This window comes from Pan paniscus, chromosome 2 (assembly GCF_029289425.2).
Source record: "Pan paniscus chromosome 2, NHGRI_mPanPan1-v2.0_pri, whole genome shotgun sequence".
NCBI lineage: Eukaryota > Metazoa > Chordata > Mammalia > Primates > Hominidae > Pan > Pan paniscus.
This window is the reverse complement of record NC_085926.1, coordinates 183,761,970-183,825,225: the sequence shown is the minus strand read 5'-3', so window position 1 is coordinate 183,825,225 and position 63,256 is coordinate 183,761,970. Positions and strand designations below refer to the sequence as shown.

At 41.7% G+C, this 63,256-nt stretch overlaps 1 protein-coding gene across 3 annotated transcripts; it reads left to right on the top strand.

Moving 5' to 3' along the window:
• Window positions 1-20,413: 20,413 nt before the first annotated feature.
• On the top strand, window positions 20,414-41,771 carry TRA2B (transformer 2 beta homolog). 3 transcript variants are annotated; one of them, XM_003806615.4, is made up of 9 exons: window positions 20,414-20,738; window positions 31,830-31,963; window positions 32,948-33,110; window positions 34,590-34,778; window positions 36,441-36,556; window positions 37,385-37,468; window positions 39,081-39,140; window positions 40,144-40,217; window positions 40,789-41,771. In XM_003806615.4, exons 1-9 carry the CDS (start codon window positions 20,703-20,705, stop codon window positions 40,797-40,799), a joined length of 867 nt encoding a protein of 288 aa, XP_003806663.1. In that variant the 5' UTR covers window positions 20,414-20,702; the 3' UTR covers window positions 40,800-41,771. The 3 variants fall into 3 exon arrangements, with proteins under 3 accessions (XP_003806663.1, XP_034813750.1, XP_054966742.1); XM_055110767.2 differs by lacking the exon at window positions 20,414-20,738 and adding an exon at window positions 26,803-26,988; XM_034957859.3 differs by lacking the exon at window positions 31,830-31,963 and having other exon boundaries at window positions 20,519-20,738.
• The last annotated feature ends 21,485 nt before the right edge of the window (window positions 41,772-63,256 follow it).

Sequence of the window (63,256 nt, the reverse complement as noted above, 5' to 3'; positions counted from 1 at the left end):
CAGGGACAGTCCTAAGCTTATCCTGAAGAAATGACATAGGTGAGAAATACTAAAGGCTTGAACAGAGGCAGTGTCAGGAGTTGTATTGTGTCCTCCCTCCACCAACAAAATCCATGGTGAAGTCCTCATCCCCAGTACCTCAGAATGTGACCTCATTTGGAGATAGGGTTCTTTTTTTTTTTTTTTTTTTTGAGACAGAGTCTTGCTCTGTTGCCCAGGCTGGAGTGCAGTGGCGCAATTTTGGCTCACTGCAACCTCTGCCTCCCAGGTTCAAGTGATTCTCCTGCTTCAGCCTCCCAAGCAGCTGGGCATACAGACGTGCGCCACCACACCTGGCTAATTTTTTGCATTTTTGATAGAGACGGGGTTTCACCATGTTGGCCAGGCTGGTCTTGAACTCCTGCCCTCAAGTTATCCGCCCGCCTCGGCCTCCCAAACTGCTGGGATTACAGGCGTGAGCCACCATGCCTGGCCTGGAGATAGGATCTTTACAAAGCTAATCAAGGTAAAATGAGATAATTAGGGTGGGTCCCAATCCAATATGACTGGTATCCTTGGTAAAAGGGGAAATTGAGACACAGATAGGTACAGGGGAAAGGCAATGTGAAGATACAGGGAGAACACCTATGATCATGAAGCTGGCTATCTACCAGCCAAGGAGAAAGGGCTGAAGCAGAGCCTTCCTTCGTAGCCCCCAGAAGGAACCAACCCCGCCAACACCTCGACTTCCAACCAACAAGAGACAATGGGACAATACGTTTCTGTTACTTACGCCACTAACTTGGCGGTACTTTGTTATGGCAGCCATAGCAAATTATTACAGGTGGTGACAATGGGAGTAAAGTGAAAGAAATTTAAGAGGTAAACTGAGAAGGTCTTCATGATTGATTGGATGTGGAGAAAGGGAAAGTAAGGAAGAAAAAGGGCTAAAAAAATGACTGCCAACTGGATGGGAAATGGTGAGCAGGAGCAGGGGTCACGGGGAATGACTTCAGAGTTGGACTGGTTGGAATTGAAACTACATCTTGGGAGGTGAGGAGGTGAAGAATACAAGTGCAGATGCCTCCTTTGAAGAGCCCTGCCATGAAGGAAGGACAAGTGAACTGTGGTTACAAGATGAAGTGGAATTATTTTTTGAGACAGAGTCTTGCTCTGTTGCCCGGGCTGGAGTGCAGTGGAATGATCTCAGCTCACTGCAACCCTGCCCCCTGGGTTCAAGTGATTCTCCCACCTCAACCTCCTGAGTAGCTAGGACTACAGGCATGCACCACCATTCCCAGCTAATTTTTGTATTTTTTGTAGAGACGGGGTTTTGCCACGTTGCCCAGGCTGGTCTCAAACTTCTGAGATCAAGTGATCCTCCTGCCTCAGCCTCCCGAAGTGTTGGGATTACAAATGCGAGCCACCAGGCCTGGCCCTGTAATTATTTTAATAGGAAAGATATGAACATGTCTCTGAATTCTGCCTCCACGCCCTTCAGCTTTCTCAGGAACCTAACTCCGCCAATCATATATTCATAATAGCATATGAATGGAATTGAAAATAGCAGTTGAGGCCAGGCGCAGTGGTTCACGCCTTTAATCCCAGCACTTTGGGAGTCTGAGGCGGGCGGATCACAAGGTCAGGAGATTGAGACCATCCTGGCTAACACAGTGAAACCCTGTCTCTACCAAAAATAAAAAGAAATTAACCATGCATGGTGGCGGACGCCTGTAGTCCCAGCTACTCGGGAGGCTGAGGCAGGAGAATGACGTGAACCCGGGAGGTGGAGCTGGCAGTGAGCCCAGATCGCACCACTGCACTCCAGCCTGGGTGACAGAGCGAGACTCCGTCTCAAAAAAAAAAAAAAGAAAATAGCAGTCGAAATAGAATGGCATATGAGTGGACTATAATAGCATATGGATGGAAACTGAAAATAGCGGTTACCTAAATGATACCTCAGCTTTGTTGCCAAACAGAAATGAATACAGACCCAAAACAGGGGCAAATCATGGATCTACAGCCCCTCTGCCCTTTACCTGTCCCTCTACTCTTTCATTTACATCTCCTGCTCCTGCCCGATTATTCTCCCAAGAGGAAGCAATTCTAAGTTCCCTCCTCCACAATTGTAAACCGCAATGAAACTGAGAGGTAAATTCTGGAGTTGTAAAGATTAAAAGAGTTGGTTATACACAAGTGTTCATTTCTTGAGGGCAAAGATTCAGTGGCTGGCCTGGACAAGCTACATCCAGAGGGCCCAGGTAAGTGGGAAACTGTATGCTCTCATTTCCAAGATGAAGATACTAATGGAATAAAGCGAGATATGTCACAAGGAAGATATATAGTGCCTCTGCTACCCTAAACTACACACAGTCCTACACTAACCATACAGGGAATTTTCAGTCCCATTCAAAGCAGAGGCGCAAAAGAGACAAAGATTTACATCCAAGGTAGTTTATCCACAGCATTATTTGTATTGACAAGAACTGCAGATAAGCTAAATATCAACCATTAGGGGGTTAGTTAAATAAATTGTGGTAGAGCCATAAGACAGAATGATAGAGATCTCCATTAAAAATTACATTTTGCAGGAATTTTTATAATGTGAGAAATTATCACAATGCAAAGTCATACAGAATCAATGACATAGGAGTTAAAAAGAAATTACTTAGGCAGATAGTGAGGATAAGGAAGTCCTTAGTAGTGTTTTCCCTTTAATGAAAAGCAGCCCCAACATCATTTTCTTCTCTAACAAAGAGCAGCCTGTAAAATCAAGCTGCAGACATAGACAAGCAAGCTGGAAACTTGCACGGGTGAATGTCGCCAGTCATGCCAATAGGAAAAGGCTACCTGGGACTAGGCAGGATCAAAATGGCGGATCCATCTTCCCTTCTCTTTGCCAGCCATGCATACAGCAAGGAGCAGACAAGATGGCACTGGCCAAGTGGAAAGCCCATTTGCATAATAAGATTAGGGTGGGATGACCAGCCTTCCCCACAAGCTAGGTAAATGTCACATCTGGCCAAACCAATCCGTGGGCCCTACATAAATCATACATTGCCTCCTCAAGTCTACCTGTAAAATCTGCTATGGTCCACTGCAGGCCAGCTTTTCCCTTTCAGACGCCCCTCTGTCTGGTAAGAGAGAGGAAACTGCTCTCCTTTCTCCTTTTTTGGCCTATTAAACCTCTACTCCTAAACTGACTCCTTGCGTGTGTCCATGTCTTTAATCTTCTTGGTGCGAGACAACAAACCCCAGCTATTTACCCCAGACAATGAAGCCGCTACATCAGCAGTATAGAGAACTTCATATATAATGTGATTCAAGGATGTAAAGGAAAAAAAATCTGTACATGCACACACACACACACATGCACATGTACACACATACATATTACCTAAGAGTAATCGAGTGGTTTTATGCAACACATTGGTGGTACAGCCAAAGGACTGGGTGGCATGACATGACATGATTGTTGTCACATCTTGATTACAGCATGATATGATGAGCTGCACATCTTAAAGGCTGACTGAAAAAAAAAAAATCAAAAGTCTACAAGGACATGACCACACTACTTATGGTAGCCAAAAGTTGGAAGCAACCCAAACGTCCAATTCTAAGGATTAGAAGGGTAAAGTGTGGCATAGTCAAACAATGACATACCATACAGCAAAAAGAATAAATTAACTTTAGCAACACGCAACAACCTGGAAGAATCTCACAAATATAATGTTGAGCAAAAAAAAGTAAAGGAGTGTCTAGCACATGATTCAGTTTCTATAAAACTCAACCACAGGAAAAACTAATCCACAGCGTAGACATCAGAATAATGGATACTTTGATGGAAAGTTACTGAAAGACGCTTAATGGGAACTTCAGAAGGACTAGTAATGTTCTATTTCTTAATCTGGGTATTGACTGCATGAGTGCATTCATTTTGTAAAAATTTATCCAGCTTTACAGTTAAGATGTATGTAATTTTCTATATGTATCTTCAACTTCAGTAAAAAGTTTATTTTTGAAATAATCTGTAAGGAAAAATGAGAAGTATAAGTGACTCAACAAGAAAAGCTAAAATGAGCAAGCACCAGTCTATAAACATTTACACTGCGAACAAGAAGCTGTGGCTTTTTACCTAGGCTAATCTCTACCAGGACAAACCCACTAAACTTACAAACCATTAAAAAAAAAAAGCACTGTGCTCGCAGAGCATCATCAATGATGCCCTTTTTTTTTTTTTTTTCCTTTTTTAAGTTTGACAGTTTGTTGAGCTGAGGTCAAGGTGTTTATTTAGGGTCCCTTTGATGAAAGAAGTCTGCTTTTGGGCCGGGCGCGGTGGCTCACGCCTGTAATCCCAGCACTTTGGGAGGCCGAGGCAGGCGGATCACGAGGTCAGGAGATCAAGACCATCCTGGCTAACACGGTGAAACCCCGTCTCTACCAAAAATACAAAAAATTAGCCGGGCGTGGAGGCAGGCGCCTTTAGTCCCAGCTACTAAGGAGGCTGAGGCAGGAGAATGGCGTGAACCCGGGAGGCGGAGCTTGCAGTGAGCCGAGATGGCGCCACTGCACTCCAGCCTGGGCGACAGAGAGAGACTCCGTCTCAAAAAAAAAAAAAAAAAAAAAAAAAAAAAGTCTGCTTTTGGGGTCTATCCAATGAAGAAAATGAGCAGGATTCTCGACTCCTAACATTCAGCTGTATAATCGTTTGCCTACGTTTATCTCTTACGTCCAAGTATAATTAGCTCAGCCCAGCTTACTCTGAACTGGAAGGCTGTATATCATAAAGATTAAAGCTTCTGAGCATGACAGTCCTGGGTTTAATGTTTAACACCAAGTTCTGCCACCTACAGGCTGTGACCTTAGGCAAGTTTTACTATTCCTCCCAGCTTCAATGTCCTCATCTATGTAAAATGGGTGTAATAATGGTATTTACCTCATATAGTTGTAGTGAGGATTAAATAAAATTAAACCACTTAATCTATGTGACACATTCAAAAGAAATTAACTGCTGTTATTTCTCAACACATTTTTTTCACTATCAGCCTAGTTTGCTACCCCAACCAGCCTCTCACACTTTATCTTCTCCCACCTCCTGCCTAAAATGGTAGTGCTCAAAAAACAACAATTCATTTATAAAGAGAAATAAGGCCAGACGTGGTGGCTGTCACCCGTAACCCCAGCACTTTGGGAGGCTGAGGCGGGCAGATTGCTTGAGCCCAGGAGTTCGAGACCGTCCTGGGCAATATGATGCAATCCTATCTCTACAAAAAAATACAGAAAAATTAGCCAGGTGTGGTGGCTTGCACCTATAGTCCCAGGGAAGTGGGAGAGTTCCCTGATTTCCCCTTGCAGGACGTGCGACAGGGGTGCAACTTGCCTGTTCCGTCACCTTGCAGCTCAAATCCCTAGGGGGAGCATGCAAACAGGCAGGTGCAGAGGCCAGGGCAAGTGCTTTGGGCTCTCAGCCCTGCAGTAGTGTCTAGGGGTGGGTGCCTGCAACTCCAGTGTTACCAAGTTCTTTCAGCTTTGCTGTCTGCAGACGGCTTGAGTGTTAATCAGCTCTTAACACAAGGACAGAGGGCCAGTGTAACAGACTTCCATATCCCGAGCTCTTGCCCAGTGTTCCAGAAAAATCGAATCACACACAGGCTCCAAGGATGAGTGCAAGGTTTTGTTTGTTTGTGTGTGTGTTTGTTTGAGGTGGAATCTCACTCTGTCACCCAGGCTGGAGTGCAGTGGCGCAATCTCAGCTCACTGCAACCTCCGTCACCCGGGTTCAAGTGATTCTCCTGCCTCAGCCTCCCAAGTAGCTGAGATTACAGGTGCCTGCCACCAAGCCAGGCTAATTTTTGTATTTTTAGTAGAGACAGGGTTTCACCATATTGGCCAAGCTGGTCTCAAACTCCTGATCTCAGGTGATCTGCCCACCTCGGCCTCCCAAAGTCCTGGGATTACTGGCATGTATCACTGCGCCCAGCTGAGTGCAAGGTTTAATTGAGTGGTGGAGGTGGCTCTCAGCAAGATGAGTGGGGAGCTGAAAGGGGGGATGGAGTGGGAAAGTGATCTTCCCAGCAGCTGGCCTCTTCCAGCAGCTGGCTTCTTCTCCAACGGCCCCTGGCCAAACTCCCCTCGGCATCCAGATGTCCCTCCTCTTCTCCCTTTCTCTGCCTTGTTGTTCTGCTGTTGCTGGTCTGCTGCTCTGCTGCTCTGCCGGTGTCCTCTGGAGCCTGAGGTTTGGGGTTTCTATTGGGGCAGGATAGGGGACCTGGCAGGCTAAAAGGCAAATTCTGGGACACAAAAACAGAAATGCCTGTTCTCATTTAGGGCTGCAGGTATCCAGGCTTGAGGGTAGGGCCTTTGCCAGGGAGCCGCCCTCTTCTACCCAGTATTTCCTTGTCTCCTGCCCATATCACCAGCTACTTGGGAGAATAGGTGGGAGGAATGCTTGTGCCTGGGAGGCTGAGGTTGCAGTGAGCCGTGATCATGCACTGCACTCAGCCTGGGCAACAGTGCAAGACCTTGTCTCAAAAAAAAAAAAAAAAATCACAATTCTAAATAAAGACAAGCTCCAAGAGAGCCACAACCTATGCATCCATCAGTGGATGAATAGATTTTTTTAATGTGGTATATATACACAACGGAATACTAGTCAGCCATAAAAAATAATAAAATCATGTCATTTGCAGCAACATGAATGGAACTGGAGATCCAGTTCCTTATATTAAGTGAAATAAGCAGGCATAGAAAGACATGCCTGGGAGGTGGAGGTTGGAGTGAGCTGAGATCACGCCACTATACTCCAGTCTAGGTGAAAGAGTGAGACCGTGTTTAAAAAAAAAAAGTTATTCTCATTCTCATGAAGGTAGAGAGTAGTGGTTATCAGAGGTGAGGAAGAGATGAGGGGGCTGAAGACAAGTTGGTTAAGGGATAAAAAAATAGTTAGATAAAAGGAGTAAGTTCTAGTATTCGATACAGTACAGTAGGAAAATTATAGTTAATAATAATTTATTGTATATTTCAAAATAGCTAGAAGAGATGTGAAACATTCCCAGCACAAAGGAAAGATAAATGCTTGAGGTGATGGCTATCCCAATTGCCCTAATTTGATCATTACATATTGTATGCAATTATCAAAATACCATATGATCCCCAAAATATGTACAACTATTATATATCAATAAAAAAAGAAAAAGAAAGAAAATCAAAATTTTACATTTTTTGAGGAACTCAATAAACATCTCTACAATTTATTTAAAAGAATAAAGTTTCATAAATAACTAAGTCAATCTTTTAAAAAATATATTATAAAGAAGGTGTATTGGGTTTAAGACAGAAAAACAGAACCCTCCCTATATGGGAGATATATATTAAGAGAATTATTCCAAGAAATTGGCTCACAGAATTTGTGTGGGTTTCCCCCAACAAGTCTGAAATCCATACAGCAGGGTATCAGGACAGGCAGGCTGGGATTCTCAGGGACAGGACTCTGCAGTCCACAGGACTAATTTTTTCTTCCTTAGGGAAGCCCCACTTCTGCTCTTTAGATCTTTAAACTGATTGAATTAGGCACACCCAGTTTATCTAGGATAAATTCCCTCACTTAAAGTTAACAGAGTAATGGATTTTAATCACATCTACAAAATACCTTCCTGGCAACACCTAGATTCATTTTCATTGAACAACTAACCAAGCTGACGCATCAAAAAGATAATTGCAAAGGGAGTCTCGTCTTACCAGTTTTAATGACATGCCCAAAAAGCCTTAGTAATAAAATGTTTTAAGCAATATTGTTGCAGGCACAGTCAAGTAGACAAATGGAACAGAGTAGATAGCTTAGAAATAGACATGTGCATATACGGAAATATACAATAAAAGTAGCACCACAGAGGAGCCAAGGACAAGTTATTTCATACCCAATGTTGGGAAAACTGGTGATAGCTATATGGAGAAAAATAATAAGATCTATATCTTATACCAAACAAAATTTCCTAGTACACTGGTAGCCAGTTTAAGACTTAACAGAAGGCCGGGCGCGGTGGTTCACGCCTGTAATCTCAGCACTTTGGGAGGCGGAGGCGGGCGGATCAGGAGGTCAGGAGATCGAGACCATCCTGGCTAACACCGTGAAACCCCGTTTCTACTAAAAAATGCAAAAATAAATAGCTGGGCGTGGTGCCGGGGGCCTGTAGTCCCAGCTACTCGGGAGGCTGGGGCAGGAGAATGGCATGAACCCGGGAGGCGGAGCTTGCAGTGAGCCGAGATCGCGCCACTTCACTGCAGCCTGGGCGACAGAGCGAGACTCTGTCTCAAAAAAAAAGACTTAATAGAGAGGAGCTACAACAAAAGTACCTACAAAAAAAAAATCCTTAATAGAGAAGGTGTTTTCATGCGCGTCCGTGTGAAGAGACCACCAAACAGGCTTTGTGTGAGCAACATGGCTGTTTATTTCACCTGGGTGCAGGCGGGCTGTGTCCGAAAAGAGAGTCAGTGAAGGGAGATAGGGGTGGGGCCCTTTTATAAGATTTGGGCAGGCAAAGGAAAATTACAGTCAAAGGAGGTTTGTTCTCTGGCGGGCAGGAGTGGGGGTCGCAAGGTGCTCAGTGGGGGAGCTTTTTGAGCCAGGATGAGCCAGGAAAAGGATTTTCACAAGGTAATGTCATCACTTAAGGCAAGGACCGGCCATTTTCACTTCTTTTGTGGTGGAATGTCATCAGTTAAGGTGGGGCAGGGCATATTCACTTCTTTTGTGATTCTTCAGTTACTTCAGGCCATCTGGGCGTATACGTGCAAGTCACTGGTGATGCGATGGCTTGGCTTGGGCTCAGAGGCCTGACAGGTATCAAATAGAAGAACAATATCAGCACAGTCTCTGTTAAGACACTTAGAATTAAGCCACGCAGTCTGAATTAGAGCCCCCAATTCCCAGGGTCGTGGCAGGCAGTGGTAGAGAAGTGCCAAAAGGAGAAAGCAAGCATCTTTCTAAGGACTCCCTAGACTAATCAGGAAGGGTTGGGCTGACTGGGGATGGGAGGCAGGGTTTTAACTAGTTCAGCATTGAAAACTCTTTTATAACTGGTCATGTGACCTTTCACCTTGTCATACTGCTGTTGTCTGTGAATATCTGTGTTACTTTTTTTTTTTTTTTTTTTTGAGACAGAGTCTCGCTCTGTCAGCCAGGCTGGAGTGCAGTGGCACGATCTCAGCTCACTGCAACCTCCGTCTCCTTGGCTCAAGCAATTCTCCTGCCTCAGTCTCCCGAGTAGCTGGGATTACAGGCGTGGGCCACCACACCCGGCTAATTTTTGTATGTTTAGTAGAGATGGGGTTTCACTATGTTGGTCAGGCTGGTCTCAAACTCCTGACCTCAGGTAATCCGCCCACCTTGACCTCCCAAAGTGCTGGGATTACAGGCATGAGCCACTGCACCTGGCCTTTTTTTTTTTTTCAGTGTAGAGATGGGGTTTCCCACTGTTGTCCAGGCTGGTCTTGAACTCTTGGGCTCAAGTGATCCTCCATCCCTGATTGCTCAAAGTGCTGGGATTACAGGTATGAACCACTGTGCCCGGCCTTTGTTACATTTTTTTAAAAACTCAGTCCACTCTTTGGGTTTTCTTTTAATGGTGTTGGTCCCATAAATATTCTATCTTAAGCAAAAAAGTTGCTTAAGGAATCTATCTTAAGCAAAAAGTTCTGGCGAGGACAATATTAACATTAAGACATTCCATTTGCCCATAGAAAATCAGTAAAAGACAATCTCTTATATCAAATTTGTCATCCTCTTTCTCTTCTGTTCAGTTCAGAAAACTCGTTCCTGCACTGAACCTTGCTTTCTGTGGTTTCTCCAGTGTTTTCAAAGTGAGAACCTCCCAACTGCTATCAAATGTTTAAAAGAAATCACTTTTTAAAACCTAGAGGTAAATGTAAGGATACATGTCATCTCAGAGTGAGAAAAGACATTCTAAGCCTAAATGTAATAAAATTTTAACAAAGAATATTTGTAGGTCTGAGTACAGAAAAATTTTAAACTTCTTGTGGCTGACACAAATCGGAATAGCTGCTCAGCTCACAATGATTTCTTACTAACTGTATTTGTGTCACTGTTTATTCCAGTAATAGACCTGCCTCCAAGGAAGAGGGGTAGACACATGACCCAGGTTAGCCAATCATAGTACCTTTCCCTTCCTACTTCCTATTCATTTTTTTCATGCATTCATTCATTCCACAACCGTTTATTGAATGGAAATTCAACGATAAGCAAAAGATTCCTACCTTCCTGAAGCTTAGAGTTTGGGGGGAATAAGCATTAATTGAACAATTCCATTAGTAAATATATAATTTCAGGTAGAAAGAAGTGGCTCAGGAGAAGATCACAAGTCTATAAGAACATCTATCAAAAAAATCAGACATATTATTGGAGGCAAGAGGAAGGCAGTCAATACTGAGGGGTGTCACTGGAGATGAAAGATGAAGAATGGGTAGGAATCAACCAGGTGAAGGAGATAGTGTGGGTGGAGAGAGCACAGCAGGCAGGGAGAACCACAGCCATCATTTCATGGTAAAAGCAGTAAGAGATTAGCGGAGATGATCCATGTCACTTGTAAAAGAAATGCAAATTAAAACTACAAAACGCTATTTTTCACCTATTAAAAAACTTTTTAGTTATGATGGCAATGGTGTAGTGAACAGTCATTGCTACTAGGAGTGTAAATTAATGCAACTTTTCTGGAAAGTAAGTTGACAATATGTTTCAAAAGTCCTAAAAAAGATGATACTTGTTGACAAAGTATTTTCTCTAAGTATTCTTCTTTTAGGAATCTATCTTAAGCAAAAAAGTTTAAAACTCAGATATAAATTTATATACAAAAATACTCAATTTTGTTATTTAAAATGTTGAAAAACTAGAAAAAACAAAGAAAATGATTAAATAAATTATGTACAGCCATATGGTAGAATATTATGCAGCCAGTATTATACATGCAAGATATAACATCACTTTCATAATCAGGACAAAAAAGCCAATTACAACATTCCATTGCCAACAAAAAAATTCAGTGCTCAGTGTATAATTAGTCACTTAATTACTCCATGTTAAATAAAAATTCATGGATGAAAGCAAATATGATTTATGACTTCCAAATGTATAATAAGATTTTAAAGAATATCCAGTTTTATATTTGTATATTCAACTGCCTACTTGACAACTTCTACTTTGATGTTTCAAAGCATCTCAAACTTAATTCAAAATCAAACTCTTGTCCCTTTAGCCCTGCCCAAACTCCTTCTTCCTCAAGTTTCCCCATCTCAGTATGGGGCACCATAGACCCTCTTGAGTTCTTGACATCTCCATCCCCTTACCCTATTACAAGTCCACTCAATTCTGGCCTCAAAATAGATCTACCACTGCCCTTTTTTCTCTATCTCCTTTGCTATTACTCTGCTGTAATGGTCTCTTACCTGGACAAATGCAATAGCTTCCTAACTGGTCTCCTAGCTTTTACCTCCTTCCAACCCATTCTCCATCCAATGGGGAATGTAATCTTATAAAAATAAAAAACTGAGTCAAGACATTCCCCTAATTAAAACATTTCGATAGCTTCCCATTGCATTTATTTAATTATTTAATTATTTATTTATTTTTGAGGCAAAGTCTCACTCTATTGCCCAGGCTGGAGTGCAGTGGCACGATCTTGGCTAACTGCAACCTCTGCCTCCCGGGTTCAAGAGATTCTCCTGCCTCAGCTTTCCGAGTAGCTGGGGTTACAGGTGCCTGCCACCACGCCTGGCTAATTTTTGTATTTTTTTAGTAGAGACGGGGTTTCGCCATGTTGGCCAGGCTAGTCTCGAACTCCTGACTTCAAGTGACCCATCCACCTGCCTTGGCCTCCCAAAGTGCTGGAATTACAGGTGTGAACCACCGTGCCCAGCCCCCACTGCACTTAAATAACATCTGACATCCTTTCCATGACCTGCATAATCACTGCTGACTTATTATGAGTTAGACATTGTTCTAAGGGCTTTTTATGTATAGTAATTCTTTGGATCCTGACAACAAGCATAGGAAGTAGGTATTATTATCTTTCCTATTTCACAGATGAAGCCACAGAGGCACAGAGGTTACACTTGCCCAGGGTCTCTCAGAGAGCTACTGTGGAGGCAGGAAACAACCCCAGGAAGCCCAAGCCCTGCTCTCTGCACCACAGTCTCTGGTCCTCAGATGGACCCACTGGGATCCCATGGTTTGGTCTCTCTGTTCCTGGAACCCGACAAACATCCTCACCCCAGTGCCTTTGTGACCTTGCTAATCCCTTCCCAGGAACACAGTTTTCTCTGCTTTTTAAATGGCTGGCTTCTCACCCTCCAGGTCTCCATAAATAGGAATGGTATAATAGGTTATGGCACATATTTGCAACGGAATACCATACAACTGTTTTAAAATATGAGATAAATCTATGTGTACTGACGTGGAACAATATTTAGCATATTTTAGATTGCTAAGTGAAAAAGGCAAGTTACAGAATACCATGTTAAAATTTAAAAATATGAGCGGGGCATGGTGCCTCATGCCTGCAATCCCAGCACTTTGGGAGGCTGAGGCGGGTGGATCACCTGAAGTCAGGAGTTCGAGACAACAGCCTGAGCAACAGAGTGAGACTCTGTCTCAAAAAAATAATAAATAAAAATAAAAAAATTTAAAATACGTATAGCATGATTCCATTTGTTTATGAAAAGAAAATTTTAAGGCCGGGCTCGGTGGCTCACGCCTGTAATCCCAGCACTTTGGGAGGCCGAGGTGGGCGGATCGCGAGGTCAGGAGATCGAGACCATCCTGGCTAGCACAGTGAAACCCCATCTCTACCAAAAATACAAAAAATTAGCCGGGTGTGGTGGCGGACACCTGTAGTCCCAGCTACTTGGGAGGCTGAGGCAGGAGAATGGCATGAATCCGGGAGGCGGAGCTTGCAGTGAGCTGAGATCTTGCCACTGCACTCCAGCCTGGGAGACAGCGAGACTCCGTCTCAAAATAAATAAATAAATAATAAAAAAATAAAAGAAAAATTTAAAATTTATCTATCTAAGGTCTAGAAGGTTATGCACTACATTTTTTAACTAGGGTGACCTCTGAGGAGCGAGACTGGGAAAGAGAGGATAGAAAATAGGGTTTGCATTTTTCACTTTGCACATTTCTTATTGTTTGAATTTTTATCTCCACCCTATATTAGTAACATAATAATAATTGTAAGACAAAACATTTTCTTCATATGTTTAATGTTTGAGCTCTAAATTTTGTTATTTGGGTATTCTAATTTTTATTCTCTTCCTCTCTTTCCCAGATTTCTCTTAAGTATCTGGAGAAAGTCTTTTATTTCATTCTTCTCTCTCTCTCTTTTTTTTTTATTTTTTTGAGACGGAGTCTTGCTTTGTCGCCCAGACCAGACTGCAGTGGCGCTATCTCGGCTCACTGCAAGCTCCGCCTCCCGGGTTCATGCCATTCTCCTGCCTCAGCCTCCTGAGTAGCTGGGATTACAGGTGCCCGCCACGGCACCCGGCTAATTTTTTGTATTTTAGTAGAGACGGGGTTTCACCGAGTTAGCCAAGATGGTCTCGATCTCCTGACCTCATGATCCGCCCACCTCGGCCCCCCAAAGTGCTGGGATTACAGGCGTGAGCCACCGCACCCGGCCTCTCTCTTTTTTTTTTTTTTTTTTTGAGACAGAGTTTCACTCTTGTCACCCAGGCCGGAGTGTAATGGTACGATCTCTGCTCACTGCAACCTCTGCCTCCCAGGTTCAAGCGATTCTCATGCCTTGGCCTCCCGAGTAGCTGGGATTACAGGCATGCACCACCACGCCTGGCTAATTTTTGTATTTTTTAGTAAAGACAGTGTTTCACAATGTTAGCCAGACTGGTCTCGAACTCCTGACCTTAGGTGATCCACCCTTTTTAGGGTTCAGAACATTGAAAGTGATTGGTTGTTTCAACTCAATTATCTACAATATGTAGCCATAGTCAGCATAGTAATTCAATGTTGTTCTTAATTTCCACTCAGTCCTAAGCTGGTTCGTGAAGACCTGCCTTAATGAAGTCTCAAAGTTTTTGACTTCCACATTCATACTTCCAAGTAGTGAGTGGGTGTTCAGTCACTCTTTATACAGAGATGCATTAGTTCTCTGAGAGCACTCCTACACCACTCCCTTGAAGACCTCACTTACTCAAAGTAAGGTTTCCTTGACTATGTCTATACTAGTAATTTCATTTCTGTATATTCCACCCAGCTATCCCCTGAGCCCCAGACTGCTCTAACCAGTACTCACTTGATGTCTCCATTTGGAGATGGTACCACTGATACCATTAGCTAGGAAGAAAAATGAGGTCAGGAGGGATAAAATGATGAGCAGTTACTCTAGCTGCCGTTTCTCCTTCACCTCCACATCTCAGTAGTATTTTGAGAGACCACTCCTGGCAAAAATTCTGAATCAGTCTGTCCATTCTGAATTCTGATGTCTCCAATCAGGAGAGATCAAATACACAGTAATTTGAATAGGGGAAGTTACATATATGTAATTACTAACTATAAGTTAGTAATAGGGGTACTGAGGTAAGTGAGGATAGGGGTAATGACGGATTAACTAGTAAGAAGTAAAGAGAAGTCTTAATAATATGGGAATAGCAGATATAAGGAGGAGCCCTAGCTCTAGGTCTGAGATAGAGTGCCCAAGAAGAACCTCCTTTTCCCTCAAGAGCTCAGATTCAGACTTTGGAGCGGGCACAGCCATGGATCTCTGGAACACAGAAAAGTTGCCGTGATGCCACACTGGCAGAACTTCATGAAAACCTGCCCCTGGGATTTTCCAGAAACCTTTAAGGTGTCAGGGACAGTTGTTTATGGGGTGCATCTCACCTACAAAACTATCTGATGTGGCTCCAGGAGAGGCTGCCCTCTGCTGGTTGCTGCTGGGAACTACACACTGCAGGAGCCAGACACTGAAGAAGCTGCAAATGTTACGAAACCTGGCCAGGGGTGGGAACGGGTGCTCTAGAGGCAGCTGCTGGCTACTAGGTGCTGCTGACTGCCAGGCACTGCAGGAGCCGGGAAACTAGAGACACTGTCAGCATACTACAGAAGCTCAGTGTTGGAGAGAGCTATGCTCTGCAGGAGCTGGTCCCTGGGGAAGCCTCATGTGATGCAGGAGCCTGTGGCACACACACAGGAATCAGGAAGTAAAAGCTTTCCTCCTGTAATGCCTGTCCAATTCTGACAAAGCTTCTGTGCCATCTGGCAAAGAAAAATATTGAAGGGTTCCAGATCTGTTTTCACAGAGCAGGCAAAAAGTATGAATTGGGAGCAACTAGCACAGCAAGTCATCTCCATCCTCTCTAACCTCATTGGCCACTGCCTTAGGTCAGGTTCACTCACTTGCTTGCTCTTTTTATTCCTTGTCTGGACTGTTGAAAGAGTCTAGGAACTGGGCTCCTGGCCTGGCTGCCACTGGCCCAAAGGATGACATGTGAATGAAAAAGGAGGCCCTTCCTTCGGGTGTACAGAGCACGATGCCCGGCTCTCAGCTCTTACTGATCCTTGCTAGGTACACCGGGCACAGCTCAGAACAGAAGCCTGGCTCCTCACCTGCTCCCGGTCTCCAATCTTCCCTGCTCATATCACTCCTCAAACCCATGCACCACACTGCCACCACTTTTCTCAAACTTAAAATTGAAAGTATAATTCACCTCTTCAGCACCCCTCAATACTTCTCTACTGCCCATTAAATAAAATCTGAACTCCTTAGCTAAGCATACATGGTCATCTGTGATCTGCTCCTTGCCTGTTATCCAGTATGTTGAATGACTAAATCAGAGAAGGCAAAACAAAACAACAACAACAAAAACAAAAACCCCACTAAAGACAGAAGGCACTAGTGAATCCCAGGGCAGAAGTTGAAAATTAAACAAGAAATGCTGGAGGAGAGAGTCTATGACTCTGGAAGGAGACAACAACAAACAAATTTGAGTGCAGCCTCTGGCTTGGCTCTAAGCTACAGGAGTAAGCCTGTTAGACAGCATTCCCAGTTGGGTGCATTATTTTCTCTGTATATATCTCCCCTACCAGGACTAGACATTTTTGTTGTTGTTGTTTTTGTTTTTTGAGATGGAGTCTCACTCTGTCATCCAGGCCGGAGTGCAGTGGTGCAATCTCGGCTCACTGAAACCTCCACTGCCCAGGTTCAAGCGAGTTTCCTGCCTCAGCCTCCTGAGTAGCTGGGATTACAGGTGCCTGCCACCACGCCCGGCTAATTTTTGTATTTTTAGTAGAGACGGGGTTTCACCATGTTGGCCAGGCTGGTCTCGAATTCCTGACCTCAGATGATCCACCTGCCTCAGCCTCCCAAAGTGCTGGGATTATAGATGTGAGCCACCTCACTCAGCCTAGGGCTCAAGGTTTTTACAGTCATTTCTGACTATCCCTTTCCCCATATTCCTATCACATTGGCCAGTCAAGCCCACCCTTTCATAGTCTCCCTACTCCCTGCTTAGTCCTCATTCTTGCTGCCTTGGGAATCTAATCCTCACTGCCTCATATTTACAGTACTGGATCCATATCCCACATGGCCACTCATTCAACAGCATGGCCCTGCGCTAGATGCTGGAGACACAGACATGAATGACACAAGACCTGCAGCCTGACCTTCCTATCTTTGCCAGGACAATCTTGGCTACTTTTAGCAAGTTAGTCTCCTGCTCAGGGACCTCTAAAGGCACCCTGATGCCTACCCAATCAATTCTAAATTCATACGTTGCTTTCTTTTAATCACTCAACAAGTACTACTAAAGGCTTACTGTGTGCCAGGCACTACGTATAAGGCAGTGGTCAAAAGAGGCACCGGCCCTGCCCTTAAGGAACTTATTGTCTAGTGTGGAAGACAGACATAAAAGCTATATTCACAGAAATAATAATGCAAATAGGGCTGAGCGCAGTGGCTAATGCCTGTAATCCCAGAACTCTGGGAGGCCAAGGCGGGCAGATCCTGAGGTCAGGAGATCGAGACCATCCTGGCTAACACAGTGAAACCCCGTCTCTACTAAAAATACAAAAATTAGCCGGGCGTGGTGGCGGGCACCTGTAGCCCCAGCTACTCCAGAGGCTGAGGCAGGAGAATTGCTTGAACCCAGGAGGCGGAGTTTGCAGTGAGCCAAGATCGCGCCACTGCACTCCAGCCTGGGCGCCAGAGCGAGACTCTGTCTCAAAAAAAAAAACCCACAAAGAAATAATAATGAAAATAAAATAATTATATAATTATTATTCTTTAATTATAGTTGTGAGTAATATGAATGTCAAGGGGTGCCAGAGATCTGAGTAGGAGTCCAGATTTAGGTGTGTGTTGGGAGTACAGGTGTTCTCAGGAAAAGGGCACAGCTCATTCAGAAGTTATTTAGTCACTTAACACTTGAGTCATCACCAAATCTCTGGGTCTCAGGTACCTCAAATATTGATTCTGTTCTGGATGACTATTTTACCAAACAAGAGCCAAATTGCAAGCTCTTATAACTCAATAATAAAAAGATAAATAACCCAATTAAAAATGGGCAAAGTATCAGAATATTCGTTTCTCCAAAGATCTACAAATCACCAATAAACTCATGAAAGCATTATCATTATCGCTAGGGAAATGCAAACCAAAACCACATCGAGATACCACTTTAAACCCACTAGAGTGGTTATAATTTTTTTTGAGATGGATTTTTGCTCTTGTTGCCCAGGCTGGAGTACAATGGCGCGATCTTGGCTCACCGCAACCTCCGCCTCCCAGGTTCAAGCAATTCTCCTGCCTCAGCCTCCCGAGTAACTGGGATTACAGGCATGTACCACCACACCCGGCTAACTTTGTATTTTTAGTAGAGACGGGGTTTCGCCATGTTGAGGCTGGTCTCAAACTCCTGACCTCAGGTGATCCGCCCACCTCGGCCTCCCAAAGTGCTGGGATTACAGGCATAAGCCACCACGCCTGGTCAATTTTTTTAAATACAATATAACAAGTATTGGTGAGGATGTGGAGAAATTGGAAGCCACATACACTGCTGGTGGCAGTGTGAAATGTAAAATGAATGCAGCCACTGTGGAAAACCGTTTGGCAGTTTCCCCCCAAATTAACCGTAGGGTTACTATACAATCCAGCAATTCCATTCCTAGGTGTATACCTAAGAGAGATAAAAACATGTGCTCGTACAAAAATTTGTACATGAATGTTCACAGCAGGATTATTCATAAGTTAAAAAATGGAAACTATCCAAATGTCTATTAAATGATGAATGGATAAATAAAATGTCATATATCCATACAACTGAATATAACTTGACAATGAAAAAGAATGAAATAGTAGTACATTCTACAACATGGATGAACCGTGAAAACGTATGCCAAGGAAGCCAGTTACAAAAGATACATACCATATGATTCCATTCGTATAAAATGTCCTGAATAGGTTAATCTATTGAGAAAGAAAGATTTGTGATTGCCTAGGACTGGGAGGGTTGTGAGGAGTGGAGAGGACGAGGGATGCAAAATGACTATTAATGAGTGTTTCTTTTCTTAATGTGATGAGACTACTCTAAAATTGTGGTGATGGTTGGGTTGCACAATTCTGTGAATAAAAGCCATTTGAACTGTACACTTTAAATAAGGGAACTGCATAGTAGGTGAGTTGTATCTCAATAAAGCTGTTAAAAAAAAATCAGGAGTTGGGGATATGGGGCTGAGGCAGGAGGATCACTTGAGACTGGGAGGTGCAATGAGCCACCGCACTCCAGCCTGCACGACAGAGCCAGAGAGACCCTGTCTCAAAAAAAAAAAAAAAAAAATCAAATGACCCTTTACCAGTATCAAAGTGCCTCATCAGCCAGGTACCACCTTTTCAATGGATGGGGAGACTGAAGTGTAGAGGAATTAAGTATCCGACTTGGGGGTTGGGGGAAGTGGCTCACGCCTGTAATCCCAACACTTTGGGAGGCCGAGGTGGGAGGATCGCTTGAGCCCAGGAGACCAGCCTGGCCAATATGCCGAAACTCTGTCTCTATAAAAAATACAAAAAATTAGCCTGGCGTGTTGGCAGGCGCCTGTAATTCCAGCTGCTACGGAGGCTGAGGCAGGAGAATCACTTGAACCCGGGAGGCAGACGTTGCAGTGAGCCGAGATCGCGCGGTTGCACTCCAGTCTGAGCGACAAAGCAAGACTCCGTCTCAAAAAAAAAAAGAAAGAAAGTATCCGACTTGGTCTTGGGCTCTTCTCACTATAATCCAACTATATTCTCTTACGAAATGGCAGAATTAATCTTCCCTCCTTGTGACACCCCTGTAGTTATACATGCCTCTGGCACTTACAATCATTTTTTCTAATTGTGTTTAACGGTTCTAGCACATTACGTTGTAACTTTAGAATAGAGATTGTGTCTGATTCCTGTGTATTAAGATCTGACCTTTTTTATTTTTATTTATTTATTTTTTAGACAGAGTCTCGCTCTGTCGCCCAGGCTGGAGTGCAGCGGTCCGATCTCGGCTCACTGCAACCTCCGCCTCCCGGGTTCAAGCGATTCTCCTGCGTCAGCCTCCCGAGTGGCTGGGATTACAGGCGTGCATCACCACTCCCGGCTAATTTTTTTGTATTTTTAGTAGAGACTGGGTTTCACCATGTTGGCCAGGCTGGTCTCGAACTCTTGACCATGTGATCCGCCTGCCTTGGCCTCTCAAAGTGCTGGGATTACAGGCGTGAGCCACCGCGCCCGGCCGATCTGACCTTTTTTTTTTTTTTTTTTTTTTGAGACGGAATCTCGCTCTATCGCCCAGGCTGGAGTGCAGTGGCGCGATCTCGGCTCACTGCAAGCTCCGCCTCCTGGGTTCACGCCATTCTCCTGCCTCAGCCTCCCAAGTAGCTGGGACTACAGGCGCCCGCCACCGCGCCTGGCTAATTTTTTTGTATTTTTAGTAGAGACGGAGTTTCACTGGGTTAGCCAGAATGGTTTCGATCTCCTGACCTCGTGATCCACCCGTCTCGGCCTCCCAAAGTGGAAGGATTACAGCGTGAGCCAGCGCGCCCAGCCCGATCTGACCTTTTTTAAATGAAGACGTATTCAGGAAGGAAATATCTACAAGTAAGACAAAATTAAGTAAGAACCCAATGTACGAACATTCACTTCTCTAACAAAGGAAAGACACAAAACAAGAAACTAATAAGGTGGAGAAAGGAATTGAGATTGGGGGAAACAGCATCTCCCTCCTCCCTGCACTCTCGGCAGGTTCCCTGGAAAGTTCTAGAAGGGATTCAGAAGTGGCTGGTGACATCACTGTGGCTCCGTGGCGCCCACTACAGCGGCCAAACGACACGCTAGCTTTCCCGCCTCATAGAGGCTCGTGAATGGGGGTGGGGCCCTGCGAGGGGCGGGGTCACGTCACTTCCTGTGCGGGACGCGCTGCGGCTGGAGAGGAAAGGCAGAGCGAGGAGGGGCGAGGCCAAGAAAGCGCGCGTTTCTGGGAGGGGAGGAGCCTGGCTAAGGAGCGCCGCGTCACATCCGGTAGAGTTAGAGCCCGTGCGGAGGCGGTGCGGAGCGTTTCGGCTCTGAGCGGCTGGGCGACCGGCGCGTCGTGCGGGGCTGCGGCGGAGCCTCCTTAAGGAAGGTGCAAGAGGTTGGCAGCTTCGATTGAAGCACATCGACCGGCGACAGCAGCCAGGAGTCATGAGCGACAGCGGCGAGCAGAACTACGGCGAGCGGGTACGTAGAGCTGCGGTAGGGGGTGGCTGTGTGGTCCTAGCTCCTTGCATCTTTTTCTAGGCCCGTCGGCCTCGGGCCAGGAGGCAGGGGCGTTTTAGGCTCCGAAGTCTGAAGCCGGGAGGGCAGGCAAGGGAGACAGCATTTAACCAAAAAAAGCCCTTGTGGATAGTGCCTACTAGCCTTTGGTCGTGAAGGAGGGAGGCCACCGGCGGGTTTATGTGGCTTCTGCCCGAGACGGCCGTTTTTCCCGTTATAAGAGGGGGAAGATGAAAATGGCCGCTGCGTCCCCGCGGTGTTGGGGGAGGGGAGCGATATCTTATTTCGGCGTTGCTCTCCTGCGAAGGTCCGCCGCAGCCATCTTGGGCTGGCGGGCTGGGCGAGCTGCCAGAGGCACAAAATGGCGGAGAAGCCGCGCGGCAACGCGGACCCGACCCGCAGCGGGCCGCGCTTCGTAAGGCCGCGTGGTGGGGTGCAAGGGGACGGACGACGTTCTTTTGGGTCTTTGGGCCGGTGTTTAGGTTAACGAAGGACCGTCTTTGCCTCCACGGAAAGGACGGAGTCTGGGATGTCTTTGGGGCCTCTTAAGATGGAAACTAATCCAAGGCCGACTAAGTTCTGGGCCCGTTAGGTGGAGGGGATTGCGTGAGGGCTTTGTGTTTGGCCTAAATGAAGCGCTTTTCTCTGATGCTGAAAGGGCTTCCCAGGCAAAAATCTGTATCAGTATTCTATTAGGACAGACCACAAAGTCGCTAAGATGATTTTGTGGACATCGCATTTCCACGGGATTGTGAAGGAGAAATTGGCGGGCAACCATTTACGGCGCCGTTATTTCCTTTGTTTTGAGGCGTTCTAATACTTAGAACCACAGCGTGTGTTGGCTACAGTTTTCTTTCCCTTAAGTTTCCACCTCTTAAAGGTGTTCAGTGAGGGTTGATTGAATTGCGGGAACAAGACAGTTCTAGGGTTTAAACAGCAGACGTAGCTGGTCTGTGGGGCTCTGGGTATTGGATTCGGAAAGCATTGAATGATGCGAACATACGAGGCTTGCTAGAATTAAGAGGAATCTGTTAGAAGGGTGATAGAAAAGCACCATAGAAATTGATTTTTGAGGCTGTTGTGGGAATAATTTGTGCTTTTTTTTTTTTTAACAATTTGTTACCTAAGTTTCCCCTTGTTGGTAAAGCTACCTTAAGATCTGAATATGATTTATCAGGTATATAAGACTATTAAATGTCTTAGCAAACTTTTGATTAAGATTTTAGATGATTCCTCAGAGTATTTTAGGAAGAAACTTTCAGTGATGAAGCGTGAGTTTCCTGCGTAATTTTGGAGCCCAAACTGCTTCATTTGGTTTGAACTAACCAAGCCTTGCGTTTACATACTCGGATGAGCATAGAGATTTTAGTTTTTGATGTTTTTCCCGAAGCTGATTGACTCCAATGTCACGAGTGTTTTAGATTTTTTTTTTAAGTTCTTTCTTGGGTAAGAAAGTTGGGATTGAGCTCAAAAGTTGTTAAAAAGTCGTGACTTCTGATCATTGGCAGTTAAATCTGTTAAAACTAGTCATTGGTGTTTGGACTGCAAAGTAAGCGATTTTAAAGTCTTTTGTTATTAAACAGAAAAATTCAATTATTGGGTACCTTTGTACTCTTCAAAAATACTAAATGACTGGCTTCTGACTAGAGCTCTCGATTGAATACACGTGAAGAATGCTTGAGAATGGAAAATTGCCCAAAGAGTTCATTAGTATATTTTACGTGAGAAGGGAAACAATTGAAACTAGGTTCCAGTTTGAGACTCGGCTCAAGAGAAATTTGAAATTTTCTGATGGGTTGTTATCTTTTTACTAGTAAAAGTACACTGTGTTTTTCGCAATCTTTGAGTTGTAGAGGGAGGTTAACTTAATGTGTTAAAAATTGAGATTTTTTTTCTTACATAAGAGTCTTCGCTTTCTGGCCGAGATCTCTAAACTTTTACGTTGTGAAATACTTCCATATTGTTGTGTTTGGTGTTTGCGTGTTTGTGTTCCAATTGGAACCTTTAAGGGTTGGAATACACCTGAATCAAACACGTGTCTAGGCTTCCAAAGCAAGCTTGGGAAAACCATAAAGCTCAATGGAACAGCTTGATCTTAGACATGCCTGTGGTGTAAATGATGCTTCTCTGGAGCCAGAAAAATGAGCGTTATTCAACTCCAGGCTTCTGAACTGGGTCTTAATGTAAATCACTAATCTCTTCAAATCAGTGGAATTCTCCCTTATTTATCTGTCTCTAATCCAGACAACCCCACCCCTCTGTGCCCCACCTTTTCCAGTGACTGTAGGAGTTTGTTGTTGTGTCCCTCCCCTTTAAGGTTGGGTGTGTGGGATAAATTATTCTCAGTTTGATCACTCAATAGAATACATTTGGGTGAATATAATCACATTTAAAGAACTGGTGTGTCCCGCATCCCTCGTTGGTCTGTGGGATTTATTTTTTCCCCCCCTCTCAAAGGTAATAGATTAACACTAAAATCTGTCTATAGGGGTCTAATTAGCAGACTTAACCTGATCTGGCCAAACCACTTTCAAAAGTAAGATCTCGTTTTCATCTCCAGATTCAAGACTCTTCCCCCCAAATTGCTTGCATTTTGTAAAGGGGTTGACACCATTTCTTTGCAAAAAGAGGCACTCCTGGCCTTTAAGTCACAATTAGAAGAACTTGAATAAAAAGTTGATGACAAATTTAGAAGTGCAGGGTAATCTTTAGAGCCCAATAATGGTCACAGCGTATAGGGTGTGTGAGATTTGTGTGTTGGTCTTGCACGCAGTGTAATGTTCTGAGCCTCTCAATATTGTAATGAGTTTCTACGAGTGAGTCTTTACTAAAGGAATCCAGAAACTAAGGAGACACTGATGTATGGACCAGATGTTAAAGAAAATGTTTTGACCCAGCAGATACTCTGATTTTAATACTGGCTATTATTTTTGTAAAACCGATGTGTTTGCAACATAGGCACGTAATCTTTATCATTAGAGATGAATAGCAGCATCTGGACACCAACCCATCAAACTGCTTTTCAAATTCTGCAGTTTTTCTCATCTTCTGCTGAATCTTGGGATGTCTTTTTATATTCCTTGGTTTTAGCTCCTAAACTCTAAATTCTAATTTTCAAAACTGAAACCTCTCTGAATCTCCTTTCTAAAGAATTGCAGCCATCTCACCAAATTTCCTTTAAAAAAGGATTGAATTGTCAAATAGGAGGAAATTGTTTTGTATTGTGAGTCTGGTTAGGTTTATCAGTCTCTTGAAACCCGGTTGAAATATTTTTTTCTTGGTTTTAAACAATGCTTTAATATTGTGGATATTGTCTGGAACTAGAACGTGACATTTTCAAGCTGACATTACAGGTGATTTTATAAGGTAAGTACTACTGGTTTTGCCAAAAGGTTGAAGAGGAATTCAGGTGGTGGGGGAAGTGTTAATGGGATTTGCCTTACATAGCCTTTTTTCTTTCTTTCTCTACAATAAAATCCGAACGTAGGTGGTAAATATTAATGCTTTCATAGTTATTTTGCCCAGGACAAGGGCAGAGCTACAGCTGTGTATATTTCTTGAGCCTTAGCATTTTATGTTGATCAGTGTTTTTACATATGCGACTGTTTTTTTAACAAGGCATGGTGACTGATGTTTAGGAATTTTAAGTGTTTTGACCCAGGTTAGTATTGGGGGTGTGGGCTATATAGAATTAGATATTGAAATCACTTAGTATTGTTTTTAAACTGCAAACCAAAACAAGTTCTTCACTGTAGCAAATTACAGTCTTGAAATTCCCCCAAAATCTTTGCTTTGAATTGGGTTTTGGAGGTTACATTGAGATTGATGTTATCAACATAGATTGTTACCTGACAGTTTGGATAAGGGGCCCCTTTTTCTCTAATTTTTGTGGTTAGAAATTAGGTTAAAAGGTAGTCTTCTGAAAAGTCAAAAGATATTTATATTTGCTTTTGTTGGGGAGTACTGAATGTTTTATGAATGTAAATTTAACAGTCTGTGCTATATTTGCAAGAGAGTTTTTATAAGCACGGGCCTACAACTAATTTCAGATGATGGTTTTTTCCAGACACTATTCTCCAGTTTTTGAGGATTTATCTATCCATTCACTCTTCTGGTAGACAGTTTGGCTGCCAGAAAAAAATATAGTCCTTATTATATTGATATGAGCATTGACCTTTCCATAACAGGATTAATGAGGTTTTCTTTGCCCCTGTCCCTCCCAATTTTTAAAATATTGCCTTGTCAGTCAACTTAATGAGTTTGTGCATGTTTAATGTTAAATGGATTCTAGTTGTATCCCCTAGAAACATTTTAACAAAAATTGTGTTGATAGGACAAGTTTCTGTTTATTTCTAACTAGGGAATCTTAACTAAATGTACATAACATTAGCCCAAGAGTTGATCTTCTGGTTTTATAAAGTAGCCACTTGAACTTAGCTGAGTTGAATTAAATCTAATATTTATAATAATTTAGTAATGGTTTTGTTCTTAGACTATAAGAGAAGGAACCAGGTTAGGAAGGGGTAATGAAGTAACAGCAGGAAGGTATCCACATTGAAAACAGTTGTGATAGCTAGAGCTATGGCCTCTATTCTTGTATCTTCTGCATCTAAGTGCCCTGTCTGTATCGAAGTTTTAGGAGGCCCTAAGGAAATCTGCTTGGGCATTCTGATTCCATGATTACATTTGTGCTGCCAGAAAACATTTCCCATTGCATTTTAGTGATGGAGATTTAAAGAAAACCAATTACTGTAACTCCCTTAAATAAAAACCTATTTTAAAATTTTTGGATTAAATAAACAATAATTGACTCTAAAACTAGACTGGAAATTATCCTTTTGTTAGGAAAGACATCACAGCACTTGCCAGATTAACGATGGTTGTCTTTATGCCCAGATAGGTATAAAGACTTGCAATTTTTTTAAACAAAGCCTTACATTTTTTTCAGGAGGAAAAACCAGGAGAGGAAGTAATTGACAATAAAATGAAAGATCATCAAAGTGAAATGTAGGATAACAAGAAAAACTAGCATGTTTTATGTAGGCAGTATTTTATTTTGTTTAGTATGTTCAACAGACGTTTACAGATCAACTAAATTCAATCTTTTTAATTATTTGAGGAGGTGAGCTGTAATTTAAATAGTGCCACCTTTTAAAGTAGTATTTCTCCTTTGGACATCCAGAAGACTTAATATTTTCTTCATTGAGGGGGAAAATGTACAACAAAACTCTTTGAAAATACCAGTGTTGGATTCAAGTTTGTTCTGCTTTCCTTCGTAGCTACTGGCATATTGTAGGTGGTTGACTTGATTTTGTCTTTTTATGATTCATACTATAAAATCTCAACTAGAGCAGCTTTTCCAGGGGGTGGGTTACACTTAAGTTCCAAATTGTCAGGTTCCCTGACACCGTCTTTCTACAGAGCTCTTTAAATACAGTACAAAAATGTGTGACGCTAAATACGTTTCTTTATCCTATCTAGACAAGTCACAATACTGTAAACCTCTTCAACCCTGAGCGTTTGTCATTGTACAAATGAATTGTCCGTGCTTTCCTTTCATGCACTTATGTATTAATGTGTCACTTTTTGACTAGAGGTGTGCTTTTGACACTTAACCTATTTTCTATTGAATATAATAAGAAGTGTGAAATGTAATCGTTCTTAAAATGTTAAATGAACAGTAAATGTTCAGTGGCGCACTTCACATTCAACTTAAGCATGATAAATCTATTTGGAGTAGAGAAATGAGATTACCATATATTCTAGAACCAGCAGAAAACTGTAGTTTTCAGTTTTTTGAGCTGCATATTCTAGTTTCTTTTTTTTTTTTTTTTTATCCAAATCAACAAAGGGATTTTTTTTTTCTAGTTTCAGTTTTGGCACTGGATTTTATCCTGGAGTTTTAAAATATTCTTCATCCTGTTCTTTTTCTATTAAGGTTAATGTTGAAGAAGGAAAATGCGGAAGTCGTCATTTGACAAGTTTTATAAATGAGTATTTGAAGCTCAGGAATAAGTGAAGCTGAAATTTGAAAAAATAAAAGAAAGAATGCATGCTAATTATCAGACCAGAAGTCCCACTTGTAGAATATTGAGCAATTTGTGTGAAGTGGGGAAGATGAAAGAAGTCAGAATTTGAAACGGAAGAATGAAGAAAAGAAATAAAAATGAAGTTAAGATAAGAAGTAATCTGGAATCAGAAAGCACTACGCTAAGTAATTACTAGTCTGTTTATGTGTCCCTGTATATTTTGCTAAACATGCATGCATTATTTGTTTAATAGAGGAAAATATATACAGGGTAAAGAAGTGCCTTCCAGGGGAAACGTTTAAATTAGGTAATTCTGATTTTAACTGCTTAGTTAAATGATTGAAATGCAATTTTTAAAAAATATTTAGTAGTCAAGCACCAGGCAGCAATGAGCACTCCAGCATGGGTAACAGTGGGCTTCATGTTGTCCTCTCTAGATAAAACTTTACCTATCTAATGTTGCTGGTCCTGGGGCATGAGCGAATACCTCCAGGGTTGGAACTGGTGGTGGTCTTTGCCACCTCCCTGGACTCTTAGATTGCACTGACCCCTTTCCTTCAGTACTGAGCAATGTATAGTAGAATATTTTCTGTTAAACCATTTTCAAAAGAATGTCACCAGGATGGTTATGGAACCAAACCCCCAAAATCCAAACAAAGCATTGAACAAAATAGTTCCCTTTGGCATTAGTGTGCTAGTTTTTTCCATATGGCACTAGTGGAAATCTGTAAGCATTTGGGCCCTAAATTTAAGATGCATATTTGCTAAATACACAGGGATGGTTTTTCAAATTCTGTTTCTGTTTAATGCCTATTTCAGCTGATTGACTAGGATTACTGATAAAATACTGTAGCTTCCCCTTAGAAGAGGTGGGTCACACAAGTGAACAGGATAGCTAATACAAATTGCAGTAATGGCAGATGCTTTCATTCCTATTTCTCCTTTTTTGCTATCAACATTTAGCTATTGTAATGTTAGAGGTAACAGTTACAAAGTAGCTTTATTCTGGTTACCTATCCCTACCACTTATTGAGAAATTCAACCCAAAAGCTGTCCCTTCTTTTCTGTGTGTTTTGTTTTAGCTGAGTAGAAGGGTCAAGTGATTGGTGTAATGTTACTTTCAGTTGAATGAGACAAGTACACATATCAAAAATAATACCCAGTAGTAGTCAGCCAACAGTTTTCTACCCAGTTGAGAATGCCAAGGGTATCATGTCACACATGTCTTCCTGAAATAAACTTTCTCTGAGAGTTGTCAGGTCTTCATGCTCTTGGAGAAAGTGACTTAAATGCCATTTCTTGGAGAATCCCATTTTCTGATGCTTTCAGGCCTGTTTATTTCTATATCTTGCAAGCAGAAGAAAATTTTCTCTTAAGTTTTGCATTCCTTTGTCAAACTTCTTGCCATAGATAAACTAATGATAACAAATGTTATTTTACGTTCCAAATTACTCAAAGAGCAGGCAGGAAACTGAGGTAAATGTGTGAATGAATATTACATTTTAATTCCAAGCCCATGGATTCTTTTATCAAGAAATCTGACAGGTCCTTGGGGTGCAAAAGAGGAAAAGACCTCTTAACCCCCAGCCCACTAAAGGAAAGAAAGCAATTTGGAATCTGGTTATGACCCAAGCTGGATAGACTTAAGGTGAGAAAACGTTGCTAGTGGACCATTGTGTCCATTTGTTTTTGTTTTCCCCCTTGACCAAAGCATCTGTGGGTCCTAATGTGTCTCCTCCTCGGGCCATAGGGAAGATGAGGAGGAGGCCGGCTTCTGTTCCTGAGAACAGGCAGTGTGTGAAAGACTGCCTTAATCAGAGGTCTGATTAATGCTAAGGGGAGTCAAAACAAGGAAGGGGATGACAGTGTTTCAGGAAGATAACCTTTGCCAAGGGAAAAAAATGAGTAGGAAGCATGTAACTTCTGAGGTTGACTAAGTCAAGTAAGTCAGACTTAACTAGTATGATAAACACAGTGTTTGAAGAGATGCAGAGTGTTTATGAGCCACTATTTTAAATCTAACAAACCACATTCAGTTTTTAAAATAATACAGGGATTGGATGGTTAGTCCTTTCAAATATGTTTTTGTAAGGTGGTTGCTGTTCTCAGAATAGGGAGATGTGGATTATTTTGTTGGAAGGCTAAGTGTGTTGTATTTTTACTTGATGTATTCCCTTTAGGTTTTGTATTAGGATGTGGCTGAGATCCAGTTTGTGAGAGCTTGATTGATGTCCTGAGCATTTTTTCAGGGAAATTTTGGCTTTATTCATGCTAATTTTAGTTTCATGGTCCCTTTTTTTTGAGGCAGTGGTGTCCAGTTCTGTCTGTTGGTGTGGTTTTAATGTGTTGACCATGTCAGCCCTGAGAGTGGAATTTGGAAGTATGCTTAGATTTAGGGGCTTCCCCAACTGGTTTTTATAGCTTTACCTGTCTGCATTAAGATTTAAAGTTAATTATGCTTTCGATTTGGGTGCTAATTTTAGGTCTTATTTCTTGTAGGCAAGATTTATTCCCTTACATATGTATTTCCCAGCCAGTTAAATGGCCAAAATAACTTCAGAAAGCTTTAACTTCTTTAAGAAAATATTCCTGATAAAGGTGGAGACGTTTAGGTGTTACCCAAACAAGTGTCAGTATGGAAAAGGAAGCCTTTGCATTCTGGTATTTCCCTTATTCCTGGCCCAAGAAATGATTGCTTACAAAATATATCTGCATAGTCCGTTAGTTTTGGAGGCTGAGTGAAAACTCCTGTGATTTCAGAAATATTGTATCGGTGATCTGCTAGATTTTAAGGAGAAAACTTCATTAAGTCTTATTTTCTAGGTTAGGAGTACTGTCTCTTCCCTCAGTGGACAGGCTGCCGAAGCAGCTTAGAATAAAGGTTTTTCTGTTAAAGCCAGGAGCTTAAAGAGGATCTTGACTTGACCCATTCTTCCTTTATACTCAGATTCCTGGGCTGACTGATTTCTGTTAACTACAGTTACTTTATTGGTAGTCTTAACTGTTACTGTGAAACACCCATATTCTGCTTTCACTTCCGGAGAAAATTGTTTCATTTCCATAGAGGTAATCTTTCTAGTGTTGGAGTAAACAGGCTTTTAGCAACTTTTGGGTTCCCCATTTCTATATTCTCACCTATGTTAATTTTTGCCTGTGGTAAAAATAGCAAAAACTACACCCTCATTTTTGAGACTTCCTCCTTTGTCCATGGAGAGAAGGGAAGTGTCCGTTCAGAATACTTGATAGGGAATTCCAAGGGATTGTTGTTAATTGGAAGCCCCAGAGCATCACTACATCCTTTAACCATTTCTTGATGTTAAAGGCAGCTGTTCATATATTTTTCTTTTGATCTTTTTACAGTCACTCATGGAGGGAGGTAGAGGGGAAAGGCTGTCACATTTCATGTCACCCCACCATGTTTTATAATGGCTTTGAAGTCATTTGAACGTTTCTAGAGTCGTCTGGGGCCTAGAGACCTGAACTCATTTTACTGGATGAGTTAGCCTTTCCTTCTGTGTTAAACCTCAAACCTTAATTTGTCTGTTCTGTGTTACATTATAAATGTTTTCCCTGAGCATCAAAGGATCATCCAAATTTTCTCCATGATGTTGTAAACCACAAAACTATCTTCTAAAGTGTTTTGAGCTGTAATTTAGAATAATCCTCTACTGTCCTTTCAAGAATGTCCAGAATACTCTGAAGATGTATCACACAAGGAAATCTCTTGTGATTTTATCTGAAAGCTTCACCTTTGATTCATGCCATATAGTGACTTACTGTAATACTGCTTCCTTTTGAGTCTTGCCATTTCTGCTCTCTGGAGTAGAAAGGCTTACCAGGCTTTACTTTGTCTAAGTTTGACAACCTAAAATAAAGGTTGCCTTGATAATTTTACCTAGCTATCAGACTGACTAGGAGTAGGTTCTGTCCTTTCCTCATCTACTGTTTTGGTGCCTTGGCAGAACTTTTCCTTGGTTTCATTACTTAGTATACCCTTTTGTTAATTATGTGTCTTTAGCTCGTTGGTGACCTAGTTATCCTGGTTACCATTCCTTTGCTATTTTTCATTACAAATCCCCCCTTAACCTGCCAGCCAATCCCAGTTTTGGTTGGGAAAGCTATGAGTACACAATATTTACCTAAACTTTGGCTATTGTATGTAGTTTCTGTACTCTTTTGCTTCCTGGGCCCTAGGTTAGGAGCTCCTGATTTAGCTGCCTGGTTTTAATGTGTACTTAAGTAACTAGGTAAGTTAGGTTAATTCCTGGTTTCCCATAAGTTTGCCCTGGCTCATCTCCATTTAGCTGGAGAAGCTGTGGAGGATCTCTGACACCCTCTCTACTCTTATTTGTGTGTAGTTCGCTATTCTGTTGTAGCTCCATCTGGTTGCTTTCAGTTTTTTAGGGGGCCTCCCACCATGGTTAGATGCTATAGGGTTTTACAGGGTTTAGTGTCCTTCAAGCTAGCCTTTGCTTTCCGCTAGGTTTCTGCTTTTCTCTAGGATTTGAAACTGAGATCATCATCTTTATCTCTTTTATCACTGAATTATAAGTAGTAACTTGAAAGGTCAAGGTCTTTTTAAAAATCAAGCATTTTTTAAAGTAAATTATATAAATTATATAGGATTTTGTTTTATTGATTGCAACTTGATTGAAATAGGTATAAAGTATAGGTGTCATAGTTAATAAGGTTCCGCCTCACCCTAGTCTTTATGGAATAACATTCTGAAACACAGTCCTTGGACAGTTCCCTTAACTGCTTGACTTTGGCACCCCTTTCTGAAGGAAGTGGGGTCAAATAACTCTTTCCCTGCTCCAAAAAGGTGGAAGAAAGGACAAGTTAATTGACTTATGTCATTTGGAGCAATGAAACTATTAACACCAGGTATACTCAGTTCCTGCCCTTACCTATATTTTCTTATCTTGGAAGGGGATTGCTGTCCCTCACCATTTATCTCACAGCAGCTTATTTGTTTTTAAAGTTGCCCAGAAAGTGTGCAAATTAAACTTTTAACATCTACGTGTAGGAATCCCGTTCTGCTTCCAGAAGTGGAAGTGCTCACGGATCGGGGAAATCTGCAAGGCATACCCCTGCAAGGTCTCGCTCCAAGGAAGATTCCAGGCGTTCCAGATCAAAGTCCAGGTCCCGATCTGAATCTAGGTAAGAAAGACTGTCTTGAGATTTCCTCGTTACTCTTAGCTCTGAAATTGGTGCGTGTTTTGTAAACCAGGAAGGTAGAGAGGGTTAGATTATTTGTTGGCCTGTTAAATATTGGTACTAGAAGTGAACTTAAGTTCTGGGAGGCAAGACTAAAAAGCGGTTAAGAGCCTGGGCTTTTGGAGTCAGGGTTTTCTATTTTTGCTGGTTTGGGCAGATTATATAACCTTTCAGCTTTAGCTTCTTTATAAAAGGCAAATTAGTAATACAGTACCAGTTCTTCAGGGTTGTTGTGAGGATTTACTGAATGTAAGTAAACTGCTTACTAGTATGGCAAATATACTGCAGAACATTGGCTTTCAGTAATTAGAATTCTTGATAAATAAGTATATATATGGTGCGCTTTTTTTTTTTAATGTTGGTCAAGAGTAGGCCATATATACATCCTGGTTTGCCTGGGGCGATACCATTTATGCCTGTGGTCAGGCATAATTAATAGCACCTCTTTTCTTAAATGTGTGTCCTCGTTTCGATGACAATTTAGAGTCACTCTAGTTAGTCAAGAGCCACTCAATTTTTTGTTTTTTTAACTGCTGGGGAATACTCCTTGTGATTTCGTTACTGTATTAAATTAATGGTGGGCATAATGGGAGACAGAAAAGAGAGAATGGTCTTCTGAGGGGGAAAGATGGGCACAAGCCAAGCTAGTAAAATGCTGCGTGCCTTGATTTGTAGAAGATAAGTAATATGTCTTTAATTGGAAGAAATACTGGAGGAGAGCTTGTGGTTTTTAGAACGCTTCCTAGCAAAGTTGAAATGACTAAATAATTAGAGAAGGAAAAGTATTGATCCTACTAAATTGGTAACCATGTTAGCATATTCCTGGATTGTTCCCTCTTTTGGAGTTTAACTTTAGAACAGAGTAATAAACTTAAAGAAAACAGTATTTGTTTTCAGTCATAACCTTAGGAGGTCTTTGTCTTGCAGGTCTAGATCCAGAAGAAGCTCCCGAAGGCATTATACCCGGTCACGGTCTCGTTCCCGCTCCCATAGACGATCACGTAGCAGGTCTTACAGTCGAGATTATCGTAGACGGCACAGCCACAGCCATTCTCCCATGTCTACTCGCAGGCGTCATGTTGGGAATCGGGTAAGATGAAAAACTGGTTTTGAAGCAGTGAACTGCCTAAATTTACTTTTTCTTAAAGTTAGAGCTGATTTTGACAATAGAGCTTTAGCAGTGGGTGCGTGAGTGAAATCTTCAGAGGCTTTTTTAGTGTTTTGAGAGAGTCTTTTAAGTTAATCTTCCATGACGGGGTCTGCATTTGGGCTGCCTGTCAATTAAGCATAATACTGACACAATGGTGTAACTCCTTAGCCCATCAAAAAAAAAAAACTTCCGACTGCATTATTATACTGTAGTATAGTATTAGTACATTAGTTCAAAATATAGTTCTATGCTAACAACTCTTTCCAGGCTGCATAAACCTAGTTAGATGCTCTCCTGACTTTCCCATTTAATTTGAAGCTAATTTCTTTTGGGTGTTGTTAAGGCATTTTTTACATTTCATGAAAGGCTTCAAATGAGATGATATTTATTGTGATTTCATTGTATAATCCAAGTGGTTTAGGAGGAGGGTGCAGGGGGAGACTTAATGTTTTTAGAGTAGAGTAGAATTTTTCCCTAGTAAATTGTTAGTTTATGAAATAAATGGAATCTTTAGGTAAATTCATCACAGCATCTGGAATGTTAGCAACATATGGCTCACTCTTTATTCTTTCCTCTTGTCATCTTTTTTTGAGACAGGGCCTCACTCTGTCACCCAGTCTGGAGTGCAGTGGTGCAGTCTCAGCTTACTGCAGCTTCTACCTTCCAGGCTTAAGCGATCCGCCCACCTCAGCCTCCTGAGTAGCTAGGACTAGAGGCATGCCACCACACCCAGTAATTTGTTATATTTTTGTAGAGACATGGGGTCTCACTGTGTTGGCCAGGCTAGTCTCAAAACTCTCCTGAGCTTCAAGCAGTCCACCAGCCTTGGCCTCCCAGAGTGTTTGGATTACAAGCATGAGCCACTGCACCTGGCCAACTCTTGTTTCTTACGATTGCAAGCTGTTTATGACCTGTAAAATGGTTTGGTACGCATCCCCTCAGGCTTCATTTATGTACATACTTGTGTATTGTGTTTCTGAAAAAATCAAACCATACATGCTCATCTTTTTGGCAATTCAGAGCATTCTATTGAATGGAAGGTGTGTCAACATTACAATTTTTTCTAGCTGATAGACACAGTGTGGTTCCAGTTATCCTTGTATGTCATGTTATGAATATGTAAATTTTTCTTAGAATAAATTCATAGAAGGAAAGATGCCAGGTTGCTTTTCGCCAGCACGAGTGCTTGTTTACCTACTTAATTCTAAGGTTGAAATTTTTTCTTTTGCATTCTTTCCTTCCCATTCCCAAAAATACTTGTAGTACTTGCTGTAATTTTGTAATTTCTAAGCGGTGTTTGGTCTAATCATTATGTACTTTTCTTGTTAGTGACATTTTGGCTAGTATACAGCTCCCTTTTTAAACAACTTTGATTTTATGACAACTTTTCCAAAGTTTAAAACTTTTTTCTTCCCCTAGGCAAATCCTGATCCTAACTGTTGTCTTGGAGTATTTGGGCTGAGCTTGTACACCACAGAAAGAGATCTAAGAGAAGTGTTCTCTAAATATGGTCCCATTGCCGATGTGTCTATTGTATATGACCAGCAGTCTAGGCGTTCAAGAGGATTTGCCTTTGTATATTTTGAAAATGTAGATGATGCCAAGGAAGTAAGTAAAAGTCAGCCTGTTCCTTTGTAAACCATCAGTTCTATTGTTAACGCCAAGTATCAGTGACCAATTGCTAGGATAAAGACAAGGACAAGTCAGTAATACTTCGAACTTTTTCTCCAACCTCTTGTGGAGACTCAAGATACATGCAGAATAACAAAATTTTGTATAACTTGGGGAAGTTGGTCCTACCACCTGCTTTATTAGTTGCCATCTATTGGGGTCAACTATACCCCAATTCCGCCAGGATATGTAGTCAGTGTTTACACTGGGTCCACATTCTAGAGTCAAAAATAACCAAAAGCAAAGTTATGATGCAGAAGGAAAACATTGTTCCTTTTTTGGCTAGTGAATGATGTCATATTTGGATTTTGATTTGTCTTGAGGCAGAATATAGAGTCAAGATTTGAAATGTGGTACTAGACCCCATTTAAGAAATTCAGATTTTAAGTACATTAAGGATGGTAGCTAAAGTCGTCTCCAAGTATAGAGAAGAGGAAGAACTGAGAAACAATGACAAACGGAGTTTCACTCTTCTTGCCTGGGCTGGAGTGCAATGGCGCGATCTCCGGCTCACTGCAACCTCCGCCTCCTGGGTTCAAGCAATTCTCCTGCCTCAGCCTCCTGAGCAGGTGGGATTACAGGCTACCACACCCAGCTAATTTTGTATTTTTAGTAGAGACGGGGTTTCTCCATGTTGGGTCAGGGTGGTCTCGAACTCCCAACCTCAGGTGATCTGCCTCCTTCAGCCCCCCAAAGTGCTGGGGGATTACAGGTGTGAGCCACCATGCGTGGCCGCCCATTTCCTAATTAAATTTTTGCAGTAGGATCATAGCTCTCGGAAAATAGCATAAATTTTATCTTAATCTCTAGTGCCAGAAACTGCCTGGGCGTAAACACTAGCTTGAACATCTGAACTAGAGGATAGCATAGTATTGGAATTAGAAACTTAAATTCTATTTAGGTGAAAGGATGTTTCCTCACATTATGAACAAACTTTAATGTGTTTGAAATGGGGTATTTTTATTTTTTAAATGTACGCTGTTAATACATAGAAAAGGAACTATATGTACTTAAGGCTGTGCTTCAGTCTTAGCTTTTGGCTTCCAGAGAAGGGCTAAGAAAACTTCCAAGGGTTAAATAATGTGTTCAGGTTTCAGTCATAGGATCTCAGTCACAACTATTTAACTCTGTTGTTTTAACCCAACAGCAGCCAGACGAATGAGTTGGGGCCCTATTCCAATAAAAGATTATTTTGGGGCATTGGAATTTGGATTTTGTGTGTTTCTTCACTTGTGATGAAATACTAGTTTTCCCCCTAGTTATTTAAATTCTTAGCTTATGGGTTATACAGAAACAGCCAGCTGGCCAGATTTGACCTACAGGGTATAGTTTGCCAATTGTGTGCTGCTTTGGAGCTGGAAATACTGTCAGGATCATAGTTAGGTAAAATAATTGTTTCAAGTTTTTACGAGTAGCTTTTACAAATGAACATTTAGTGGAGGGAACAACACATTTGTAAGTTGTAGACCTTATGTTCTGGCTAACATTAAGATAACTTAATGCACCTAACTGAAATGTCCAGTGGGATCTTACTCATAGCCACAGGATAATTAGTGGCTTTGTTCAGGATGTATGTAACAATTTATTTATCTTTTGAAGGCTAAAGAACGTGCCAATGGAATGGAGCTTGATGGGCGTAGGATCAGAGTTGATTTCTCTATAACAAAAAGACCACATACGCCAACACCAGGAATTTACATGGGGAGACCTACCTAGTAAGTTTATTTTCAAAATAAATATAATTGACAGTTGTTCACTTGTCAAAGAAACACTTGTATTAGTGGAAAGTCTTCAGCACTTAGGTTTGTGCCATAAACTTGACTGTTGATTGATTAAATGCTCCTCATTAGGGCATTTTTCTCATAGTAGAAGTTCAACCATTACAGGTAAAACTAAATCTTAGTCAAGTCCATTTTTAAATTTTATTTTTTGTTTGTTGTTGTTTGGTTTTGTTTTTGTTTTGTTTTGAGACGGAGTCTCGCTCTGTCGCCCAGGCTGGAGTGCGATGGTGCAATCTTAGTTCACTGCAACCTTCGCCTCCCGGGTTCAAGCAGTTCTCCTGCCTCAGCCTCCGGAGTAGCTGGGACTACAGGCGCGTGTTGCCACGCCCGGCTAATTTTTTGCATTTTTAGTAGAGGCAGGTTTTCACCATGTTACCCAGGATGTTCTCGATCTCCTGACCTCATGATCTACCCGCCCCGGCCTCCCAAAGAGCTGGGATTACAGGCGTGAGTTGCTGCACCCGGCCTAAATTTTCTTAAATAGAGCAAAGTGATACTATTTTTGTTTCCTCTTAGAAATATGTGGGATATGCAAATTGACCTCTGGCAGGATCTGTGTGCCTCCTTAACCAAAGATTTTTAAAAATAGGTTTATATATATTGAAACAAGGGAAAGGGCAATGTTTGCTCAATATAGGTGAGAATTTTAACAGGAATAATTTTCATTTTCCAGTTAATGTATCAGAAAAGGCCTACTAGTAGATATAAAAACTCATGTCCAGAAAGATAAGGGAGGTCACCTGAATATTTTTTTCTTCATAGTGGCAGCTCTCGCCGTCGGGATTACTATGACAGAGGATATGATCGGGGCTATGATGATCGGGACTACTATAGCAGATCATACAGGTAAGTTATGAGGTAGAAAGGTCAACGTCTGAATCTCAGTACAGTGTACAGAGCAGCACTATGCTTAAGTTTTAGCCTTTGTTAAAAGCTTTGCTTTAGTACTTTTACTCGAGAAACGCAGAGTAGAAGGTTAAATCAGATTTTAAGATTCTGTGTCTTAATCAATTTAATGTGTAATTGGATTTCTGTTCAAATATTCTAGAATATAAATGGGATTTAAATGATAACTTGGAATATTAATAATAAAATGTGTTTTATTTTTAAACATTGAATGAGGCCAGGCGCAGTGGCTCACGCCTGTAATCCCAACACTTCAGGAGGCCAAGGCAGGCAGATCACCTGAGATCCAGCCTGGCCAACATGGTGAACCCCGTCTCTACCAGAAATAAAAATTGAGCCGGTTGTGGTGGTGCACGCCTGTAGTCCCAGCTACTGGCAGGTGAATCGCTTGAACCTGGCAGGCAGAGGTTGCAGTGAATTTAGATTGCACCACTGCACTCCACTCTAGGCAACAGAGCGAGACTCTCAAAAATAAATAAATAAATAAATGAATACATAGTGAAAGCAAAATTATAGGCTGAGGCGGGGGAATTGCTTGAGCCCGGGAATTTGAGACCAGCCTGAGCAGCATAGGGAACCTCTACAAAAAATGAGGCAGGAAGCCGGGGAGGTTGAAGCTGCAGTGAGCCAAGTACGCTCCCACCTGCGTCTCCTCCCCCAGAGCAAGACCCCACCTTAAAAGAAAAAATTATAGCCTCTGTCTTAGCCTTTTAAAAGCAAATTTATAATGGCTTATAAAAGCAAATTTCATAAGCCATTTTGGAAAGCCAACACTTTTCAGGCAGTTTCTTCTAATCTCTTAATGCATGCATCGTACACTGAGGGCAGGTAAAACGGATGCCTTGAAAGAGTCCAGAGAATAATTTTAAAGACGTTAATTTAGTATGACAAGGGTATGTGGCTTTTTATTTTTGCCAAAAATTTGGTATTTCGGGGTTTGGGTAGGGAAATGTCAATCATAGTTAAAAAATAAAGATATCTTTGAGAATACTTCCAAAGATAAAAATGAAGTAAAATTGTGACATTTTGGTCCTCCCTTGTCAAAATGTGTAATTTGACAAGTCAAATAATGTAGTTAGTAAGTATTGACCACAGTTGTCATTGATAATGGTATTGAGGTATATGGATGTCTTTTTTGTGCATTATTTGGCAATGTTTAAGAAGTTAACAGTTGTCAATCATTGTCTGAAAGTGAGTCTGTAAGTGTATTGTTCAGCATTTTATCACCCATGAAAACCCTTTTTTTATTTAAAGCATCACTCTATTGAATGGTACTAAAGGTACAAATTTGTTGGGGCTGAGATTTTTTTCTTAGTTTGATTTTTTTTTTTTTAAGAGCATTTACTTAGGAATGTTCTGTGTTCTAATACTACTCATTTCAACCACCAGAGAGAACCCTATGCCAGTTTCTAAAAAGGGTGGCAAATCACTTGACCTGCAAGAAAACATCTGATTCATGCTCTATGAAAGTTTTTATTTTACTAAATGAATGACATAATTTTTTAAAACTTACAAACTGAATGCGTGTTGTGTTGCCTTTCTGTCTTCACAGAGGAGGAGGTGGAGGAGGAGGAGGATGGAGAGCTGCCCAAGACAGGGATCAGATTTATAGGTATGCCAGGAGAGGACTTAGCATCTGTACAACAGTATAAAGCTTCACATAAAGATGTTTGCCTACTAATGTTTTGGTAAATTATAAGTGGAATACTCAAAATCAGACTGTTTGAAGCTCATGAAAAGATTCTAACGGAAACTAAATGTATAAAGTCTTTGTATATTTATAAAAATCAATTGGGTTTACAATAGGTTATTTAGTGGTACCATTTTATACCGTGATGAGGTACAGTGATGTTAAAGTTAGTCACTGGTAACTCATTTTTTTGTCATTATGTTCTTGTATTACATTTTCCTTGCTTTTTAAAAGTAAGCATCTCAAATAGCACAAGAACATTCAAGCCAGCCTTTTTTACACAAAGCTAAATCCTGAAGCACTTGTGAAATTAGTTTTGGGTGTTCAAGAGGGTGCTGTTGGGATTATTTAATGGTATGGGAATTTTCTCATTTTTATTTTTAATTTTTGGAGACAGAGTGTTGCTCTGTTGCCTAGGCTGGAGTACAGTGGAGCAATTTGAGCTCACTGCAGTCTCTGCCTCCCAAGTAGCTGGGATTACAAGCATGCACCACCACACAGAGCTAATTTTTTTTTTTTAGTAGAGACAGGTTTTCACCATGTTGGTCAGGCTGGTCAAACTCCTGGCCTCAAGTGATCCTCCTGCCTTGGCCTCCCAAAGTGCTGGGATTATAGGCATTGAGCCACCGCACCCAGCCAGGAATTTTCTTTTACAAAACTCTCCTAACGTAGTTCACAGAATTTAAAAAGTAAGTAGATTAAAATATAGCAAGGATTATTTGACCTTAAAGTTATTAAGAGTGCTTATTTGACACTTGGGCCTGATAATGTGCTTCATTCTCAAGATTCAAACAGACCTTGAAGGTTCATGCAGCTTTCCTTTTTTGGGGAACTGATGAAAGGGCAGTATATATAGTCATAAATTTATATGTTTGGTCTAATTGTGACCTATTGAGACTTAGACAATCTTGACATTTGTTTATAGAAGGCGGTCACCTTCTCCTTACTATAGTCGTGGAGGATACAGATCACGTTCCAGATCTCGATCATACTCACCTCGTAAGTTTTTATCTTAATATGATTGTTTATATTGTAGTATGGCTTGCTCTGATGACAGTGTATTCCCTTTATCAGATAATGGATTGGCTTCAGGTAGTTTCATACCTAATGATTCTCCACACACCCTGAACATTTTTTGGTTCAAGAAAGTTTGTGGAAACAACCCTTAGAATCCTATTATTTTTTAAGAAGGAAAAATTGGACAGCCTCCTGAGCCAGAGTAGGCTCGGAGACTCCTGTTGTTTCTAATTGAAATAGTAAATAATGTATTTCCACCATTTAGTAGCTTTTCAAGAGTCCTTAAAAATTTTTGGACAGCACAGAAACATGGATTACTTAGCCCTTTAGTTCTCAGATTGAGTTATATACTTCCCAGCAATTTCTGTTATTTAACATTGCTATCTCATTTCTGGTGTAATACTTACATGGAAGTCTTTCTCTATTTGGGGGTGGTGGGGTTCTGGTACATAGGGATTTCTTAATGGCAGAATATTCTGAAATTCTCAGCATTAAAGTATACTTGATAATTAGTTCACTTAATATTAAAGCATGTTCATTCTTTTCTTCCCAGGTCGCTATTAAAGCATGAAGACTTTCTGAAACCTGCCCTAGAGCTGGGATATTGTTTGTGGGCAATATTTTTTATTGTCTCTTGTTTAAAAAGTGAACAGTGCCTAGTGAAGTTAGGTGACTTTTACACCTTTTATGATGACTACTTTTGGTGGAGTTGAAATGCTGTTTTCATTCTGCATTTGTGTAGTTTGGTGCTTTGTTCCAAGTTAAGTGTTTTCAGAAAAGTATGTTTTGCATGTATTTTTTTACAGTCTAAATTTTGACTGCTGAGAAGTTTCTATTGTACAAAACTTCATTTAAAAGGTTTTTCTACTGAATCCAGGGTATTCTGAAGATCGAAGCCTGTATAAAATGCTACCAAATGGCAAAAAGCAACAATAAACAGTTTGATTTTTACTTTTCTTTCTAACATATCAGTGCTTAGCAGAACTGTTCAGATTGTCAGTAGTAAATTTAAAGACAAATGCCCGTTTTCCTCCAGTCCATGAAACATACCATACTTATATACCTGCAACTAAGTGTTTAAAATTATGCTCTGTAACTCTGTACTGCTAGTATTAGAACTAAAAATCTTAAAATACAGCCAGTGCTTAATGCTTATATCAATGTGGATTTGTCGGCTTTTATGTAATCTGTAATATGTATAGCAGGAAATACGAAGAGTTACACAGTGTATGCCTTAAAAGGCTGTTTCTTAAAGCTGTTACAAGGGGATAATGGTATTTCAACTAGTTATCAGCAAGTGACAATACATTCCACCACAAATACACTCTTGTTCTTCTAGCTTTTAGACTATATGAAAAAACCGGGTGCTTCAAAGTACATGATAAGGGAACACTATACCTGTGTCATGGATGAACTGAAGACTTTGCCTGTTCATTTTTTAAATATTATTTTCAGGTCCTTTGCTTACCAAAGGAGGCCCAATTTCACTCAAATGTTTTGAGAACTGTGTTTAAATAAACGCAAATGAAAAATGTTGGTGCAGCTGTTCACAAAGAAGTGTTCTTGTTCTATAGAGTTCTCCTGTAGTTTAATCGTTAGGGCAGTGTGTTCCTTGGGCTGAGGTGTATCTTTGGTATTTTGGGGTGGGGTGAGGGGGGGGTGAATTTCTGTATTCCTGGAAAATTCAGAGTGCATAACTAGGTATTAGAGTGATCTCCATTTGGGGATGGAGTTACAGTAAATAACTAGACTGTGGGTACTTGCAATACATGTTCTTAGTATTATTTTGCATTTAAGTAATTTTCATGACCAATTGTAGGGATGTTGCTACAGGTGGGTTATTTTGTTGCCTTGCTAACCTTTATCGCATCTAGGTATTAGTATGTTTCAGGTACTTTGGGAAGAACTTTACATATAATCTTTAGCAATGAAATGATGTAGAGTAACTTACCTTAGTTCAAATAGCTGTTTAAGTGGCAATGCACGATCTGAATTGAACCTAGGTGATCTTAGTCCACAGTTCTCTTGATCATGATGTCTCAAATCTGGGTACCTGGGTGATGGAAAATACCAGTAATGGAGCATAGGCAGTATTGGCAGGTCTTAATTTGTAAAACTTACTGTCCAGGGTGTTTTCAGTGTTTGCCAACTTTTGGTAAATTAATATGCTTAGAGAACTACCCTTAGGTTTGTTTCTGATAGGCATGTGGAAACAACTTAGTATATGCCTGATGGGTTATTTCAAATTGTTCTCAATGAGTTTTGAAACAAGAATTTGTAGTATTTATATATAAAGTTGAGTTTTAGGGTGTGGTCCCAGAGGGGGTTGTGTTATGGATGGATAAATTAGAGGCTGAGAAACCTGGTTTTATCGTGGTAGTATATACAGGCATCCTTTCCTGAAGTAACTACATTCTCCACCATTTTCTCCCTAACCAAACCTCTCCCTATCAGTTAACTGATGGCTTGCGAGTTCACACTCCTGATAATCTCGAACATAACCCTCGGTTTCTATCCTAAAGCCTGAGTTTTAGCCCTTTAGTTGTGTAGCCATCCTTTATCCTGCTGATTGAAAGTTTGTTTTTTTGGCTAGTTTGAGTTGTTTTCTGGCTTTTAGATTTGAAAGAATTTTAGCCATTTGACATGGCTATAAAGAGTGTTAACAGGCAAAAGACCTTGAGGAAAATTTGGAATTTTACCAAGTTGAGACAGACTGAGAAGTAGTGAGACAAAGTGGTAGTCTTTTGAAGTGCTGTAATGCTAGTCACCAGTTTCATGAAAGGGAGGCAGCAGTTACCCGTAGGTAACCCCTAGGTAACTGCTGCCATGGGCAGCTGAATCAGACAAAAGCCATGGGAAAGGATAAATTTGAGTCTTAAAGTTACTGCCTCAAGGCAAAGGGACTTGGAGGCTTTTGTATGCCAGTACAAACAATCCATTTCTTATAGCTGTAGGGCTGAGACTACTAAAACCAAATTTAAAGTTCATTTGGAAGATTGCTAAGTTAAATAGTTTTATACTAGGCTTTTGCAAAACTTCTCAGGAAATCAACAGGGTCCCAGCAAGTGGAAATAAGGCTGTGTCAAAAGATTTGTAGACCTGGGAGCAGGGGTTTCTGACCTCCTGGCCATGGATTGCCTGAGCTCCGCCGCCTGTCAGATCAGCAACAGCAGATTTGCATAGCAGGAATCCTATTGTGAAGTGCGCTTGAGAGGGATCTAGCTTGCACATTTCCTTATGGAAATCTAACTACATGTTAGAGAATGCTCAAGCTCTGCAATTTTACATTGTTGCCCCTACATAAGGAATATATGCCTTAAGATAAAGCTCATAGCTCTTAGCCCTCTTACCCCATTGACTAGGATTCCAATTCTGCAAGGCCCAGGAGGAGAAATTGAGAATTAGAAGTTTCACCGAGAAGAAATAGAAAGATTTGGTTTGCATTATCAAAATTTCTGTAAATTCTATGGAAATTTTGAGGATGGATTAGGCTGGATTTATTAGCAGTGGACACGCCTCCAATATTCCTTCAGCATGCCATCTCAGTGGATTTTATTTGATTGATTGGCTCTTGTAGGATTGGACTTAATGCTAGCTTATGCCAAATGTCATCAAAAAGCCAGAATGCTACCACAGTAATGTAAAGGATTATTATATGTAATCTTTTATATATAATATATAATGTAAAGACTTAAAAGTGACAAGAATACTGGATTGGTTCTATTCCACCCACTCTGTCCCTTACTAGCAAGTCAAGACCCAAAATAATCCCTTCTCCCCATGAGTAATCAGTTGATGAAGTTAAAACTATTTCAAGAGCTTTACTGGCCTGGCAAGAGGAGATGAATTGAAATTGAAATGGGATCCCACGTTAGTAGAGACCAGTTAATCACTGGTTTTTGGTGTGGGGGGGGGTTTCGTTTGTGTGTGTGTGTGTGGTTTTTTGAGACAGTTTCACTCTTGTTGCCCAGGTTGGAGTACAGTGGCACGATCTCAGCTCACTTCCCAGGTTCAAGCGGTTCTCCTGCCTCAGCCTCCCAAGTAGCTGAGATTACAGACGTGCACCACCACGCCCGGCTAATTTTTGTATTTTTAGTAGAGACGGGGTTTGACCGTGTTGGTCAGGCTGGTCTCGAACTACTGACCTCGGGTGATTCACCCACCTCGGCCTCCCAAAGTGCTGAGGTTACAGGCGTGAGCCACCCATGCCCAGCCAAGACCAGGTAATCACTGTTAACCCTTAGAAGGTGAAGTTGGCAGGGTTAATAAAGGAGCAAGATAAAATGTGTGTGAAGGGATCTGGCAGGAATTTCAAGCTGTAGTTAACTAGATACTAGGTTCACAGAAATAAAAACAATAGTCTTTTTGCCAAAGACACCTGTAACTATTGAACTGTTGTAGAAAGATAAATACCCAAACTTACCAGAAATAACAGTTGACCAACATCATGGGTTTGAACTGTGTGGGTCTCCTTACAGGAATTTTCTGCCTCTGCCACCCCTGAGGCAGCAAGACCAGCACCCCCACCCCCTCAGCCTACTCAACATGCAGATGATGGAGATGAAGATTGTGAGCCACTTTGATGTAGTAAATAAGGGTTTTATTTTAACAGATAATACATATAAAAGTTTTGTGTTACCCGTTATTGGGAAGGCTTCTTACCAACGGGCTGTTTAGGCGGCTCCCAGTCAAAAGATGTGCTCAGCTGGGTACAGAGGATTACAGGAGAACAAGGACTGTAAGACCTCGAGAAAAAAAACTTGCTCATTGTCTTTGTCTGGAGAAATAGGCATGAGTTTACAGGTATCTTCTGGACAGATCAATATCTAATCATCTTTGTGGTTAAAGGGTTGGAGCAGCAGGTTAGATTGGTAACAGCAAAGGCAATGCACTCAAGTTTAAACATTACCACAACTGAGCTCCAATGTGAAATATACTTTGATGGGAATAACTGCAATATTAAGTTTCCTTGTGAAGGGGGACAGTAATTTGTCTCACTGAAAACATTCTGTGGATTTGGTTTCTAGTCATTCCTTTATGGGACCTTATATCCATACCTGTATTGTACCATGTGACTTGGCTTCTGTACCAGAGTTCACTGGAGAAAACCATTTCTATATAGTTGATAGCAACTATACATACTGCTTTTTTTTTTTTTTTTTGAGACGGAATCTTGCTCTGTTACCCTGGCTGGAGTGCAGTGACATGATCTCAGCTCACTGCAACCTGTCTCCCGAGTTCAAGTGATTCTCCTGCCTCAGCCTCCCGAGAAGCTGGGATTACAGGTGCCTGCCACCACGCTGAGCTAACTTTTGTGTTTTTAATAGAGACGGGTTTTCACCATGTTGGCCCGGCTGTTGAACTCCTGACCTCGGGATCTGCCCGCCTCGGCCTCCCAAAGTGCTGGGATTACAGCCGTGAGCCACTGGGCCTGGCCGAAGAGATTGTTTTTAAAAATACTTAGGAATTACATGTAACTAGCTTAACCATCAAACCTGTTAAATTAGTGGAATCAAGCTCAAGTTTCTCACTAAAATTTTTGAAAAGTTTTTGTGGAAGATTTCAAAAGAATTTATTTTAATTAAATGTTTTAATATTGTTACTAATAGCTTATATTTCATTACATTTTCCTCAATTATTTTATGTAAAGAAACTGCAGGGGTTTTGTTGTTTTGGTTTTTTTGTTTTTTGTTTTTTTGTGTTCTTTTTTTTTTTGAGATGGAGTCTCACTCTGTTTCCCCAGCTAGAGAGAGTGGCATGATCTCAGCTCACTGCAACCTCTGCATCCCGGATTCAAGCAATTCTCCTGCCTTAGCCTCCCAGGTACCTGGGATTACAGGCATGAGCCACAACGCCTGGCTAATTTTGTATTTTGAGACGGAGTCTCGCTCTGTCTCCCAGGCTGGAGTGCAATGGCGTGATCTCGGCTCACTGCAACCTGCGCGCCCTGAGTTTCTGCCATTCACCCTCAGCCTCCCAAGTAGCTGGAACTACAGGCGCCCACCACCACGCCCGGCTAATTTTTTGTATTTTTAGTAGAGACGGGTTTTCACCGTGTTAGCCAGGATGGTCTCGATCTGACCTCGCGATCCACCTGCCTCAGCCTCCCAAAGTGCTGGGATTACAGGCGTGAGCCACTGCGCCTGGCCACAATCTGTTTCTTTCTTAAATATGAACAGATAATCAAGGATCACTAGGTTTTAAAATCTTCAAGAACAAAGATGGGAACCTGAACAATTGGAATTAGGTTAAACAATAACCAGAAAACACTAATAAAAAATATTGCTAAATTATACTTAATTAAAATTTAAAAAGCTTTGTGCTGCAAACGATGACATCAAGAAAGTGAAAATAAAGCCGCCTATAGAGTTTGATAAGAAAGAAGGGCATTCTCAGGGGAGAGGGGACCAGGAGTAAAAAGGTCTTTGGGGAGAACTTAGGATGTATGATTGAGAGTCTGAGGTCCACACGGCCAGGTTACACTGATGATGATACACAATGGTGTCATCATCACATGCCAGCCTGGGAGCCATGCCACCTGGATTTGAACCCAGATTCTGCCTTTTAGCACTCATGACTCGGTTCTCCCTTCTGTCAGTGGTGCTAATTATAGTACCTGTACCTCCTTCATAGAGAATGTTGTGAAGAGTTAACATTAAGAAAAGTACTTAGAAGAGGGCCTGTTATTTAAGATAAATAAGCTTAAGGAAGATGTGCTATTATTACTATCATTGTTACTACTACCTCTTCTGCTAGAGAGTCCTGGGAATGGGCCTGGGTTGACAAGAAAGGCCTTAGAATCTCAGGTTACAAAGTTTGAACCCAAAGGAACAAAAGTAAGAGCCAATTTTAGTTGAAACAGGATAAAAGTGTTTAGGACAATGAAACCAGTAGGAGTGTGTAGGCCCCCCCTAACACGCCTCTCCATCTGGATTACGGTCCCAGCTAAGGGCTTCTTCCATCATCACACTCACCCCAAGACACTGTAGTTGCCTGTCAATTACCTGCCTCCCCAGCTGGACCATGTCTGTGTTACGGGTGCATCTAGTGTCTAGCGCAGTGTCTGGCACTAAGTGCTCCACAGATGCTCTTCTGATGAATGAAGGAATAGATGAATGGAGTAGAATGATAATTTAGAAAAGGAAGAGTCTATAGGGAGCCCAGCCCAGGGGCAGGCTCTGGGCTAGGATGAAGGCAGAGGGAGTGAGAGAAAAGTAAGAAATGCACTGGCCATCAGAGAAATGCAAATCAAAACCACAATGAGATACCATCTCACACCAGTTAGAATGGCGATCTTTAAAAAGTCAGGAAACAAAGGTGCTGAAGAGGATGTGGAGAAATAGGAACACTTTTACACTGTTGGTGGGACTGTAAACTAGTTCAACCATTGTGGAAGAGTGTGGTAATTCCTCAAGGATCTAGAACTAGAAATACCATTTGACCCCGCCATCCCATTACTGTATATACCCAAAGGATTATAAATCATGCTGCTATAAAGACACATGTACATGTATGTTTATTGCGGCACTATTCACAACAGCAAAGACTTGGAACCAACCCAAATGTCCATCAATGATAGACTGGATTAAGAAAATGTGGCACATATACACCATGGAATACTATGCAGCCATAAAAACGGATGAGTTCATGTTCTCTGTAGGGATATGCATGAAGCTAGAAACCATCATTCTCAGCAAACTATCGCAAGGACAAAAAACCACCACACGTTCTCACTCATAGGTGGGAATTGAACAATGAGAACACTTGGACACAGGAAGGGGAACATCATACACCCGGGCCTGTCATGGGGTTGGGGGAGGGAGGAGGGGTAGCATTAGGAGATACACGTAATGTAAATGAGTTAATGGGTGCAGTACACCAACATGGCACATATATACATATGTAACAAACCTGCACGTTGTGCACATGTACCCTAGAACTTAAAGTAAAATAAAAAAAAAAATACACCTGTCTAGAAGACAGGAGACTTCATTATATTCCTCTCTTTACAATTAATTAATGTAAGACCATTTAAAATATGCCTAATTTTCCAGGCATTGGTTTGCTTTTCTATAAAATGGGAGGATAGAAAATAACTTCCAAATTCTTACAAATCTAGGAATCTTTGGATTTAGATATGGAAATTCATAATTATTGAGATGGAGTCTCATTACTATGCAATATAGCAAAGGTGGAAATAAATTCTAAATTTTATTTCATTTATATTGATCAATAAATTGTTACATTTCAAAAAAAAATGCAAGAGGCATTTGGAAAAAAGGACAAATAGGAATTTGTGAAAGACTATGGGAGTTAATGGGAAAGGAAGAGTTGCTGACTGCGAGCCTGGGCTCCTGGCCACTCGCAGTGGCCCTGTTAAAAATGAGAAGAAAGAAAGAAGTTGGTTTGAGGGAGAAGATTTGCCCTTGACTTTACCTTTGTTGAGCTTTATAGAAGTTACTGGTGATAGCTCAAGCCTCTAATCCCAGTACTTTGGAAGGCTGAGGCAGGCAGATCACTTGAGGCCAGGAGTTCGAGACCAGCCTGACCAACATGGCGAAACCCCATCTCTACTAAAGTACAAAAAAGAAACCTAGCAGGGCGTGGTGGTGTGTGCCTGTAGTCCCAGCTACTCGGGGGGCTGAGGCAGGAGAATCACTTGAACCTGGGAGGCGGGGTTTGCAGTGAGCCAGATCATGCCACTGCACCCCAGCCTGGGAGACAGAGCAAGATTCTGTCTCAAAAAAATAATAAATAAATAAAAGAAGTTAAACATAGAATTACCATACAACTCAGCAATTCTACTCCTGGGTTTATACCCAAAAAATTGTAAACATAGGTTCACACAAAAATTTGTATGTGGATGTTCATAGCAGCATTATTAGTGATAGCCGAAAAACAGAAACACCCCAAATGTTCCTTCAGCTGATGAATTGATTAATAAAATGTGATATATCCGTGCCGGGCACGGTGGCTCACGCCCGTAATCACAGCACTTTAGGAGGATGAGACGGGCGGATCACGAGGCCAGGAGATCGAGACCATCCTGGCTAACATGGTGAAACCCCGTCTCTACTAAAAATACAGAAAATTTAGCCGGGTGCGGTGGCGGGCGCCTGTAGTCCCAGCTGCTCCAAAGGCTGAGGCAGGAGAATGGCGTGAACCCGGGAGGCAGAGCTTGCAGTGAGCCGAGATCGCGCCACTGCACTCCGGACTGGGCGACAGAGCGAGACTCCGTCTCAATAAATAAATAAATAAATAAATAAATAAATAAATAAATAAAGTGATATATCCATACAATGGAATATTTGGCAATAAAAAGGAATGAAGTAATGATACATGCTGACATGAATGAACCTTCAAAACATTTTAAGTGAAAGAAACCAGTCACAAAAGACCATATATTACATGATTTAATATATATGAAATATGCAAAACGGAGAGTTCTATGCAGAGAAAGTAGACTAGTAGTTTCCTAGGCATGGCAATTTGCAGGAGGAAGGGGAAGTGACTGCTAATAGGTATGGCAGTCACTTTGGGCCTGAGGAAAAATATTCTAAAACTGATTGTAGTGATGGTCACTTAACTTTGTAAATATACTAAAAGCGATGGAATTTTGCACTTTAAGCAGACGGATTTCATCTTAATAAAGCTGTTAAGCACTTCCAGTCACCTAAAAACACTATTAAGAGAGTAGGGCCAGGAGTGGTGGCTGACACCTGTAATCCTAGCACTTTGGAAGGCTGAGGCAGGAGGATCCCTTGAGCCCAGTAGTTCGAGACCAGCCTGGGCAATATAAGGAAACTCTGTCTTTTAAAAGAAAGAAATAGGCTGGGCATGGTGGCTCATGCCTGTAATCCCAGCACTTTGGGAGGCCGAGGTGGGCGGATCACTTGAGATCAGGAGTTCAAGACCACCCTGGCCAACATGGTGAAACCCTGTCTCTACTAAAAATACAAAAATTAGCCGGGCGTGGTGGTATACACCTGTAGTCCCAGCTACTCAGGAGGCTGAGGCAGGAGAATAACTTGAACCCAGCAAGCGGAGTTTGCAGTGAGCTGAGATCACGTCACTGCACTCCATCCTGGCAACAGAGTGAGACTCCATCTCAAAAAAAAAAAAAAAAGACATTGCAGCTTCTGCCCTCCTCTCTCTTTGGTCACTTGCTTTGGGAAAGGCCAGTCATCCTGTGGAGAATCCATGTGGTAAGGAACTGTGGCATCTTGCCAACACTCAGCCCCATCTTGCAGCCATGTGAGTAAGCCATATATTATCTTGGAAATGGATTGTTCAGCCTACTAAAGCCTGCAGGTGGCCACAGCCCCATGTAACCTCTTTACTGCAACTTCATTAAAGACCCCGAGCTAAACCACCCAGCTAAGACATTCCTAACACACAGAAACTGAGAATAAATGTTAATTGATGTTTTAAATCAGTATGTCTTAAAGGAATTTCTTACACAGAATAGTTAAATACAGAACCCAATTTTTAAAAGTGCACAACATCTTGAACAGGCATTTCATGTAAATAAAAAGGATATGCAAATAGCTAATAAGCTTAGCAAGGAAATGCAAATGAAAGCTCCAATGAAAAACTGCTGTATACTCACTAGAATGACTCAAAATTTTGAGGTTTTTTTGAGGCAGGGTATTACTCTGTCGCTTAAGCTGGAGTGCAATTGTGTGATTATGGCTCACTGTATCCTCGACCTCCCAGGCTCAAGCAATCCTCCAACCTCAGTCTTCTGGGTAGCTAGGACCTCAGGCACATGCCATCACACCCAGCTAATTTTTAAATATTTTGTAGAGACAGGGTGTCCCTATGTTGCTCAGGCTGGTCTTTAACTCCTGGGCTCAAGCGATTTGTACTCCTCAGCCTCCCAAAGTGCTAGCAATACAGGCATGGCCACCGAGCCCAGCCCAGAATGACTAAAATTTAAAAATTTACACTAGCAAGTGTTGACGAGAATGTAGGGCAACTAAAACTTGTATACGTTGCTGGCAGAAGTATAAATTGGTACAACCACTTTGAAAAACTATTTGACAATATATATTAAAGCTAAATCTTCATATACCCTATGACCCAGAAATTTCACCCCATAGAAATGAGTGCTTACATCTGCAATAAACATGTACAAGCCAGGCATGGTGGCTCACACTTGTAATCCCAGCACTTTGGGAAGCTGAGGCAGGTGGATCACTTGAGTCCAGGAGTTCGAAACCAGCCTGGCCAACATAGTGAAATCCCATCTCTACTACTACTACTACTACTACTACTACTACATAGTGAAATCCCATCTCTACTACTACTACTACTACTACTACTAATAATAATAATAATTAGCCAGGTGTGGTGGCGTACACCTGTAGTCCCGGCTATTCAGGAGGCTGAGGCACAAGAAGATCTTGAACCTGGGAGGCAGAGGTTGCAGTGAGCTGAGATCATGCCACTGCATTCCAGCCTGGGTGACAGAATGAGATTCTGTCTCAAAAAAAAAAAGTATGAGAATGTTCATAGTAGCTTTATTCATAATACATCCAAACTGAAAACAACTCAAATGTCCTTCAACGGGAAATAAATTGTGGTACATTTATGTAATGAAATAGAATACATCAATACAAATAGGGAATACTAGCTACAATTGGTTACAGGGATGGATCTCACAGACATAATGTTGTTGAGTGAAATAAACCAGACACGGAAGAGTACGTAATATATGATTCCATTGATATGAAGTTCAAGAACAAGCAAAACTAACGGTTGTTGAAAGAAATCAGAAGAGTGGTTGCTTCTTGAGGTTGTATTGACTGGGAAGGCGTGTAAGAGAGAACCTTTCATGGTACCAGAAATATTCTATATCTTGATCTATGTGTGGCTATACAGGTGTAATCATATGTAAAATTCATCAAGCACTATAATCAAAATTGTATATATACATTTAAAATTGTATATTTTTCAGTATATAAATTATACCTCGATTAAAACTTTAAACTAGGCCGGGCACGGTGGCTCATGCCTGTAATCCCAGCACTTTGGGAGGCTGAGGCGGGCAGATCACGAGGTCAGGAATTCGAGACCATCTTGGCCAAAATGGTGAAACCCCATCTCTACTAAAAATATAAAAAACTAGCTGGACATGGTGACGCATGCCTGTAGTCCCAGCTACTCGGGAGGCTGAGGCAGGAGAATCACTTGAACCCAGGAGGCTGAAGTTGCAGCAAGCCGAGATTGCACCACTGCACTCCAGCCTGGGTGGCAGAGTGAGAATCCATCTCAAAAAATAAAAGAAAATAAAATAAAACCAGGAACAATCAGAGAACAAAATAGAGCTCTTAAAAATTAAAAACAGGGCTGGGCACGGTGGCTCAGGTCTGTAATCCCAGCACTTTGAGAGGCCAAGGTGGGCAGATTACTTGAGGTCAAGAGTTCAAGACCAGCCTGGTCAACATGGTGAAACCACCGTCTCTACTAAAAATACAAAAATTTAGCCAGGCGTTGTGGCACACAGGTAATCCCAGGTGCTTGGGAGGCTGAGGCAAGAGAATTGCTTGAGCCCAGGAGATGGAGGTTGCAGTGAGCCGAGATGGCGCCACTGCACTGCAGCCTGGGTGACAGAGCAAGACTCTGTCTCAAAAACAAAAAAATAAAATAAAACCAGGAACAATAGGAGAACAAGATAGAGCTCTTAAAAATTAAAAACAGGCCGGCTGCGTGGCTCGTACCTGTAATCCCAGCACTTTGAGAGGCTGAAGCAGTTGGATCGCTTGAGCTCAGGAGTTTGAGACTACCCTGGGCAGCATGGCGAAACCCTGTCTACACAAAAAAATATGAAAATTAGCTGCAGGTGGTGGTGCTCACCTGTGATGTCAGCCACTCGGGAGGCTGAGGTGAGAGGACCGCTTGAGCCTGGGAGGTCAAGGCTGCAGTGAGCTGTGATTATGCCATTGCACTCCAGCCTGGGTGACACAGTGAGACCTTGTCTCAAAAAAATAAAATAAAAACACCATAGACCAGGCACGATGGCTCATGCCTGTAATCCCAGCACTTTGGGAGGCCAAGGCAGGTGGATCACTTCAGTCCAGGAGTTTGAGATTTGGGCAACATGGCAAAACCCCAGGTCTACAAAAAACACAAAAATTAGCCAGGTGTGGTGGCACATGCCTGTAGTCCCAGCTACTTTACAGGCTGAGGTGGGAGGATCACCTGAGCACAGGAGGTTGAGGCTGTGGCAAGCTGAGATCGCGCCACTGCACTCCAGCCTGGGCAACAGAGCAAGACCCTGTCTCAAAAAAAAAAAAAAAGGAAGAATTAAAAACATTATAGATGGAATTTTAGTTCAATCAAAGGTTGAAATGTAAAGTTGAGGAAACTCCCAGAAAGTATAATAAAACACAAAAACCAAAGAGATGGAAAATATGGGTAATAAAAAATTAGAAATTTATTCCATGAGATTGGGAATAACAGATGTTGCAGAAAGAGAGAACGTGGAGGCGAGAAAATTATTTCAGATATGGTACAAGTAGATTTCCCCCAGCATCATGAATGTCACCTCATTGGAAGTCACCATATTGAAAAGGCCTACTGTGTACCCAGCACACAAAGCCATGTTGTGAAATTTAAGAATACAGGTAGGGAAGGAAGAGAGGGAAGGAAAGAGAGAGAGAGAGAGAACACAGTTCTCATTCAAAGAAATAGAAAACAGAATCAGAGTGGCATTGAAACTTTTCAAAAGCAACACAGGATGCTAAAAAACAGTGGAGAAATGACTACAAAATTCTGAAGAAAAATTATTATTATTATTATTATTATTATTATTATTATTTGAAACAGGCTCTTGCTTTGTCACCCAGATGGAGTGCAGTGTCTCAATCTTGGTTCACTCACTGCAGCCTCAACCTCCCGGGCTCAAGGAATCCTCCCACCTTAGCCTCCCAAGTAGCTGGGACCACAGGGATGTGCCACCACGCCCGGCTAAGTTTTTTGTATTTTTTGTAGAGACAGGATTTTGCTGTATTAGCCTAGGCTGTTTCGAACTGCTGACTCCTGAGTTCAAGGGATCCACCTGCTTCGGCCTCCCAAAGTGCTGGTATTGTTACAGGCATAAGCTACTGTGACAGGCCAAGAAAAATTATTTTCAACCTAAAATTCTAAATTTGAGAGTTGAATAAGGACATCTTAAGGCATACAAAGACTTCCCTTCTTAAAAAAAAAAAAAAAAAAAAAGGCTGGGCGAAGTGGCTCACGCCTGTAATCCCAACACTTTGGGAGGCCAAGGTGGGTGGATCACCTGAGGTCAGGAGTTCGAGACCAGCCTCAACATGGAGAAACCCCGTCTCTATTAAAAATACAAAATTAGCCAGGCGTGGTGGTACATGCCTGTAATCCCAGTTACTTGGGAGGCTGAGGCAGGAGAACTGCTTGAACCTGGGGGGCAGAGGTTGCGGTGAGCCGAGATCACGCCGTTGCACTTCAGCCTGGGCAACAAGAGCAAAACCTCTGTCTCAAAAAAAAAAAAAAAAAAAAAAAAAGATAACCTGGCCAAGCGCGGTGGCTCACGCCTATAATCCCAGCACTTTGGGAGGCCCGGGTAGGCGAATCATGAGGTCAAGAGATTGAGACCATCCTGGCCAACATGGTGAAATCTCATCTCTACTAAAAATATAAAAATTAGCTGGGCATGGTGGCACACACCTGCAGTCCCAGCTACTTGGGAGGCTGAGGCAGGAGAATCACTTGAACCCAGGAGGCAGAGGTTGCAGCGAGCCGAGATTGCACCACTGCACTCCAGCCTGGCGACAAAGCGAGACACCATCTCAAAAAAAAAAAGAATACCCTATGCAACTTTTGAGGAATCTCCTAGATGATGTGCTTTGGCAAATAAGGAAAATGGAACTTTTTGTATTCAGAGACACTACTGAGAGGCTTTCACAGGTTTGAAGTAGTCAAAGAAAATTAGATACGTGCACATAAAAAAATTTAAAAAATGAAAAAAATTGGAATTCTAGGATATAAAACAATATTTGTAGGGAATAAGAAAGCCATTCATGGCTGGGTGCCGTAGCTCACACCTGTAATCCCAGCACTTTGGGAGGCCAAGGCAGGCAGATCACTTGCAGTCAGGAGATTGAGACCAGCCCGACCAACATGGTGAAACCCCGTCTCTACTAAAAACACAAAAATTTGCCGGGTGTTGTGGCGGGCACCTGTAATCCCAGCTACTCGGGAGACTGAGCGGGGAAAATCGCTTAAACCCAGGAGAAGGAGGTTGCAATGAGCCAAGATCGTGCCATTGCACTCCAGCCTGGGTGATAAAGCGAGACTCATTCTCAAAAAAAAAAAAAAAGAAAAAAAAAGAAAAAAGGAAAGTCATTCATGCTATACTATAGTACATGTCTCAAAAATGAACAATATTGAGATGGTCAAAATAAGGTAAACACTTCCTATCAACTCTGAAAAGTATCATATCCCTAAATGGTGAAGCTGAGAGGAGGAAAACTGTGGGTGTATGAGAAAAGCATGTTCAGTCCTCAAGGAATTGATTTCACTGAAAAATATAGAAACTGATTATACTTGACTTGAAGTAGAATAAAAAATAAATGTGCAAAAAAAGTGTGTATGCAGTTGTGTGTGCATGTGTCCTAATATTGGCGTGCTTTTTGTACTTTTTCTGCATTAAATTTTTGCTTTCAAAGGGGTTAGTTAATGCTTCTGAATTTCATGTGGTCTGGGAACTCTGAAAACAGGCTCCTCTGTTTGATGTCCCTCTTCTTTCTTTCTTTTTTTTATTTTTTGAGACAGAATTTTGCTCTTGTCGCCCAGGCTGGAGTACAATGGCGCCATCTCGGCTCACTGCAATCTCCACCTCCCGGGTTCAAGCGATTCTCCTGCTTCAGCCTCCAGAGTAGCTGGGATTACAGGAGCCCGCCACCATGCCCAGCTAAATTTTTGTATTTTTAGCAGAGACAGGGTTTCAATATGTTGGTCAGGCTGGTCTTGAACTCCTGACCTCTGGTGGTCCACTCACTTCAGCCTCCCAAAGTGCTGGGATTACAGGCGTGAGCCACCGTGCCTGGCCACAGTCCCTCTTATTTCTACTGAGAACTTTAGATGGCTCAGCTGTGTGGCCTTTCAGGAAATTTAACTATACTACTACTGATCAAAACTGACCTGTCAGGAAATCAAGAAATGGACAGAGGAGCGGTTTGTTATAGCTCAAAATAGCATGGAAAAGAAAATGAAGCTCTACTTAGAATAAGCAAAGGATATGAGAAAATAAAACTCATTCTGAAGGATCCGGCTGTGTTTATGAGCTGCAGTCTTGCTAGTGATTTAAGAGATAGGCTTGTTCTGGAGGATTTACATTAGCAAAAGTTGCAAACCTGAAGTGTAGGATTGTAGATTTAAAAAGAAAATACAAATTTCATGCTGTATACACAGCAGTTCTATGAACAAAGTGGGTTTTTTGTTGTTGTTGTTGTTTTGTTTTTGTTTTTTTCTTTTTGAGATGGAGTCTCGCTCTGTCTCCCAGGACAGAGTGCAGTGGCACAATATTGGCTCACTGCAACCTCCGCCTCCCGGGTTCAAGCAATTCTCCTGCCTCAGCCTCCTGAGTAGCTGGGATTACAGGCATTCGCCATGTCGCCTGGCTAATTTTTGTATTTTTGGCAGAGTCGGGGTTTTGCCATGTTGGCCAGGCCGGTCCCAAACGCCTGACTTCAAGTGATCGGCCACCTCGGCCTCCCAAAGTGCTGGGATTACAGGTGTGAGACACCGTTCCTGGTCTGAACAGTGTTTCTATCGTTTTAAATTTGGTAAGGCCGGGTGCAGTGGCTCACGCCTGTAATCCCAGCACCCTGGGAGGCCGAGGCGGGCAGATCACCTGAGGTCGGAAGTTAGATACCAGCCTGACCAACATGGAGAAACCCCGTCTACTAAAAATACAAAATTAGCTGAGTGTGGTGGCGGGCACCTGTAATCCCAGCTACTCGGGAGGCTGAGGCAGGAGAATCACTTGAACCTGGGAGGTGGAGGTTGCAGTGAGCCGGGATCACGCCATTGCACTCCAGCCAGGGCGACAAGAGTGACACTCCATCTCAAAATAATAATAATAATAAAATAAAAAACGAGGCTCGCTGGAAAGGAATTACAGATGTTTCTGACCCTTGTTAAGGGATTAATAAGATTTACAGAGCTAATGGTGCAGTCTGGATCTGAGGGCTGGAATCAATTTCCCTGAGACACTCACTTCCATCCAGCAGAAAGTAGGAGGGTGTCCAGCGAGTCACTCTCTGACCGGAAACTGCTGACACTAGGCACCAGCAGGTTGCTGACTCAGGCCAAGGGGAGCTCCAAGCCCTCATCACCCTCAGTGCATGAATCTTCACAGCAGCCATTGGAGCAGGGCCAGGCTTACAAATGGCCTTTCATGCCACTTACCAAGAGTGAGTGTTCACTAATTTTTCTGCCCCAGGCAGAGGAATAAATGACAGTGACTTTCTTGGCATTCTCTCCTGAGAGAAGTACAGTGAGTTCAAAATGTAGAGAGTCAGGTAAACTTTGCATTTCTGTACAGGTCCAAGTCTAGAAGTTGTGCAAATATAATCACATGTGTGGGTTTGCCTATTTATTATCACATCATTGAAAACAGCTAGATGAATGAAACATTTATGTGTGAAGTTTAAAGACAGGGAAAACAATACCATATTTGTGGAGACACCTACATATGAAGTAAGGTGATAAAAACAAGCATGAGGATAGTAAATGCAAAGAGAGGCATATATACGGAGCTTCTGCTTGTATTTGTATTGCTTTATTTTGTAGTCTGAGTGATAATGATAAGGGTGTTTCCCATTATTCTGTATACTCTTGTGTGTGCTTATATTTAATATTTAATAATATTTAAACATTTAATACTTTTTTGTCTCAAAAAGTATTTTACCTTTTTCTGAGCTTTATTGGAGTATAATTTACATGCATGGCTGGGTGTGGTGGCTCACACCTGTAATCCCAACACTTTGGGAGGCCAAGGCGGGTGGATCACATGAGGTCAGGAGTTTGAGACCAGCCTGGCCAACATGGTGAAACCCTGTCTCTACTAAAAATATAAAAATTAGCCGGATGTTAAATTAGCCAGATGTGGTGATGCACACCTGTAATCCCAGCTACTCAAGAGGCTGAGCATGAAAATCGCTTGAATCTGGGAGGCAGAGGTTGCAATGAGCCGAGATTGCGCCACTGCACTCTAGCCTATGTGACAGAGCAAGACTTCACCTCAAAAAATAAATAAATAAATAAAATAAAATAAACATCTACATGCAAAAAAAAGTACCCTTATTACACAATTCAGTGAGTTCTGACAAGTGTATAGTCACATAACTACCTCTGAAACTCATGATTTAGAATATTTTCATCAGTCTCCAAAATTAAAAATATGAAAGCTGAAAGGCAAGTATTTACACTTCAAGCCATGACAGAAACTGATACTCAACCAGCTCTCCCTCAGTAAACAGCTATAAAGCTGGACAAAATACATGAAATAACTGTTGTACCTCAGGCAACACAGCACCGTGATCCTTCAGCAAAGGGAACGAACAAAACGAGCCCGCATGACATGGCTTTCTCTCTGGAGCCAATTTCTGGACTGTGGTGTCTGAGGGGTAGCCCAACCAGAGGACAAAAGTCTCCCTGACTTAAGAACACGGAAATCAGAGTTCAGGACTACCTTGTGTCTGGAATGTGTAGGGCAGATTACCAAAGAGAAAGAACCAATGCCAAGGAGGACCTCCAAAAATCTGCATCGGGACCCTGTTGAGTCTTCGTCTAAATACTAAACTATGCAAGCACAGAACAAGTCTCCAAGAGGCTGGGCAATGAACAATTACCAGAGAAAGAACAACTATCATTTAGCTGAGAGCTAAATAACTACCGAATCTCATACAGGTCTGAAAGATGTTCAAGTTTCAACCAGCCAGAGTGGAAATACTTTACAAAAAAATGAGACCACAGCAGACATCTCAGAAAGACCCCATCTTAGGAGAAAGGCTAATCTAGCCCTGGAGTTAAAGGTTTCTCTAGACCCACCCTAACAAAGCTAAAAAATAAGTTTCAAAAGTATTAAGCTAATTCCCAAGTAAATTAAGTCCCTGACAGAAGAAAATCCAAAAATCTATCAAGGAAGTTAAAAAAAATTTGGACACTCAATAATTTAGCATCCATAATGTCTAGCATATAATTTAAAAATTACTAGATACAGAAAGAAGCAGGAAAGTATGATCTATAATGAGGAAGAAAGTTAGTAAATAGAAATACACCCCAAAATGATGGAAATGATGTTATTATCAACAAGGACTTTAAACCTGCATTATAAACCCATTAAACTATTTTAAGGAAAAGATGAACACAATAAGAGAACAATTGGGAAATGTCAATAGAAAGATGGAAAATGCAAAAAAGAATCAAACAAAAATTTTAGAATCTAAAAATAAAATATACGAATGAAAAATTTAAGTGGATAGGTTTGTTGTTGTTGTTTGTTTGAGACGGAGTCTTGCTGCTCTGTCACCCAGGCTGGAGTGTAGTGGCATGGTCTTGGCTCACTGCAACCTCTGCCTCCCGGGTTCAAGCGATTCTCGTGCCTCAGCCTCCCAAATAGCTGGGCCTACAGGTGTGCATCACCATGCCCAGCTAATTTTTAGTATTTTTAGTAAAGACGGGGTTTCGCCATGATGGCCAGGCTGGTCTCAAACTCCTGGCCTCAAGTGATGCACCCACCTTGCCCTTCCAAAGTGCTGGGATTACAGGTGTGAGCCACTATGCCCGACGTGAACAGGTTTTTTTTTAATTATTATTATTTAATTAGAGACAAGATCTCACTCTATCACCCAGACTGCAGTGCAGTGGCGTGATCATGACTTACTGTAGCCCTGAACTCCTTGGCTCAAGTGATCCTCCCACCACAGCCTCCCCAGCAGTTAGGACTACAGGCACGTGCCACCACACCCAGCTAATGGTTTTGTTGTTGTTGTTTCACTTTTTATAGGGATAGGGTCTTGCTGTGTTGTCTAGGCTGGTCTTGAACTTCTGGCCTCAAGTGATTCTCATGCCTCAGCATCCCAAAGTGCTGGGATGACAGGTGTGAGCCACTGTGCCTGGCCTTGATAGGCTTAGCAGCAGACTAGACACACAGAAGAAAGATCAGTGAATTTGAACACATGACAATAGAAACTATCCCAACTGAAGCACATCGAGAAAAAAAAAGTCCAGAAAACTGTTGTCAAATTATCAGCAATCTATTGGACGATATCAGGCCATCTACTAGGTGTGAAGTTTAAGTACCAGGAAGAGAGGTGAGAGATACTCAAGCAGAAAAAAATCTGAATAATATTTAAAATATAGCATGTGAATAATTGTCAAAATGGTTTCAGAATTTTGAAAATATAAGCCCACAGATCCAAGAAGCTCCGAGAACCCCAGGAATGATAAAAATCAAAGAAACATGCCAAGGAACATCAGAATTAAATGTCTCAAAACCAAACCAACCAAAAACAAACAAACAAACAAAAAAACAAACAAACTTAAAACCAACCAGAAAAGTCCAGTGGTTGACGTCTGTAATCGCGGCATTCCGGGAGGCCAAGGCAGACAGATCACTTGAGGTCAGGAGTTTGAGACCAGCCTGGGCAACGTGGCAAAACTCCACGTCTACTAAAAATACAAAAAGAAAAAAAAATTAGCTGGGTGCGGTAGCTTGTGCCTGTAGTCTCAGCTACTTGGGAGGTTGGGGTAGGAGGATTACTTCAGCCCAGGAAGTGGAGGTTGCAGTGAGTGCCACTGCACTCCAGCCTGGGTGACACAGCAAGACCTTGTCTCAAAAAAAAAAAAAAAAGAAGAAGATGAAAAAAAAAAAAAAAAAAGCAACCAGAGGAAAAATATGCATTACATAGAGGAACAGTGATAAGAATAGCCTCTGACGTCTCATCAGAAATAATGCAGCTCAGAACACAATGTAACAACAATTTAAAGTGATGAAAGAAAAGTAAAACCTGTTAAACTAGAATCTATATCAAGAGAAAATGTCTCCAGGTGTGGTGGCTCATGCCTGTAATCCAAGTGCTTTGGGAGGCCTAGGCGGGTGGATCACTTGAACCCAGGAGTTCCAGGCTAGTCTGGGCAACTTAACAACATCGCTTATCTACAAAAAACTTTCAAAAAAACTAGCTGGGCGTGGTGGTGTGTGCCTGTGGTCCCAGCAACCTGGGAGGTTGAGGTGCGATCACTTAAGCCAGGAGGTTGAGGCAGCAGTGAGCCATGATCGTACCACTGCACTCCAGTCTGAGTGGCAATGTGAGACCTCGTCTCAAAAAAAGAAAGAAAGAAAGAAAAGAAATGAATGAGAGGAGCTTCCCTTCACAGGTCTTACTCATGCTAATAAAAACATTAGGTTAGTTAACAAGAGAATGAGAAAGGCAAAAGGGAGAAGCAAAAGACTCATCTCAAGAAGGTAGAAATTTTTAAACAATTATTAAGTAATCAGATGAATAAAGAAAACATTCAGCCAGGCGTGGTGGCTCATGCCTGTAATCCCAGCAGTTTGGGAGGCCGAGGCAGGAGGGTTGCTTGAGCCCAGGAGTTCGAGACCTACCTGGGCAACATGGTGAAACCTCTTCTCTATAAAAAATGCAAAATTAGCCAGGAGTGGTGGCATGGGCCTGTAGTCACAGTTATTTGGGAGGCGGAGGTAGGAGGGTTGCTTGAGTCCAAGTGGTCAGGCTGCAGTGAGTTGAGATCATGCCACTGGGCTTCAGCCTGGGCAAGAGAGTAATATCCTGTCTCAAAAGAAAGAAATGTATGCCAAAAAATTTGAATACCTAGATGAAATAGACCAATTCCTTAAAAGACACTATTTTAAAAATGGAATTTAAAGTTTTTCCATTTGGCTGGGTGTGGTGGCTCATGCCTGTAATCCCAGCATTTTGGGAGGCTGAGGCAGGCAGATCACTTGAGGTCAGGAGTTCAAGACAAGCCTGGCCAACATGGTGAAACCCTGTCTCTACTAAAAATACAAAAATTAGCCAGGTATGGTGGCGTGCGCCTGTAGTCCCAGCTACTCGGGAGGCTGAGGCACGAGAATCACTTAAACCCAGGAGGCAGAGGTTACAGTGAGCCAAGATCACGCCACTACACTCTAGCCTGGGTGACAGAGAGAGACTGTCACACAAAAAATAAAATTAAATAAATAAATAAATAAAATAAAAATTTTCCATTAAAAATAAAGCTCCAAAAACAAAACAAAAGCCGGGCGCAGTGGCTCACGCCTGTAATCCCAGCACTTTGGGAGGCCAAGGCGGGCAGATCACAAGGTCAGGAGATTGAGACCATCCTGGCTAACACGGTGAAACCCCGTCTCTACTAAAATACAAAAAATTAGCCAGGCGTGGTGGCGGGCGCCTGTAGTCCCAGCTTCTCGGGAGGCTGGGGCAGGAGAATGGCGTGAGCCTGGGGGGCGGAGTTTGCAGTGAGCCGAGATTGCGCCACGGCACTCCAGCCTGGGCAACAGAGCAAGACTCCATCTCAGAAAAAAAACAAAACAAAACAAAACAAAAAAAAACCCCCTCCAGACTATAACTTCACTAGTGAATTCTATCAAACATTTAGGGAAGAAATAATACCAATTTCATATAAATCTTTTTTGTAAAATAGAGAAAGACACACTTCTCAACTCAGAGCATTACTCTGATACCAAAACTAGACAAAGGCATTATGAGAAAAGAAAATTGCAGGGATATATTCCTGATGAAAATAAGTACAAAATCTATACCAAGATAATAACAAATTGAATTAACCTATATATTTAAAAGATTACATATCACAAATAAATGACCTTTTCTGAGGCATGCAAGTTTGGATTAATACTCCAAAATCAACTGATGCTATTTACCACATTAACAGAAAAAAAAGGAGTAAAGCTAGATGACCATTTCAATAGATGCAGAAAAAGCATTTAACAAAACTCAACACCCATT

What these genes read in the sequence shown, in the direction of transcription:
- TRA2B (XM_003806615.4), top strand. Translation starts at nt 20,703, where the DNA reads ATGAGCGACAGCGGCGAGCAGAACTACGGCGAGCGG. An exon ending in AGCAGAACTACGGCGAGCGG is followed by an intron (nt 20,739 to 31,829) that starts GTACGTAGAGCT and finishes ATCTACGTGTAG; the next exon opens with GAATCCCGTTCTGCTTCCAG. An exon ending in ATGTAGATGATGCCAAGGAA is followed by an intron (nt 34,779 to 36,440) that starts GTAAGTAAAAGT and finishes TATCTTTTGAAG; the next exon opens with GCTAAAGAACGTGCCAATGG.